Below are 56,463 nucleotides of genomic sequence, written 5' to 3' on the forward strand. Positions count from 1 at the left end.
GATAGACATTACTAGACTCTGCTTATATAAGAGATAATCAAATGGTCTGTTCGGGTTTTGGAGCTGCAGACTGCAGTGATGTATCCTCAGACCTTTATTATGGTCTCAATAAAATCACAGTAGTCAGAGTATGTCTCTTTCTATAGCTGACCTCAAAGATATATAGAGTGTACTCAAAACGTATCCTCCAGGGATGCCATTACAGTCGTGTAGACACATAAAGATACAGCCATCCAAATAGATCAGAACTGTCATTGATAGGGGCTAAACGATATATGGTATCAACCAGCCACACTCAGATAACAAATTTCTCCATACCTACTCCCGCTGCTGACCGTCACATAAACTTATTACAGCGACCACTTAAGCACATGACCACCGCTCCTGATGCCGAGGGATGTGGTGACTGGACCCCCATATCAAAAATTACTTTTATTTGAGATATATTGAGGATCGTTCACATTTGATCCTGACATCTATGGTGACAATATATAGCCGTTCTTTTTAATGAGTCCGGTATAAAAATAGACACACCCCTGGAAATCGGAGCGTGTTCACACACCAAAAGACAGAATAGACACACCCCTGGAAATCGGAGCGTGTTCACACGCCAAAAAGACAGAGTAGACACACCCCTGGAAATCAGAGCGTGTTCACACACCGAAAAGACAGAGTAGACACACCCCTGGAAATCGGAGCGTGTTCACACACCAAAAAGACAGAATAGATACACCCCTGGAAATCGGAGCGTGTTCACACACCAAAAGACAGAGTAGACACACCCCTGGAAATCAGAGGGTATTCACACACCAAAAAGACAGAGTAGACACACCCCGGGAAATCAGAGCGTGTTCACACACCAAAAAGACAGAGTAGACACACCCCGGAAAATCAGAGCGTGTTCACACACCAAAAAGACAGAGTAGACACACCCCTGGAAATCGGAGCGTGTTCACACACCAAAAAGACAGAATAGATACACCCCTTAAAATCAGAGTGTGTTCACACACCAAAATACACATTTGATACTGACGTCTATTATGACAATATATAGCCATTCCCTTTAATGAGTCCGGTATAAAAATAGATACACCCCAGGAAATTAGAGTGTGTTCACATACCAAAAAACACAAAACAAAATAAAACAAATATTCTGCACAGATTTGCTTACCTCCCTCAGTGAGTTTCCATGCTATGCTGAAAGTTGTTATGATGTGTAACTTGTATTTTCTGTAACTTTATAATCTTTTACTCCTGATACAAAAGTTGTTAAAGAGTTAACCTTTTCTCTGTATATAAGTCCCCCCCCCCCCCTTCCTGTAATTACCATGCCTGATGAAGCCGCCCATGTGCGGTGAAACACGTTGCATTTTAATAAACCTTTTATACTCACCTGATGTGTCTGTTCCGAGTCCGCGCCGCAAAAGACCCACCGCACCTTTGAAGTCCATTTGTCGCTATCTACTTGGTTGGGAGGCTGCAGACCGGGCTCTGACAATCCTTACACGCTGTCCATTGTTGTGTGTGTGAGCTCACACAACCACCTGGGGTAAGAATCCTTCTACCAATACCTACCCAGCCGCTTTTACGCTATGGAGCGCTCTCTTTTATATTTTTAGATGCTGATCCTGGGCTGACAGATCCTGGGCTACCTAAAAAAAATACTGGGGTGAAGTGACTTATTGCTTGATGACGGGAGAAAACCCCATAGAACTGTGACGAGGTAGGAAGACAAGTAGAAGACACAGATTTATTGCAGAACATATCTCTACATTCCAAAAGAAGACAAATAAAGACGCCTAAAAGGTTTCAGCTGCTCCAATGGTATTTAGATTGGTCTTTGTTGGCTCCTCGGAATAGAATCATATCCGGGTGTATGAATTATATGTAGACCCTGCAGCATCTTACCTGACATGATCTGTAAACCAGATGCATTGTTTTCAATAACACAAATGAAGCCACTTTATATAATAAGACACGACCCTCCGGGGAGTCCCCTCCGCCGCCCGTCATATAGTCAGGAGACTCGTTACTGGTTATACTGTATCTATATTCGGTCCTATTAATTATCCTATGATTGTGAAGAGAACTTGTTCCTATTTCTCCAGACCTGTTACAGGTTGGAGGTGGCCTATTAGGTCCTCAGTATGGTTGAGGCACCTGGTACAGGTCTCGCGTGGTCCCGGTGGGCTTAGATTGGGGGAGGTTGGGTATGATTTCATGTGTCTGCTGGATTTTCTCAATAACTATGTGAAGGGATCATGTTGGGGATCTGGAGCCCTGCTTCAGGAAAACTAAGGTCCAACACTATACACGAATGTTTGTAACGGGGGTAAGCAGAGGTGATTGGTTAACCCCTACGTAGCTGTGGTGCCCACAAATAGACTGGGTGGAGAAGTCCAGGCCAGCTGAGGGTAGCAGTAGAAGTCTATTGTAGTGTAGTGTATGGCGATCGGTTTTTGCTAACCTGTTTGGTCCCCCTGTAAACCCATTCAACTTTTTTAACAGGACGGGGTGGGGGGGGGCGCCCCCCCCCCCCCACCCCGTCCTGTTAAAAAAGTCTAGAACAATTCAGAAACTTCTTTGACCCCAGGTTGCACTCGATGAGGTGTCTGAGGGTGTATTTGGTTGGTGTGTGCGCAATTGAGACAGTCCAAACACACCGGTAATATGAAAACAGGTTGAAACTTTATCCAAACAACAAATTTCCCTTTTGTTGCAGAGATGGATGGATGGATTGAGTTTGCTTCACTGTTATCTTGATAGTGGCTTTGTAAGCAGTTGTACTGACTAAAGCTTTATAAATATGCCTTATGCACTTCATGTTGCTAGTGAGTATATACAGTCCGATGAGGTAATACTATAGAGGGCCTACACAGGTTAGTTCACTGTGAAAACACTTCTCATGGTCATATGCGCCACAATTCCCTATTGCAGGGCGTAAGATAAAGTTGATTGTGACATGATAGCCACACAGCGCTAACTCCGGTTATTAAATGTTTGTAGAAGAGTCCTTGTTCAGCTATTTCCTTCTTCTGACTAGTCTACTTTTTTGAGCAGTAAACAGGATTTTGGAGATGATTACCCTCTCAACCAGTCAATGGTGAAACCTTTTGAATGTCACAGTGACCCGGCTCAAATCTGACACATTTCATGGCAACCCATGACTTATGTCTAAGTGGGTTGCCATGAAACACGTCAAGTTTTTGTTCTTTGGGCTTTGAGACTATCACATGTTTGTACTTGGACTTTTTACTATGGATTAATTAAAGCATGAAGTGTTATGGTACCAACGTACAGTAAGTCTGGATTTCTCTTTCTTGTATGGATTGGAACCACGGCACTTGTGGTATATCTGTGCACTCCTAGGCTTCTCCCCTCCTTGGTGAGCCAATTATTGTGCAAGTCAGATCTGGGTTGGGTCTCATCTTTTCCTCACAAGGCCTAGCCGGAAAGACTTTAACCCCTTAAGGACTCAGGGTTTTTCCGTTTTTGCACTTTCGTTTTTTCCTCCTTACCTTTTAAAAATCATAACCCTTTCAATTTTCCACCTAAAAATCCATATTATGGCTTATTTTTTGCGTTGCCAATTCTACTTTGCAGTGACATTAGTCATTTTACCCAAAAATGCACGGCAAAACAGAAAAAAAAATCATTGTGCGACAAAATCGAAAAAAAAACGCCATTTTGCAACTTTTGGGGGCTTCCGTTTCTACGCAGTGCATATTTCGGTAAAAATTACACCTTATCATTATTCTGTAGGTCCATACGGTTAAAATGATACCCTACTTATATAGGTTTGATTTTGTCGCACTTCTGGAAAAAATAATAACTACATGCAGGAAAATTTATACGTTTAAAAATGTCATCTTCTGACCCCTATAACTTTTTTATTTTTCCATGTACAGGGCGGTATGAGGACTTATTTTTTGCGCCGTGATCTGAAGTTTTTATCGGTATGATTTTTGTTTTGATCGGACTTTTTGATCACTTTTTATTAATTTTTTTTATGGTATAACAAGTGACCAAAATACGCTTTTTTGGACTTTGGAATTTTTTTGCGCGTACGCCATTGACCGTGCGGTTTAATTAATGATATATTTTTATAGTTCGGACATTTACGCACGCGTCGATACCACATGTTTATTTTTTTTTTTTTTACACTGTTTTGTTTTTTTTATGGGAAAAGGGGGGTGATTCAAACTTTTATTAGGGAAGGGGTTAAATGACCTTTATTAACACTTTTTTTTCACATTTTTTTTGCAGTGTTATAGGTCCCATAGGGACCTATAACACTGCACACACTGATCTCTTATACTGATCATTGTTATCCCATAGGGACCTATAACACTGCACACACTGATCTCCTATGCTGATCACTGGCGTGTATTAACACGCCTGTGATCAGCATTATCGGCGCTTGACTGCTCCTGCCTGGATCTCAGGCACGGAGCAGTCATTCGTCGATCGGACACCGAGGAGGCAGGTAAGGGCCCTCCCGGTGTCCGGTCAGCTGTTCGGGACGCCGCGATTTCATTGCGGCGGTCCTGAACAGCCCGACTGAGCAGCCGGGATACTTTCAGTTTCACTTTAGAAGCGGCGGTCAGCTTTGACCGCCGCTTCTAAAGGGTTAATACTGCACATCGCCGATCGGCGATGTGTGGTATTAGCCGCGGGTCCCGGCCGTTGATGAGCGCCGGGACCGCCGCGATATGATGCAGGATCGCGACGCGATCCCGCTTCATATCGCGGGAGCCGGCGCAGGACGTAAATATACGTCCTGCGTCGTTAAGGGGTTAAAAGGGGTATTCCAGGAAAAAACTTTTTTTTTTTTATATCAACTGGCTCTTAATTACTTCTATTAAGAAATCTTAATCCTTCCAATAATTATCAGCTGCTGAAGTTGAGTTGTTGTTTTCTGTCTGGCAACAGTGCTCTCTGCCGACATCTCTGCTTGTCTTGGGAACTACACATAGTAGAAGAGGTTTGCTATGGGGATTTGCTTCTACTCTGGACAGTTCCCGAGACAGGTGTCATGAGAGAGCACTTAGACAGAAAAGAACAACTCAACTTCAGCAGCTCATAAGTACTTAAAGGATTAAGATTTTGTAATTTACAAATCTGTTTAACTTTCTGGAGCCAGTTGATGTATAAAAACATTTTTTTTTTCCTGGATAACCCCTTTAACTAAACTGGTCTACGTAGCATGGCTACAGCCAAACCAAACTGGTTTGGTTCCAGCCCTCTGGGCAGAGAGGGTTACACTTGAGAGACTCCTCCCTCAGGATTTCTAGTAGCTTCTGCCTAGAAACAAGCTGAGGAGTGATCCCATGTTCTATACATCCTTCCACATACATATCTCACAAGTGGTGGCAGCAAAGTGCAGTGTCACATCCGTAATACCTCAGTGTATTCAGTAGTAGTCATGTGGTGGGGGCATTGGAAGGGCAGATGCTATTAACCCTTAGGGCAGATGGTATTAACCCTTTGTGTTCCTGATGCCAGGGCGTGTTTTTTCTCTACACCACCCAAGGTATAGCCGATGATTCCTGGGCCAGGCACGGGGCAAATAATACTCCAATGCAAGGTTACGGAACAACGGCAGCTTTACTGAGGCAGACAAGGTGTTAAAGTCTTTACAGCTCAGTTTAGGCCCAAGGAGATGCACGGTGAACTTCAGGCAGCAGTACTCTGAAGTATAGCCCTGTAGAGTTACTCACATGGATATCCCCAATGTCTCACATACTCTCCTCCTGCCTAGCTGGTGGAAATTCCGTGGCCCATTCTCACTGGGGCCTAACCAGAAGATGCAGTTCAGGATTTCTCTTCCACAACTTCACATGGGCTTGATGGCTCTGCAACATCCAGTTAGTCCGTATCGATCACCACTGGACCCGTAGTGTCACTTACACCAGCCACAAAAACACTTACTGACTCACAACACCAGTTTATCAACAACCACATGGTTCTCAAAATCTCACAATACTACAGCCAGGCCAATCTCAAGAAGACCCCGGCGCACAGGTGAATGTCAAAGCCAGGCAGTAAGCAAAGCTCTTGGGGAAAATCACGTCTTCAGTAAGTAAATTAAATCTGTCAAGTCAGCGTGGTGGCTAATAATCTGAAAGCTGCCGCAGCAACTACAATTCTTAGCAAGGCGACAGGGTCACACTCTGCACATCCATCTGCACTAAAGTTTGTATTGTGAAGGATTCAGTCATTTCAGCAACACTAAAGAAAGTTATCCATAATGTTGCATCGGTGTATTCATTACCTCCGGCCTGGCCCAGGAGAAGCTATGTCATCCTCGAACTGTGGAGGTTAATGGTGCCCTGGCGTCACAAACATTATCTTACACCCTCACCATTAGTGGCACCACAGCCTTGTATCCACACCGTAGTCACCACAGCCTTGTATCCACACCGTAGTCACCACAGCAATAACTTTTTAATAGTCTTCCAAGCAGGGGGACAGTAGACAAAATAGATCTATCAAACTAAAGGTTCCCTGCACACCTCAGATAACAGGTTTATCTTATCCAATGTAGTTATGATTGGAACAGCTGGGCAGGAGACTGGTAGAGGCCCCACAGGCCACCAAGGTGGTGGAAACTTCAGTCATGTGATGGGCTGAGTGTCTGCTGAAGTTTCTTTTTAGCTCCATGACTATGTAAAGAGAAATTGGGGGTTTGAACTCCTGAATAAGCAGCATAGAGCTCTGGCCCCTATATATTAGTGTCCATGACAGAAGAAAGATACTAGAAAAAAGTGGCATTGATGGTGATGCAGTAATAAAAAAAAAAAGGGAGCGACATCAATGCTGATCTCTTCATTTGTACGGAAGGGAAGATAAATGTTCTATGACAAAGGAAACAGAAAATGAACTTATATGAAGCAGGTCCTGTGATGTCTGGCATAAAGTAAACACACCATTTCCCAATTTGAACTTGAACATGATGGTAATGATGGTATTGTGATGGTGTGCAGGTCTCTGGACTTCTTGTGGTCATGGTAGTGTGGTGGTACAGTAAACGGCTCTCAGGACTTCCTGTGGATAATTGTAGTGTGATGGTATGTGGACCTCTGGACTTCCTGTGGATAGTGGTAGTGTGATGGTATGTGGACCTCTGGACTTCCTGTGGATAATTGTTGTGTGATGGTTTGTGGACCTCTGGACTTCCTGTGGATAGTGGTAGTGTGATGGTATGTGGACCTCTGGACTTCCTGTGGATAGTGGTAGTGTGATGGTATGTGGACCTCTGGACTTCCTGTGGATAGTGGTAGTGTGATGGCATGTGGACCTCTGGACTTCCTGTGGATAGTGGTAGTGTGATGGCATGTGGACCTCTGGACTTCCTGTAGATAGTGGTAGTGTGATGGTATGTGGACCTCGGGACTTCCTGTGGATAATTGTAGTGTGATGGTATGTGGACCTCTGGACTTCCTGTGGATAATTGTAGTGTGATGGTATGTGGACCTCTGGACTTCCTGTGGATAATTGTAGTGTGATGGTATGTGGACCTCTGGACTTCCTGTAGATAGTGGTAGTGTGATGGTATGTGGACCTCTGGACTTCCTGTGGATAGTGATAGTGTGATGGTATGTGGACCTCTGGACTTCCTGTGGATAGTGATAGTGTGATGGTATGTGGACCTCTGGACTTTCTGTGGATAGTGATAGTGTGATGGTATGTGGACCTCTGGACTTCCTGTGATGGTATGTGGACCTCTGGACTTCCTGTGGATAGTGGTAGTGTGATGGTATGTGGACCTCTGGACTTCCTGTGGATAGTGATAGTGTGATGGTATGTGGACCTCTGTACTTTCTGTCGATAGTGATAGTGTGATGGTATGTGGACCTCTGGACTTCCTGTGGATAATTGTAGTGTGATGGTATGTGGACCTCTGGACTTCCTGTAGATAGTGGTAATGTGATGGTATGTGGACCTCTGGACTTCCTGTGGATAGTGATAGTGTGATGGTATGTGGACCTCTGGACTTTCTGTGGATAGTGATAGTGTGATGGTATGTGGACCTCTGGACTTCCTGTGGATAATTGTAGTGTGATGGTATGTGGACCTCTGGACTTCCTGTGGATAATTGTAGTGTGATGGTATGTGGACCTCTGGACTTCCTGTGGATAGTGGTAGTGTGATGGTATGTGGACCTCTGGACTTCCTGTGGATAATTGTAGTGTGATGGTATGTGGACCTCTGGACTTTCTGTGGATAGTGATAGTGTGATGGTATGTGGACCTCCTGAACTTTCTGTGGATAGTGATAGTGTGATGGTATGTGGACCTCTGGACTTCCTGTGGATAATTGTAGTGTGATGGTATGTGGACCTCCTGAACTTTCTGTGGATAGTGATAGTGTGATGGTATGTGGACCTCTGGACTTCCTGTGGATAATTGTAGTGTGATGGTATGTGGACCTCTGGACTTCCTGTGGATAGTGGTAGTGTGATGGTATGTGGACCTCTGGACTTCCTGTAGATAGTGGTAGTGTGATTGTGTGCTAACCTCTGGACTTCATAGGGTAGAGGTAGCGTGAGGGTGTGAAGACCTCTGGGCTTCCTGTGATGGTGTTAGTGGGATGGTTTGCAGATCTCAGGACTTCTTGTGTTTGTGGTTGTTTGTCAGTATGTGGACCTTGGGCCTTTTTGTAGTAGTGGTAATCATATGGTTTGTGGACCTCTGAACTTCTTCTCATGGTGGTAGTGTGATGGTGTGCGGACCTCTGGGCTTCTTGTATAGGTTAAGAGAAACGGTTTGCAGACCTCAATACCTCTTCTGGTCATGCTAGTGTGATGCAATAAGGATCTCTGGACTTCCTGTGGATAGTGATAGTGTGATGGTATGTGGACCTCTGTACTTTCTGTCGATAGTGATAGTGTGATGGTATGTGGACCTCTGGACTTCCTGTGGATAATTGTAGTGTGATGGTATGTGGACCTCTGGACTTCCTGTGAATAATTGTAGTGTGATGGTATGTGGACCTCTGGACTTCCTGTAGATAGTGGTAATGTGATGGTATGTGGACCTCTGGACTTCCTGTGGATAGTGATAGTGTGATGGTATGTGGACCTCTGGACTTTCTGTGGATAGTGATAGTGTGATGGTATGTGGACCTCTGGACTTCCTGTGGATAATTGTAGTGTGATGGTATGTGGACCTCTGGACTTCCTGTGGATAATTGTAGTGTGATGGTATGTGGACCTCTGGACTTCCTGTGGATAGTGGTAGTGTGATGGTATGTGGACCTCTGGACTTCCTGTGGATAATTGTAGTGTGATGGTATGTGGACCTCTGGACTTTCTGTGGATAGTGATAGTGTGATGGTATGTGGACCTCCTGAACTTTCTGTGGATAGTGATAGTGTGATGGTATGTGGACCTCTGGACTTCCTGTGGATAATTGTAGTGTGATGGTATGTGGACCTCCTGAACTTTCTGTGGATAGTGATAGTGTGATGGTATGTGGACCTCTGGACTTCCTGTGGATAATTGTAGTGTGATGGTATGTGGACCTCTGGACTTCCTGTGGATAGTGGTAGTGTGATGGTATGTGGACCTCTGGACTTCCTGTAGATAGTGGTAGTGTGATTGTGTGCTAACCTCTGGACTTCATAGGGTAGAGGTAGCGTGAGGGTGTGAAGACCTCTGGGCTTCCTGTGATGGTGTTAGTGGGATGGTTTGCAGATCTCAGGACTTCTTGTGTTTGTGGTTGTTTGTCAGTATGTGGACCTTGGGCCTTTTTGTAGTAGTGGTAATCATATGGTTTGTGGACCTCTGAACTTCTTCTCATGGTGGTAGTGTGATGGTGTGCGGACCTCTGGGCTTCTTGTATAGGTTAAGAGAAACGGTTTGCAGACCTCAATACCTCTTCTGGTCATGCTAGTGTGATGCAATAAGGATCTCTGGACTTCTTGCTCTGAGGCTAAGTTTCAACTTGTTTTTTTTGTGGCCCAAAATAACACCAGAAAAAAATGCCACAAAAAACGCCATTTAACAAAATGTATTTAACAAAAAATGTATTTGATAAAATTCATATTTTTTATAATGACATTTTTATAAATTTTTAAACAGGGATCAATTTATGTGGGCAGGCAGGGCACAAAAAATGTAGCCCACAATAATAAAAATGTAGTGTGTGTGTATTTCACTTTTTTAATATTTTTTTAAAACTTTTTTTTAGGTAGTACTACTACTCCTAGCATGGAACACACAGTTCCATGATGGGAGTAGTAGTTCCTGTACTAATAGACAGATCTCCCCGAGTGTCACTCCTGACACCCGATGCGATTGTCCATAATATAGCAGAGATGTGGAGCAGCTGTATACAAATTCACATCACTCATTCATATTTTCCACCCAGAGTGGTGATTGGCTGGATGGTGGCAGCCAATCACGGCTCTCAGCGGGAAATATGAATGGAGAGTGGCCAGCCGGAGTATATAGCAGAGATGCGAGTGCAGGAGAAAGCCGCTCTGCATCTCATGGATGAAGGATGATCGCAGCAGTTGTCAGGAGTGACACGTGTTGTGATCTGTCCTCAACTGCAGGTACTACTGCCCCAACATGGAGCAGAGTATACTCCATGTTGTGAGCAGTAGTACCTGCAGTTAAGGACAGATCACAGCAGATGTCACTCCTGACACCCGTTGTGATCCTCCTGTATAATGTATAGATGCCCCTGCACTGCCGTATATATGCACCTATTCATATTTCCCACAGAGAGTTGTGATTTGGCTAGAACCATCTGACCAATCACAGCTCTCTGCGGGAAATATGAATAGGTGTATATATACAGCAGTGCAGGGGACCATAGAAGAGCAGCCGGCTGCATCTATACATTATACAGAAGGATCACAACAGGTGTCAGAAGTACATGGACTACTACTCCCATCATGGAACAGTGTGTTTCATGCTGGGAGTAGTAGTACTACCTAAAAAATAAAGAAATAAAGAAAAAAAAGTGAAAAACACACAAACACTACATTTTTATTATTGTCGGCTACATTTTTAGTGCCCTGCCCGCCCACAAAAATGTATCCTTTCTTATAAAAAGGATAAATTTCATTAGATGCAATTATTTCCATCACTACTGTATCTCTTAAATTTTTTTTTTTAATGGTACCCTACGAAATTTTATTCAAAAAAAGGTATCTCCATCCCTTTTTTCGATCACTAAAGTCCAAAAAAGAATAAAAACCGCCTGCAAAAACACCAAAGTTAAAAACCATATGTCGTTTTTCTTGACGTTTTTTTTTACTCCCGTAGACTTCCATGGGAGAAAAACGCCACGATTTCAGGGACAAAAAAAATGCCATAGGCTCAACATGCTGTGACTGTGCAAAACCGCCAAGGAGCTTAAAAACGCCAAAAAAGAGTGAAAAAACGCCAAAAGGATAAAAAAAAATGCCAAACTGAAAAACGCAAAGTGTAAAAAGAATTTAGTGATTTCTCATTGATTTACAGCTAACATGTGTTTTGGAGTTTTTTTTTGGGGGGGGAAACGCACAAAAAAAAAAAAAAAAAAAACAAGTAGAAACTGAGCCTAAAAGTAGTTTGATGGTATGTGGATCTCTGGACTTCTTGTTGTGGAGGCAGTGATATGAATTGCAGACCTCTGGACATCGTGTGATGGTGTAATTGTGTAACTGTGTAGCTATAGGTGAATAAAATGAAAATAAAATACTTAATTTTAATAAAGTGAATAAAAAAGAAAATGACTTTTTAAAAACCCTACATAATTTTTTATTTATTTATAACATGTGAAATCCCCATTACCCAATGCAGAGAAACTATTCTAGGAATATATTCTTAGCATTATTTATGGATAGTTTTATTTTTATTTATTTTTTATTTAAATTATTTTGTAAAAAACTATATGGTAATTGTTGTTTATATTTTTTCGTTACATTTCATTTTACACTGAACAACGTATAAGAGTGGAGCAGATGGTCAGAGGAAGGAAGGAGGGTGAAGGATAATGAATACGGCGAAAAAATAGAGTGTTTTTGTTGTGGGTTTTGCTGCAATGTTTTTTTTTTTTCTCAAAAATAACAGTAAAATTATTTTTCTGTAATTTTTCATAAAAACTAAAATAAAAAAAATAAAAAAAATAACAAAGTGTAATGTGAAATTCTGCAGTGCAGGGAAAAGCTGCTGCTGGTTGCATTCAGTACGCGCCCTGCACATGTATCTATCCTGAGGATAGACCATTAAAGGGGTACTCCACCCCTAGACATCTTATCCCCTATCAAGAGGATTGCAGGGGTCCCGCTGCTGGGGACCCCCGCGATCTGATCTCCCTGCTGCACCCGGCATTTGTTTAGAGCGTCGGGTGCATCACGACCACACCCCCTCAATGCAAGTCTATAGGAGGGGGCATGGCCATGACATCACGAGCCCTGCATCACCAGTGATTCGGCACAGAGCGAAGTTCGCTCTGTGCACTGGATACTTGGGGGTGCGGCAGCCAAGATTGCGGGGTCTCCAGTGGCGGGACCCCTGTGATCAGACATCTTATGGCAGAGTCCCCCTTTAATAAAAAGTAATAAAAAACATGTTTTTATATTTACACAATGATCACTTGGTTAAAGTTTGCGTTTCTTGAAAAGTCTTGAAGATGGTGAATATGGTTTGAATGATAAAGGGTCTTCAAGATTGAGGAGATCTTATCTATTGTGACTTTTGCCTCATTTTCAAGACTTGAACATATTTCCCAATGGCGCCTCTGATATCCTGGTTCCTCAAGCTGTAGATAAGAGGGTTGAACAATGGCGTCACCAGTGTGTATAGGACAGAGAGACTTTTGTTCAGATCTATGGAGTTGTCTCTTGGTGGGAAGATATAAATGGACGTCAATGTCCCGTAGTACATGCACACAATGATCAGGTGGGAGCTGCAGGTGGAGAAGGCTTTATGTCTCCCAACACTGGAGCGGATCTTGAGGATGGTCCGAATGATCGAAATGTAAGTGACTACGATAAATATGAATGGAGTCAGAAGGACTGGGAAGGAGACCACAGCAGTGACCAGCTCTACAGCAGACGTACTGGAGCAGGACAGTAGTAGAAGAGGAGCAATGTCACAAAAGAAGTGGTTGATGACATAACGGCAGCAGAATTCTAATTTGTTTAAGAAAATATATACTGGAAGTGGAAATGTGAACCCCAACAACCAGCAGGAGGCGACCATCTGAAGCTCATGGGTGAAGGTCATAATGGTGGCATAGTGTAATGGTCTGCAGATGGCCGCATGTCGATCGAAGGACATGGCCGCCAACAAAAAACACTGAGAAATACTGGGAACGCTCATCAGGTAGAACTGAGATAAACATCTGGACACCGGTAGTCGGCCTTCCCCCACCAGTATCAGCCATAACATATTGGGCACGATGTTACTGGTGAACAGGATCTCAGACATAGATAACTGGCTGAGAAAGAAGTACATGGGGGAGTGAAGGCTTCGGGTGACCCCAACAAGGACCAAGACAAAGATATTAGAAGTTAAAGCCATGATGTGGATGATCAAAAAGAAGATGAAAATTACAATTCTGAAATTATGAAGGTTCCCGAATCCCAAGAGTAGAAATTCTGTCACCATTGACTGATTCTTCTCATCCATTCCCTGGGGGCCGGAAAACAGAACTTTACAGGAAAAGAAAGACCCATGATGATACCATAATATTATGTGTGGTTTTCTACAGGACACTGACTTTCTTAGTGGAAGATGACAGGAATTGACTACCCCTTTATTTCCCATTGACATCAGGGGACATTTGCAATTGTATTAAACTTTTATATTGGTTTTTAGACTGTTTTGTGTTGTGGCTATGTTGTAGGGGTTAACCTATAGGCTACATGCATTAACATAAAACTTGTGCAGGGAATGTCCTAGAAATGGGTAGAACCTTCTCTTTGTCAAACCCCCTCTACTTCAATGGGCACTCTCATTAAAACAAATTTTTGCTATTGCACTCCTTATGGTAAATAAAAAAAATCTTTCTAATGTACTTTGTTTAAAAAAATGAAGTTTTCTAAATTTTGTGTTTAAAAAAGCTGCCTCTAGGTGTCTCCCTACTTGTCCAGAGCACATTTCCCCCTAGCTCTTGCAGACTTTGGACTCCTGCTGGCCTGGCAGAAGTCCAAAATCAGGAAATGCTGAGGAGGGTTTGTGCAGCCTTATCCAATCAGAGCTCATCTCACACTGAACTGCTCTGGGCTGTGTGTAGCAGAGTGAGGGAGGAAGTTCTCCCCTGTATGGCTTCAGATGATGTCACGTCTGCTGGGGAACGCCCCTTCCCAGTCTGTGAATCTGACTGAGCAGAAAATACAGTGCAATATCAAGGTAGAAAACAAAATAAAAATAAAAAATAAAGTCAGGGGGTGGTTTATCGTGATGGGGGCAGTGAACTGGGAGGATTATAAGATTTAACAAGATCATGAGAGGTACTCTTTAAAGAAAAGAATTCTGAAAAGTCAGGTGCTGCCTCTCAAGATTAGAGTTAAGCATAGTGCAGCATTTCCTTAGGAGAAGGTCTACAACGATAGACTTACACCCAGGATCTCTTTGGGCTTATACAGCTTCTGGTATGAACCCTGTCTTATCCCTGCAATCATATCCTGACCCCTCTTGTGCAAACAGCAAGGAGAATAAGGAGATGAGAAAGAGAATTTCATAGTATGAGGGGGGAAGTAGATGTTTCCTATAGCTTTACCCTAGGACCTTCCAGAGCTTTTGGCTGAGCCTATGAACTAGTGACTGCCCACCTACAAATATCTAAGGAACTGGCACCCAGTAGTGGGCAAGGGACTCGTAACACAGCGTGGGATGGAGCAGAGCCTTAATATACCCTTACATCTAACTCACCAAAATAGGGTAACCTCTACTCCTGCCATACCAGTTGGGTATCTTGTTAATACACTGTGTCTCCCTGCTGCACATCAAGCTATTTCATATATGGCTTCTATAGGCGGTCGGATGGCATTCAACTAATGATGGCCACCACATTTTTGCCCAGGAGGTTCCAATAACTTTATTATAGCCTTGGAAAAATCTGGTTCAATATGTTGTGATGGATTCGCCATTGAAGATGACACTTGCTTGTGGGTAAAGTCACCGCAACTACATCTGTTTGTAGTGTGTGTTTTAAATGTGAATATTCTGCACTTATAAAGCACAGTTACATTCACTGTAGTTCTAGATGTCTACAGAGTAAGGTATTAAGGGCAAAACCTAACTAGATGGTAAGGGGTATAGCAATAGGGAGTTCAGCTCGGGAACAGTAAGATACCATAGATTTTTATGCGTGCCATGTTATGTCTTCATACAACTCAAAACTTATGTGTGGAAGTGATACAGCCAGGGTGCTTGGGTCCTTTCATAACCATTGATCCATAGGCTTCAATACTGAGTTGGTCATGTATGCGTCAGGTCACCACTCACCCTTATAAAAATAACTCATGAAAAAACTTCTACATATAATATCTAATAATAGTCTAGATCCTTCATCTTCAAAACCAGATACAGGTTCTTGGATTAACCACAGGGACTCCATGTTTCTTCCATCTCACCTTCGTGGTGGTATATGTATCACCAATCTGAAGAAAATAGATATAGGTAAGTATGGATTTTGCACAACTGAGATTTTTTTTGGCACAATCCACGATAAGTAGAAAAACGAATAACGAATCAAAGTCTTGTTTATTTGTAATTCAAAGTCCATTCATGCCCGATGCTGTGGTGGGGAGTTGCAGTCGGCAACAACCCGACTGAGCGGCAGAGACGAGGCAGCGCGAGTGCTGCCTTGTCTCTGCCGGTCAGTTGGCTTGTTGCCAACCGCAACCCTTACCACAGCACCGGGCATGAACGGACTTTGTTATTGGGTGAGTGCGACCTCATTTCTTTTTCTACTTATCGTGGATTGTGCCTTAACTGTCTATATTGGTCTGCACCTCAGAGGTCATTTGATTGTACACTTACCTGCAGCTCTTGTCCGGCTAACTTTAGCCCTTAATAACCCCAGCCATAGCAATAGTGCCAGCCCAACCTTTCTCAGCCTAAGGAAGTTTTTATCGGGTTACTGTGGAAAACCATGTGGAATATATAATCGCAAGCTTTGGCAAGTGACAATCTCAGTTCTGCTAGGTACAACCACCATTACATGTCTACAAACACCGGTTCATAAGGTGAATCAGGTTCTAGGGTAGGTGATGTGGGTAGTGGGAAACCGATAGTTGATTGCTACTAGATACAACAAATTGTGGGCCTTTAATGTCTTGAACACAATAACCTTTGAAGGTGATCACGGTGGCCCCATTTCAAGTTCTACTCTGGGGTCTGATGGGTGCCAGTATGGTTAGTGTCAGCACCAGACCAACCTGGGAGCATGACGCTCTATTACAGTCTGGCTAAACATGTATCCATGTGAAGTCTGCTGCCCAAGATCCCATATACACCTGACGCTGACCCTGGTTGCTATTCATATACTATGGTATATGTAATAAGTAGACCTGGTGACATATCTTACCTGACGTGAAGTATAAGAGCAGACGGCTTGTTTTCCATGCAATTACTTTAATGAAACATTTTATACAATAACAGCAGATCCTCGGGGGAGGTCTAAGTATTGTCAGTAGACTTATTACGGCTTATTTCTCTTTTACAAATAATAAGGTAATTATTGGTTATTTTGCTCACAATACTCCAGACTCAGTATTGTTATTATTGTAGATGAATGTTATTATATCTGTAACTCTAAAAAAGATCAGGTAAACCCCTGGGACCCTGACTGGTCTAAAAATGGGCCAGTGTAGTTCAGAAGCACTTTGTATGGTCACCATGTATTGAAAATCTTTGAAGCACTAATGTAACGCCCTCTAAGGTCACTGTGCAACCGGATTATTGAGGTGTCGTGCGGTAATAACTCAATTATGAATTATGGTCATAAAAATGTTAATTATGAAATAAAATTGAAAATTATCAAAATTATGACTTGGTGAATTGCAGACAAAGCCAATCAACACAATTCACATCTGAGTCCGACTCAGATATCAAAAAGATATCACTGTGTTCCGAGGATACCTTATGAACCTTATGATATCAAGATGGGCAATATCTAATCATAGATATATCAATATGCAATGCTAAATACACTTCGTCCATTTCTAACCAACTACAAATCACATGACTCCATGAATGGGCAAATCCACTTAAGGGTATATGGAAGAATACTTCCGCCCAATTCTGGATTATTTTTCTATACATGATCTTGGTAAGACATTAAGACAAATAGCAGATGATCTCCATAGACTATATTTTAGGAGGAAGAACTTGAAACAAGTTTCCTGTGTGGGAAATACACTTATAATTGTTACGCCGAGCGCTCCGGGTTCCCGCTCCTCCCCGGAGCGCTCGCTTCTCCCCCTCCGCTGCAGCGCTCCGGTCACGTCCTCTGACCCGGGGCGCTGCGATCCTGCTGCCAGCCGGGATGCGATTCGCGATGCGGGTAGCGCCCGCTCGCGATGCGCACCCCGGCTCCCCTACCTGACTCGCTCCCCGTCTGTTCTGTCCCGGCGCGCGCGGCCCCGCTCCCTAGGGCGCGCGCGCGCCGGGTCTCTGCGATTTAAAGGGCCACTGCGCCGCTGATTGGCGCAGTGGTTCCAATTAGGGTTATCACCTGTGCACTTCCCTATATTACCTCACTTCCCTTGCACTCCCTTGCCGGATCTTGTTGCCTTAGTGCCAGTGAAAGCGTTCCTTGTGTGTCCCTTGCCAGTGTTTCCAGACCTTCTGCCGTTGCCCCTGACTACGATCCTTGCTGCCTGCCCCGACCTTCTGCTACGTCCGACCTTGCTTCTGCCTACTCCCTTGTACCGCGCCTATCTTCAGCAGCCAGAGAGGTGAGCCGTTGCTAGTGGATACGACCTGGTCACTACCGCCGCAGCAAGACCATCCCGCTTTGCGGCGGGCTCTGGTGAATACCAGTAGTGGCTTAGAACCGGTCCACTAGCACGGTCCACGCCAATCCCTCTCTGGCACAGAGGGTCCACTACCTGCCAGCCGGCATCGTGACAGTAGATCCGGCCATGGATCCCGCTGAAGTTCCTCTGCCAGTTGTCGCTGACCTCACCACGGTGGTCGCCCAGCAGTCACAACAGATTGCGCAACAAGGCCAACAGCTGTCTCAACTGACCGTTATGCTACAACAGTTGCTACCACAGCTTCAGCAGTCATCTCCTCCGCCAGCTCCTGCACCTCCTCCGCAGCGAGTGGCCGCTCCTGGGATACGCTTATCCTTGCCGGATAAATTTGATGGGGACTCTAAGTTTTGCCGTGGCTTCCTTTCCCAATGTTCCCTGCATCTGGAGATGATGTCGGACCTGTTTCCCACTGAAAGGTCTAAGGTGGCTTTCGTAGTCAGTCTTCTGTCCGGAAAAGCCCTGTCATGGGCCACACCGCTCTGGGACCGCAATGACCCCGTCACTGCCTCTGTACACTCCTTCTTCTCGGAAATCCGAAGTGTCTTTGAGGAACCTGCCCGAGCCTCTTCTGCCGAGACTGCCCTGTTGAACCTGGTCCAGGGTAATTCTTCCGTTGGCGAGTATGCCGTACAATTCCGTACACTTGCTTCAGAATTGTCCTGGAATAATGAGGCCCTCTGCGCGACCTTCAAAAAAGGCCTATCCAGCAACATTAAAGATGTTCTGGCCGCACGAGAAATTCCTGCTAATCTACATGAACTTATTCACCTAGCCACTCGCATTGACATGCGTTTTTCTGAAAGGCGTCAGGAACTCCGTCAAGATATGGACTCTGTTCGCACGAGGCGTTTCGTCTCCTCGGCTCCTCTCTCCTCTGGTACCCTGCAATCTGTTCCTGTGCCTCCCGCCGTGGAGGCTATGCAGGTCGACCGGTCTCGCCTGACACCTCAAGAGAGGACACGACGCCGTATGGAGAACCTCTGCCTGTACTGTGCTAGTACCGAACACTTCCTGAGGGATTGTCCTATCCGTCCTCCCCGCCTGGAAAGACGTACGCTGACTCCGCACAAAGGTGAGACAGTCCTTGATGTCTACTCTGCTTCTCCACGTCTTACTGTGCCTGTGCGGATGTCTGCCTCTGCCTTCTCCTTCTCTACAGTGGCCTTCTTGGACTCTGGATCTGCAGGAAATTTTATTTTGGCCTCTCTCGTCAACAGGTTCAACATCCCAGTGACCAGTCTCGCCAGACCCCTCTACATCAATTGTGTAAATAATGAAAGATTGGACTGTGCCATACGTTTCCGCACGGAGCCCCTTCTTATGAGCATCGGATCTCATCATGAGAGGATTGAACTTTTGGTCCTCCCCAATTGCACCTCGGAGATTCTCCTTGGACTTCCCTGGCTTCAACTTCATTCCCCAACCCTGGATTGGTCCACTGGGGAGATCAAGAGTTGGGGGTCCTCTTGTTCCAAGAACTGTCTAAAACCGGTTCCCAATAACCCTTGCCGTAACTCTGTGGTTCCTCCAGTAACCGGTCTCCCTAAGGCCTATATGGACTTCGCGGATGTTTTCTGCAAAAAACAAGCTGAGACTCTACCTCCTCACAGGCCTTATGATTGCCCTATCGACCTCCTCCCGGGTACTACTCCACCCCGGGGCAGAATTTATCCTCTCTCTGCCCCAGAGACTCTTGCCATGTCCGAATACGTCCAGGAGAATCTAAAAAAGGGCTTTATCCGTAAATCCTCCTCTCCTGCCGGAGCCGGATTTTTCTTTGTGTCCAAAAAAGATGGCTCCCTACGTCCTTGCATTGACTACCGCGGTCTTAATAAAATCACGGTTAAGAACCGCTACCCCTTACCCCTCATCTCTGAACTCTTTGATCGCCTCCAAGGTGCCCACATCTTCACTAAATTGGACTTAAGAGGCGCCTATAACCTCATCCGCATCAGAGAGGGGGACGAGTGGAAAACGGCATTTAACACCAGAGATGGACACTTTGAGTATCTGGTCATGCCCTTTGGACTGTGCAATGCCCCTGCCGTCTTCCAAGACTTTGTCAATGAAATTTTTCGTGATCTGTTATACTCCTGTGTTGTGGTATATCTGGACGATATCCTAATTTTTTCTGCCAATCTAGAAGAACACCGCCAGCATGTCCGTATGGTTCTTCAGAGACTTCGTGACAACCAACTCTATGCCAAAATTGAGAAATGTCTGTTTGAATGCCAATCTCTTCCTTTTCTAGGATATTTGGTCTCTGGCCAGGGACTACAGATGGATCCAGACAAACTCTCTGCCGTCTTAAATTGGCCACGCCCCTCCGGACTCCGTGCTATCCAACGCTTTTTGGGGTTCGCCAATTATTACAGGCAATTTATTCCACATTTTTCTACCATTGTGGCTCCTATCGTGGCTTTAACCAAGAAAAATGCTGATCCCAAGTCTTGGCCTCCTCAAGCAGAGGACTCCTTTAAACGACTCAAGTCTGCCTTTTCTTCGGCTCCCGTGCTCTCCAGACCTGACCCTTCCAAACCCTTCCTATTGGAGGTTGATGCCTCCTCAGTAGGAGCTGGAGCTGTTCTTCTACAAAAAAATTCTTCCGGGCATGCTGTCACTTGTGGTTTTTTCTCTAGGACCTTCTCTCCAGCGGAGAGGAACTACTCCATCGGGGATCGAGAGCTTCTAGCCATTAAATTAGCACTTGAGGAATGGAGGCATCTGCTGGAGGGATCAAGATTTCCTGTCATTATCTACACCGACCACAAGAACCTCTCCTACCTCCAGTCGGCCCAACGGCTGAATCCTCGCCAGGCCCGGTGGTCTCTGTTCTTTGCCCGATTTAATTTTGAGATTCACTTTCGTCCTGCCGATAAGAACATTAGGGCCGATGCTCTCTCTCGTTCCTCGGATGCCTCAGAAGTTGATCTCCCTCCGCAACACATCATTCCACCTGACTGCCTGATCTCCACTTCTCCTGCCTCCATCAGGCAGACTCCTCCAGGAAAGACCTTTGTTTCTCCACGCCAACGCCTCGGAATCCTCAAATGGGGTCACTCCTCCCATCTCGCAGGTCATGCGGGCATCAAGAAATCTGTGCAACTCATCTCCCGCTTCTATTGGTGGCCGACTCTGGAGACGGATGTTGGGGACTTTGTGCGAGCCTGCACTATCTGTGCCCGGGATAAGACTCCTCGCCAGAAGCCCGCTGGTTTTCTTCATCCTCTGCCTGTCCCCGAACAGCCTTGGTCTCTGATTGGTATGGATTTTATTACTGATTTACCCCCTTCCCGTGGCAACACCGTTATTTGGGTGGTCGTTGATCGATTCTCCAAAATGGCACATTTCATCCCTCTTCCTGGTCTTCCTTCTGCGCCTCAGTTGGCTAAACAATTTTTTGTACACATTTTTCGTCTTCACGGGTTGCCTACGCAGATTGTCTCGGATAGAGGGGTCCAATTCGTGTCTAAATTCTGGAGAGCTCTCTGTAAACAACTCAAGATTAAATTAAATTTTTCCTCTGCATATCATCCCCAGTCCAATGGACAAGTAGAAAGAATTAACCAGATCCTGGGTGATTATTTGCGACATTTTGTTTCCTCCCGCCAGGATGACTGGGCAGATCTCCTTCCATGGGCCGAATTCTCGTATAACTTCAGGGTCTCTGAATCTTCCTCCAAATCCCCATTTTTCGTGGTGTACGGCCGTCACCCTCTTCCCCCCCTCCCTACCCCCTTGCCCTCTGGTCTGCCCGCTGTGGATGAAATTTCTCGTGACCTTTCCATTATATGGAGAGAGACCCAAAATTCTCTCTTACAGACTTCTTCACGCATGAAGAGATTCGCGGATAAGAAAAGAAGAGCTCCCCCCGTTTTTTCCCCTGGAGACAAGGTATGGCTCTCCGCTAAATATGTCCGCTTCCGTGTCCCTAGCTACAAGTTGGGACCACGCTATCTTGGTCCTTTCAAAATTTTGTGTCAAATTAATCCTGTCTCTTATAAACTTCTTCTTCCTCCTTCTCTTCGTATCCCTAATGCCTTTCACGTCTCTCTTCTCAAACCACTCATCCTCAACCGTTTTTCTCCCAAATCTGTTCCTCCCACTCCTGTTTCCGGCTCCTCGGACGTCTTCTCGGTCAAGGAGATTTTGGCTGCCAAAAAGGTCAGAGGGAAAAATTTTTTTTTAGTAGACTGGGAGGGTTGTGGTCCTGAAGAGAGATCCTGGGAACCTGAGGACAACATCCTTGACAAAAGTCTGCTCCTCAGGTTCTCAGGCTCCAAGAAGAGGGGGAGACCCAAGGGGGGGGGTACTGTTACGCCGAGCGCTCCGGGTTCCCGCTCCTCCCCGGAGCGCTCGCTTCTCCCCCTCCGCTGCAGCGCTCCGGTCACGTCCTCTGACCCGGGGCGCTGCGATCCTGCTGCCAGCCGGGATGCGATTCGCGATGCGGGTAGCGCCCGCTCGCGATGCGCACCCCGGCTCCCCTACCTGACTCGCTCCCCGTCTGTTCTGTCCCGGCGCGCGCGGCCCCGCTCCCTAGGGCGCGCGCGCGCCGGGTCTCTGCGATTTAAAGGGCCACTGCGCCGCTGATTGGCGCAGTGGTTCCAATTAGGGTTATCACCTGTGCACTTCCCTATATTACCTCACTTCCCTTGCACTCCCTTGCCGGATCTTGTTGCCTTAGTGCCAGTGAAAGCGTTCCTTGTGTGTCCCTTGCCAGTGTTTCCAGACCTTCTGCCGTTGCCCCTGACTACGATCCTTGCTGCCTGCCCCGACCTTCTGCTACGTCCGACCTTGCTTCTGCCTACTCCCTTGTACCGCGCCTATCTTCAGCAGCCAGAGAGGTGAGCCGTTGCTAGTGGATACGACCTGGTCACTACCGCCGCAGCAAGACCATCCCGCTTTGCGGCGGGCTCTGGTGAATACCAGTAGTGGCTTAGAACCGGTCCACTAGCACGGTCCACGCCAATCCCTCTCTGGCACAGAGGGTCCACTACCTGCCAGCCGGCATCGTGACAATAATACTTAGTTTGGCGAGTAGGAATTCTATCAATATGTATGAGCAATTATTTAATGCTTTGATAGATTATGAGTCTTGATTCTTCTGCAGTTAGAATAAAGTCTCACAATATCCTAAAACTATAATCTCAATATGGAGATTATTAATTATTTTATTTAATTAATTTATTCACCAATCTAAATAGTATAATTCCATCCCCATTATCCAAATTGGTCTTAATTAAACGGGATACCATTTTTGTATCTCTTACCAAGCATATGTAGGAACCTCGCTTTGGCTCTTAGGAAAACTGAACGGTCCATCTAATCGTCATAGATAGCCATTGGTCCGGTACCGTGTGATCAGTCCGGCTTGCTGGGATCTCACATAGCTTTTCCACCTTGTTGGACCTATTTCTTGTGTGTGGGAGAGAGTTCTTTGTCTTTATGTCTTTCTTTTTCCCTTGCCTCTCTTCCTTTGTGTCTTTGTGTGTTTGCTCTACAGTCCGTAACATCTGGTTTACCAGACTTTTTAATTAGTTAGACACACACCCCTAAATTGGAATTCCCCAATGAATGTAGGTTGGGCGTGTACATATGATAATCACTATGACATCACTATAATAACCAGAATGCATTGAGCATTTCACCCATAATGCCTTTCCTGTCCGTGTAATGTCAACTACCCATACCCTAGAGGGTGCTATTGCCTAAACAATTAGCATCATTACTGTGTTGTCCCGGTACAGGACTTTGTCCTGTCCCTTGTCTAAAGTCCCCTCAGCTAGAGTCCCTTCATTCCCATAGGACTCTCCTGTAGGGCTTACCCTTGGTCACCTCATGTTAAATGTGTTTATATTTATTTAATGTATAGAAAATATATGTACAGGACTTAAGTGGTTACATGATGTGCGGTTGTGTTGTATAAAAGAGTCATGTGATTTACCCAGAGTTCACTGGGTTAATAACTTAGGTTTGCTGACCAATGAGCTTTGTCCAGCCCCTTAATATATAAAGGGCTGTAGCCACTAAATTCTCTCTCTTATCTTCTGGACACTAAAGCGAGCACAATCATCTCAGCAGAAATCTCAATTCATCTAGGCCCAAAGCCTAAGAACCTGCAGCCACTAAACCGTGAGTTACAAAGCTCAATCTATCAAATCCTGTGTGACTACTATCAGCTCAAATCTTCTAAATTTGTAGCACAGTGGCCTGCATAAAAGCTCATTGCTTCCAAGTCCCAGCAAACCTGTGAGGAACCTGTATCCCGGTTCACTCTTGAAAAGACTGTTATGTTAAAGACTGTTTCATAAATTCTGCAATTAAAGTTACTTCAGTTTATTCCTGAAATCTGCTCCGGACATTCCTTTATTTTTCCCTGCTGTTTGTGGGACGGTTGGCGGTAGGAACATTACTATCGAGGAAACCTCACCCTGGCGTCATGACATTCAAGGGTTAATACCACCAGACCCTACACTACCACTGCAACACCCCAGTCACTGTTACTCTCCTGGTTCACCACAATTCTTTTGGCGTCTTACGAACACGATACCGGTGTGTGTCTTAAAGAACTTTGCTACCCAAGCGGATTTTCCGTTCACAAATTCCGCTTCACTACACTAAACATTTTAGCAAGCAGAATTTATGCCTGCAATTCAAAGCGGAATTGCAGGCAGAAATTCCGTAGTGTGAACCTAGCCTAACTCTTCTCCCCATTCTTGAGAGATGACCAGCACAGTTGGTGACCACATGTAAAGCTAAGACCCATTGAATGCATGGAACTACTCAGGTTATCAGGACGCTCATCAATGGTTTACAGAGGGATCCTTATGGTCCTCAGCAGAAAAGATGTCTGAGGGTTTAAGGGATTGACAATGTCCTAATAAACACTTGGGATGGCAGCTATAAAATGGTTCTTGCCTTATGAGAGGTAAAGTGGATTGTTATATTGAACACATTTAGTAACCCTGATGTCGTAGCCCTGGAGGAACGTAATGTTTTAGAAAGGATACCTGTGGGCAGGCAGGGCCTTGTGATGTTACAGCTGTCAGTGTCCTGGGCTCCAGGGGTCCTATAGGTTTTCCTTGCTCCTAGGGGGCTGGAGCAGGGCTGCAAAGATGTAAAAGTCCCGTGGTGTAGTGTGAAATAAACATTAGGACTTCCAACAAAAGACTATCTTGGTCCCGCTTACTAACACTTGGTCCAGCCATTATGGAATATGGACAGAGACAGAGCTCACCCTTTTTGGGGCTGACGTTAAGTGTAGGGGTCCCTGACCTTCAAATCAGAGGGGATTATATGCATAGCAGTTGGTTTCTGCAGGGTACATCTGAGATATGTAGATGGATATCTAGTTCTACCGACACTTTTCAAAAGTTTGCAGGCTAATATTTGTAGCCACTTCAGTTACCAGATGATCAGGCCCGACCTGAATCCTAACAGGTCTTAGAGTGCAGCAGAGCTCCTGTACAGCTTCTCCTTACTGACTATGAGGAAAAATGTGGATACGCCAACAGAAAAAAAATTCTTAAAATGCAATGATAAAAAAAGTACCTTGTCTTGATAGCTTGATCACTAAGGGGTTAACAATGCTTCCTTCTCTACCTATGATGTTTTGTCACCTTGGTCAGTATATGTCTGTTTTTACCTTCACTCTTAGATCGCATGTTTTACTGATTTGCCTGTGATAACTTTCTTTGTAAATTCTTCTTAATTTTTGCCTTCTTCATACAAAAAGTTCAACAAAAATTACAATAAAAGAAAGAGAGAGAAGAAGAGGAGAGACATGGCCAACTGATCATGGCTTCCACTGGAGGTACTGGAGAAGAGAGGTTGTGTAACATTAACCATAAGGTAATTGACCCCAAAATACTCTATACACTGAGAAAGCAGTCAGGATCAGTGCCCAAAATGTTACTGACCAAAGAAAACTTTATATGTACACTGAGCAAGCAGAAAGATTGGGTGCCAAAATTGTATTGACCAGAGAAAGCTTTATACTGACAGTGCCCAAATTGTATTGACCAGAGAAAGCTCTATACTGACAGGCCCAAATTGTATTGACCAGAGAAAGCTCTATACTGACAGTGCCCAAATTGTATTGACCAGGGAAAGCTTTATACTGACAGTGCCCAAATTGTATTGACCAGAGAAAGCTTTATACTGACAGGCCCAAATTGTATTGACCAGAGAAAGCTCTATACTGACAGTGCCCAAATTGTATTGACCAGAGAAAGCTTTATACTGACAGACCCAAATTGTATTGATCAGAGAAAGCTCTATACTGACAGGCCCAAATTGTATTGATCAGAGAAAGCTCTATACTGACAGGCCCAAATTGTATTGATCAGAGAAAGCTTTATACTGACAGGCCCAAATTGTATTGATCAGAGAAAGCTTTATACTGACAGGCCCAAATTGTATTGACCAGAGAAAGCTCTATACTGACAGTGCCCAAATTCTATTGACCAGGGAAAGCTTTATACTGACAGTGCCCAAATTGTATTGACCAGAGAAAGCTTTATACTGACAGGCCCAAATTGTATTGACCAGAGAAAGCTCTATACTGACAGTGCCCAAATTGTATTGACCAGAGAAAGCTTTATACTGACAGACCCAAATTGTATTGATCAGAGAAAGCTCTATACTGACAGGCCCAAATTGTATTGATCAGAGAAAGCTCTATACTGACAGGCCCAAATTGTATTGACCAGAGAAAGCTTTATACTGACAGACCCAAATTGTATTGATCAGAGAAAGCTCTATACTGACAGGCCCAAATTGTATTGACCAGAGAAAGCTCTATACTGACAGACCCAAATTGTATTGACCAGAGAAAGCTTTATACTGACAGTGCCCAAATTATATTGATCAGAGAAAGCTTTATACTGACAGTGCCCAAATTGTATTGACCAGAGAAAGCTCTATACTGACAGGCCCAAATTGTATTGACCAGAGAAAGCTCTATACTGACAGGCCCAAATTGTATTGACCAGAGAAAGCTTTATACTGACAGACCCAAATTGTATTGATCAGAGAAAGCTCTATACTGACAGGCCCAAATTGTATTGACCAGAGAAAGCTCTATACTGACAGACCCAAATTGTATTGACCAGAGAAAGCTCTATACTGACAGGCCCAAATTGTATTGACCAGAGAAAGCTTTATACTGACAGACCCAAATTGTATTGATCAGAGAAAGCTTTATACTGACAGACCCAAATTGTATTGATCAGAGAAAGCTCTATACTGACAGACCCAAATTGTATTGATCAGAGAAAGCTCTATACTGACAGGCCCAAATTGTATTGACCAGAGAAAGCTCTATACTGACAGGCCCAAATTGTATTGACCAGAGAAAGCTTTATACTGACAGACCCAAATTGTATTGACCAGAGAAAGCTCTATACTGACAGGCCCAAATTGTATTGACCAGAGAAAGCTCTATACTGACAGACCCAAATTATATTGATCAGAGAAAGCTCTATACTGACAGGCCCAAATTGTATTGACCAGAGAAAGCTCTATACTGACAGACCCAAATTGTATTGATCAGAGAAAGCTCTATACTGACAGGCCCAAATTGTATTGACCAGAGGAAGCTCTATACTGACAGTGCCCAAATTGTATTGACCAGAGGAAGCTCTTTACTGACAGGCCCAAATTGTATTGACCAGAGGAAGCTTTATACTGACAGTGCCCAAATTGTATTGACCACAGGAAGCTCTATACTGACAGGCCCAAATTGTATTGACCAGAGGAAGCTCTATACTGACAGGCCCAAATTGTATTGACCAGAGGAAGCTCTATACTGACAGTGCCCAAATTGTATTGACCAGAGGAAGCTCTTTACTGACAGGCCCAAATTGTATTGACCAGAGGAAGCTTTATACTGACAGTGCCCAAATTGTATTGACCACAGGAAGCTCTATACTGACAGGCCCAAATTGTATTGACCAGAGGAAGCTCTATACTGACAGTGCCCAAATTGTATTGACCAGAGGAAGCTTTATACTGACAGTGCCCAAATTGTATTGACCAGAGGAAGCTTTATACTGACACAGGCATGACAGGGTCAGTGGCAAAATTGCAAATGACATTACATATATTACTGAGTCTGATTACAATTTTGTTGCGACACAACAAGAAAGGAATAGCACTCTTGGTAAGGATAACCTTTAACACACTAGTCATGGTTAATCCAAAAATTAAAACTTATCCTTTAAACATCCAAGCATTTAAAATTCAAAAATTGCCACAAACAAAGTTGAGAAATAAATTACTTCCTGCTATTCTATAAAAGGGGTGCTAACAAAAGCCAAGGTTAGGTTTTTTTTTTTTTTCTCTTACTTTGTTTAAGGTAAGGGACCTATTTTGTTGTTGGGGCCACCTTATTAAGGAGGTAGGTTCCCCAAAAGGCAGGGAAAGATTTGGGGGGAGTGGGCTAAGAAAAAGGAAATCCCATTGGATGCATTCCTTGATGAACCTGAGGAAATTGTTCAGGGGAAACATGCTGGAATCAACAGAATCTACACCATCTTAAAGGGGTTATGTGGTTATCAAGGCTGTCTGGATATGCTGGAAGTTGTAGTTTTGCAACAGCTGAAGGCACACTGTTCGGAAACACTACCCTAATCTGTGGATAGGAGATACTTTTTTTTTTTTAACCAACCCCTTTAAGCTAGTATAGATTCCAATGATTCCAACTTGTTTCTCCTGAACAACATCTTCAGCTTCATCAGAGAAAACATCCAATGGCATAAGCTTGAACAGAGAATCAAACACCTTATAGACTTGTGGACACAACTGCAAGGTTTATCTTATCAGATAAAGGGTATTTGATGGAATCTAGTTTGCCTACATTGACCTTCTCACAGTGGTCATAGATATGGTCTGGTTTTGGGGTGTTGCCCAGGTAAAGAGGAGACCTGACATCAGAAAGAGAATGCAGTACACTGACAGTGAACAAGCAGGATGGGGTCACTGCCCAAAAATGTAACTGACCAGAGCGAGATCTATCGAGACAATGAAGACTAAGGCAACTTTATTGTTCTAACGTTGTGTTTAACCCTTTGAGGACCAAGGGACATATTTGTCCCATGTTTTTAATTGCCCGATACAGGCAATTAAAACATGGGACAAATATGTCCCTTGGTTCTCAAAGGGTTAAAGGAGATGAGATTTCAGATAAAACACGATCTAGGGACAAAAAGGGCAAAATCATTACTAGTAAATACTGTTTAGTCCGGTATCAGTGTGATCTCCATAGTATTAGATGATGAGTTTGTACACAGAATAAATTAGGTAATGACAATAGTAATGGCCTCAGTGGTGGGGCTCTGGGGTCCCCTAATAGATCTCCTTGGAGGATCTCATCTCTATATATAATCATGTCATCGTACAGTAACAACACTCCAGCTACTCTACAGAACAGTGTGTCAGGTGAGACGTGAGGATGAGTTTTTCCCCGAAATTGAAATTTTTTTTATACCCACAATTTTATTAATTTCTTGAGTTAAAAAAGAAGGTATGATGACAGACATAACATCTATCTGTAACCTATTACCATGATGAGATCCAAAGTCTTCTCCCACCATTAGAGTATCATGAAGCTCCTGTCCCCACCTGCCATATGTCTTTTCTATCACTGGTATCTCCTACACACTTGGTCTGTAAATGGCTAGGTAGATGGTACGTGTAACATCCACACAATGCCAGTACCTAAGGTTTACAGAAGACCATTGTCCATCTCACTGCCCCCGCATGGCCGTCCGCATAGTGGAAACCATGATCCATCAGATGAGGCACCTTCTCCACTGCGCCATTTATGATGCCGATACGCCCATGTAGACTTTTTTGGCAGTGGACAGCATGGGTGCTCTGAATGGTCTGTGGCTACACAGCACCATATACACAACAAGCAGTGATGTCCTGTGTCACGTGACTCCTACCATAGACAGCAGGAGCTTTTTTAACAGTTTACTCTACAGCAGCTCTTTTGTGGGGTCGGACCAGACAGGCTAGCCTTCACACTCAACACACATCAAAGAGCCTTGGGTACTGAGGATCTTGTCACTGGTTAACCTTGAAATCATTTGGTAGGTACAAACCGTTAGATAACGGGAACACTCATATTATGGATACTGAGCATCATGTATGTAAAATAGACACAACAGAGACATCTTATGATGAGAGTAAATTAAAAGAATTAACTTTACTTATTCTTAAATGGGACCATTTTGGTAGGACAGCTTCCTGACCTCCTCCAGGCAGTTTTCGGCTGCTGGAGGTAGTCCGGAAGTCTGAAAGGCTCATGGGCCCATGCAGTTTACACAACTCCCATTAAACTCACTTGGAGTTAAGCTCTTTTAAGCTTAGGCAGCTGCAAACAGGCCATAGGAGGACAGGACTCTGTCTTGCAGAGAAGCAAATGCCCCTTTATGAAAAGAGGTCTAAGTCCTCATTCACATTTGTCTTTTGATGTGGTGAATTGATGCTGGTTGGCAAACATGCAGGATAGTCCATAGGTCCATGTACCCCATTTCAGCCTACGGGGAAACAGATTCACCAGGACGTCAGATTCCAACATTTAAACTTATGGCACCTGCCATTCCCATCCATCCCCATCACCAACCGTGTCGGATCACCAGACCAATGTGAACCCAGCCTTAGGGGAAACATGATAAACTTGGTTAAGTATATAAATGGCCCAAAGAGGTGAATATATCAGTTTTATATACTGGTCAAGTACAAGGGTCTACCAGAAAAGAAGACATAGCAGCTACCATGGGGCCCAGCAGCTGAGATGGCCAAATCTGCACGGTTACCCATGTGAACAAGCCCTCAGAGGTGAAGGAAAGGATAGGTTAATGGAGGGGAAATGACCAGAAAGGGAGAAAAGAACAAGGGACTATGAACAAGGGACTTTTCAATTTCTTGACACAATTATTGATGATGCGGTCACTATACTGGTATTGGAGCTCAGCCATGATGGAATAGGGTGGCACTGCTTTTAGATGGAAGCAAACATGTTTTTTAATTATTGGAAATCTTTTTGAGAAGTTATTATGAGGGTCACATAGCAAAATGATGAAGTGCTATTATGTGGGGTAGATATACAGCAAGGTCGTCTTCTGCCTTCAATTTGGTGGTAGACAATTTGATGGTACACCAAATTACCAAAGTTCCATATAATGTTACATAACACTTATAAAATTTAAATTTTTGGATAAGGTTGGCTTGCAGCTGTGTATGTTTTTCTCTTGATAGAGTAGTCGTGAGCGATGACTTGCAACACAGAACCAATGAATATTATTAATGTAAAAAAATTCTCAACTACTTGTTCTCACATTGTGGCTTCCATGAACTCATTCTGTCTCTTACTATAAGGTTCTAGCACCTACCAAGAGCACTAACAGGATCTGATGTTCTATCAAAACCAGAGCTGGATGGCTTACAACAGTTTCTTGGTGGATCTGGTCAACCAAGCCCATAAACATTGAGGAGTTGGTCCTGAAATTTGGGACAAATGGCTATGACTATGTACCAATTTATCAACTCCTCATTGGCCAATGACTTCTTCGTGGCTTTTGGTGTAACATTTTAAAGATTCCTAATAAATATTTTTGACCATAAGTTGTTTCTTCTGGTCTTCAACAAATGGATGAGAAGAATCACACAATTGTGACAGAATTTCTTCTTTTGGGATTCGGGAACCTCGCCCACTTCAGGATTCCGACCTTCATCATCTTATTGATCGTTCATTTCATGGCTCTGTCTGGAAATATCCTTGTTATTACTTTGGTTGCAGCCAAAAAGAGTCTTCATTGCCCGATGTACTTCTTCCTCAGCCAGCTTTCTCTATCGGAGATCTTGTTCACCACCAACATTGTGCCAAATATGCTGAGACTTATCCTGGAGGGCGGAGGGAAAATCTCACTTTTTCATTGTGTTTTTCAGCTCTATTTATCATCTGTCCCTACTGTTGCCCAATGCTTGTTGTTGGCAGTGATGTCCTTTGACCGGCACGTGGCCATCTGCAGACCATTACACTATGCTACCATTATGACCTTCAAGCGTCAGATACTGATGGTTACCTTCTCCTGGTTGTTGGGCATATTCTTCTCTATTATTCTTTATGTTTTCCTAAGAAAATTGACATTCTGCTGCCATACTATCGACCATTTCTTTTGTGACATTGCTCCTCTGGTTAAGCTCTCTTGCTCGGATACATCTTCGGTTGAACTAGTCACGGCTTTGTTTGCGTACCCCATTATCTTGTCTCCATTCTTGTTCATCGTGGTCAGCTACATCTCCATACTACAGACAGTCCTCAATATCCCCACCAGCATAGGAAGACAGAAAGCTTTCTCCACCTGTAGCTCCCACCTGACCTCTGTATGTCTGTATTATGGGACGTTATCTTCCATATACATATTTCCATTGAAAGAGAAGTTCATAAATGCAAACAAGGGTCTGACGTTACTTTATGCCTTAGTGACTCCTCTGTTCAACCCTCTGATCTACAGCTTGAGGAACCAGGATATTAAAAACGCAATTGTACGTTTGTCCAAATTTCACATCTAGACAAGAGCTAAGCACATTTTCAATGTAGCTTCCTCCTCCATTCCTAGTGTCGTTGTGAATGTGCAGGGTTGATTTAAAGAGGTACTCCGCCCCTAGACATCTTATCCCCTATTCAAAGCTGGGGACCTCCACGATCTCGACTGCAGCACCCCTGACATCTGGTGCACGAAGCAAACTTTGCTCCGTGCCGGATGAATGGCGATGCGGGGCAGAGGCTCATGATGTCACGGCCACACCCTGCTCGTGACGTCACAACCATGCCCCTTCAAAGCAAGTCTATAGGAGGGGGCATGACAGTCCTCACGCCCCCTCCCATAGACTTGCATTGAGGGGGCATGGCCCTGACATCACAATATTATATCAAGGGGTGTATTTATATTGCTACCCCAAGTAGGCCTGACATATAGGCCATTGCTTAACACTAGGGGTGTAAAATGATAGTAGCCAGATGATGCACGTTTAAACATGAAATATATGTTGTTGCCTATGCCTTGTACCCGCTGAATGTACCCTTGATGGATTTTCAATAAAGCATGTGAATACGATGGTGGTGAGTGCAGCCTCTTCATCTTCTCTGCATTGTTGGATTTATATGGACTGTATCTATTGAGGTCAGAGACAATCCACTAAAAGTGCACACAGAAAGTAGCTGACCCCTGATAATTGCGGAAGCAGCAGTTCCAGTTATACCTCTACTGTGAATGCCTCTTACATTTCTTCAGAGCTCCCAGCAGGATTCAGGTGTTAAAGGGGTTATCCGGCCAAAGACATCTTATCCCCATCCAAAGGATAGGAGATGTGATGTCTGATCGCGGGGGGCTGCCACTGGGATCCCCGCAATCTCTGGCCAGCACCCGCGTTATATGACTTTGTTTTTGGGACTGGGGACACCACGTTAAGGAAACAAAGAGCTGTCCGAGACTGGAGATGCAGCCCCGTATAGAATGCAGGTGCTGCTCTTTGGCTGGATAACCCTGTTTAAATATACATACTCTGGGGAACGGAGTCCAGGCAATACCCTGGTTTTCACTGGGACAAAGTCCCCGGAAAATTTGTGGATTCATGGCGTGGGCCAAAGGTCACCACCAGGATAGCAGTCTGAATTTCACAAGTCAGGTATGAGCATAGTCAAGAGTTTCAGAATCAAGAGTAGCACTAGAAATACCAGGTATCTTACTCTGGGTTCAAGAAGGAACGTCGTAAGTAATAGATAGGGTAGGGTCAGGAATAGGATCAGGACCAATAGCAGTAAGAGTAACTGGTTCTTTCCTCATAGGAAATCAGAACTCTAATCATTTAATGGCATTTAGCAGCAAGAAGCCCCTCTACATAGTCCACTAGGGCTGACTTCATCCTCAGGGGAAGGTGGCCATGGCAATCCAATGCAGAGGACCGAAAAGAGAGTCGGTGCCAGGACATTCAGTAAAGCAGGGCCAGGAGAAGATAGGTTGGTGCCTGGTATAGAAGACAGACACACATAGCATACGCATTATCTCCATACTGTTATTCAAAAATACCTGGTATATTAAGACCAATAATATCACTATGAAAGAGGCAGATAACACTACCACGCCATGATCACTATCATTACTACCACATAGTGACCACTATACTACTACTGAAGAAAACACCTATACACTTACAAAATAGAGGGGGAGAACTTTATTCACAGCCATATATCGTGCGAAGATTGCCAAGGACTGTGTGTTCCAATTTCTACAGTATGTGCAAGCAGCGCAACAAATTAATAATGCGCAACAGATTCCAGTCCACCCCAGCAGGGGTTAACTCAGCCGAGCGCAAAGCACGCAAGCCTAAGTGGAACTCAAAGGACAGCCCCCTTGTTCAACAAGGGACGGTTGAAGAGGATGCACGGATTATGTACTTCTGGCTGATGGACATTTTGGGGAAGTCTTCTATAAAGTCAGTGGCAGGACTCCACCCATCAGATTCGTCTTGTAAGGAGCAGCGAAGGTGTATCAAGATGGAAACTCCACGTGGTGAGCTTAAGCGAGCGAGCCCACAGCAAGTGGAGGCAGCTGCCACTGAAGTGTTCTTGGCCCATGCCATCGACCTGAAGGACTGCATCAGTGATGCTAGTAAGCCACCTGGGACTCCGCCGGCGGCAGCCCTGAAGCATGGTCTCCTGCATCATCCCGGGCGCCATTGCCATTGACACTTTCGCCTCATTTCACCTTGTGGGGATCCTGGGCAGAGCTACGCAGCGACGCCTCCTAGGTCAGTGCCCCTTCCGGGACAGGGTTCACCTTGCCCTCACCCTGTTCTAGTCCCAAACCGGTGTCAGCCACCATACCGAACACTGAACCAGAACAAGAGCTGGAAATCCATAGTAGGCCCAAGTCGCCTCCGCTGCCAAAGTGGGTCTTCGGAGACGATCCACAGTTCTTCCGTTACATGAAGGAAGCCCTGGCTCCTTTGCCTGTGAAGGAAGAGTCGGCAACAGCTCCCTTACCACAAGCCGCGGCATCCATACAGGTGGTGGTCACCATAAGCCCCACATTTCTGGCTCACAATTGTCAAGGGTCTCTTGGATCCAGAGCATCGTGACTCCGTCAGAGGCTCCTCGTACCCCACACCACCTGATGAAAAGAGAGAAGGATGAGAGAAGTTGTCCACCAATAGTCTACAGTACCTTGGTAGGATCCTAGCTACCAGAACCACAAATTCTACAATCCCGTCCAGTCAAAAGCACCACAAGTCTCAGAACGACAACAAGGCTTGCAAGGGGAATGCTGCACTATCACACAAAGGCCAGCTGTTTGTGTTATACCACTTTCACAATCTCAGTAAAGGCGGTTAACCGTAACTTTACGTTGGTGTGTTTATTGACTCATCGTGTCTGGTGGCCCAGGAAGACTACCTCCCACCTTCAGACCGTGCCCAGGTGTTACAAAGGGAACAAGGCATGTCTACCAACATCCAGTAGCCACCACAGCAGTGTAGTTAAATACAGTGACTATAGGGGGTGGCTTCTCTGATCAGAGTCATTTTCTTTTCTTCTCCATCTGACCCAGGCAACCATTACGAATAATTTCGTCCAAGGCTCATCTTTGCAGAATCTGCCAGAAAAACATCTTAGGCTCTGTCCTTTTCTGGCTTAATCTTCCCTCTTTCCCCACCCATAGCACCCCAAATGATAATGCTCTCCTTTGAAGTTAGTTTCCCCTAGCAGGTAGGTGGTTAGGTCCCCGAGGAGTAGATATGTGGTTGACAGCCGCCAGTGTGTACCACTGCCTACCTTGGCCGAACTGCTTGCACGGCTCTCCCTCCTCACTGCAGGCTCCAGACTGTTCCCTCCGCACTGTCTCATCCAGCAACACTGTCTGGTGCATATAGCAGGGGCCACATGAGGCCTGTCTCCTTAAGGGTTCATGCGTGCCTCTGAATCTATTCCCCCTCCAATCCCTGTCTGACTTCTCCTATTTTAGAGCACTCCTCCCTGCAAAGTGGTTATCCATTGTGAAGGTTCTGCTGATTCTGCTGTTCTGCTGTACTATGTGTATCCTGACCTCTGCCGGTTTTGTGATGCCGCCTCTTGTCTGACCTCTTGGTACTTTCCTGACTCTCCTGGTACTGACTTTGGACTGCTAGACTATGCCTCTACCTGCTATTGAGCTAAGCACCATTTACACCTGTGCTATTCAGCTCTGTTGTTCCAAGCTCCAACTCAGCTATAACTTTTAGCTTGTCTACTCTCTACAGACTCGGCCCGGACATTTTTAATTAGCCTGTCAGTGAGTGACTGCCACTATTACTCACTGACCGCTGGGTGCCCCCAGGACTATGACCGGGCCTCATAGTCCGGGGGGCCCGCACATTTCAATAAAATTACCTTTTTGTGGGGTGCGGGCCCCTTTAGAAACAAAGCAGGGCCAGACAGGTCAGGGGCTGATGGGAGTAGAGACGTCACGTGCCCCATGCAGGCACGCATGTCCACTCCAATCACCTGACCTGTCCCTGCTTACGTCCCCACGCGAACCTCTAGCATCCTCCCCGTGCAGTGACAGGAGCAGCAGCCTCACTCCGTTGCATCGATCCCTGGCAGGGTAAGTAAACTGGCGCAGGGCCCCCCGGGGCGGGGGGTGTGTGTTAGGGGACTACAATGGTGATGAGTGGGTGTGTGTGTGTGGGGGGTGTTACGCCGAGCGCTCCGGGTCCCCGCTCCTCCCCGGAGCGCTCGCTACACTCTCGCTCCCGCAGCGCCCCGGTCAGATCCACTGACCGGGTGCGCTGCGATACCGCCTCCAGCCGGGATGCGATTCGCGATACGGGTGGCGCCCGCTCGCGATGCGCACCCCGGCTCCCGTACCTGACTCACTCTCCGTCGGTCCTGTCCCGGCGCGCGCGGCCCCGCTCCCTAGGGCGCACGCGCGCCGGGTCTCTGCGATTTAAAGGGCCACTGCGCCGCTGATTGGCGCAGTGGTTCTAATCAGTGTGTTCACCTGTGCACTCCCTATGTATACCTCACTTCCCCTGCACTCCCTCGCCGGATCTTGTTGCCATTGCGCCAGTGAAAGCGTTCCCTTGTATGTTCCTAGCCTGTGTTCCAGACCTCCTGCCGTTGCCCCTGACTACGATCCTTGCTGCCTGCCCCGACCTTCTGCTACGTCCGACCTTGCTTCTGTCTACTCCCTTGTACCGCGCCTATCTTCAGGAGTCAGAGAGGTTGAGCCGTTGCTAGTGGATACGACCTGGTCACTACCGCCGCAGCAAGTCCATCCCGCTTTGCGGCGGGCTCTGGTGAACCAGTAGTGACTTAGAACCGGTCCACTAGCACGGTCCACGCCAATCCCTCTCTGGCACAGAGGATCCACCTCCTGCCAGCCGGCATCGTGACAGTAGATCCGGCCATGGATCCCGCTGAAGTTCCTCTGCCAGTTGTCGCCGACCTCACCACGGTGGTCGCCCAGCAGTCACAACAGATAGCGCAACAAGGCCACCAGCTGTCTCAACTGACCGTGATGCTACAGCAGCTACTACCACAGCTTCAGCAATCATCTCCTCCGCCAGCTCCTGCACCTCCTCCGCAGCGAGTGGCCGCCTCAGGCCTACGACTATCCTTGCCGGATAAATTTGATGGGGACTCTAAGTTTTGCCGTGGCTTTCTTTCACAATGTTCCCTGCACTTGGAGATGATGTCGGACCAGTTTCCTACTGAAAGGTCTAAGGTGGCTTTCGTAGTCAGCCTTCTGTCTGGAAAAGCTCTGTCATGGGCCACACCGCTCTGGGACCACAATGACCCCGTCACTGCCTCTGTACACTCCTTCTTCTCGGAAATTCGAAGTGTATTTGAGGAACCTGCCCGAGCCTCTTCTGCTGAGACTGCCCTGCTGAACCTGGTCCAGGGTAATTCTTCCGTTGGCGAGTACGCCGTGCAATTCCGTACTCTTGCTTCAGAACTTTCCTGGAATAATGAGGCCCTCTGCGCGACCTTTAAAAAAGGCCTATCCAGCAACATTAAAGATGTTCTGGCCGCACGAGAAATTCCTGCTAACCTACATGAACTCATTCATCTAGCCACTCGCATTGACATGCGTTTTTCCGAAAGGCGTCAGGAGCTCCGCCAGGATATGGACTTTGTTCGCACGAGGCGTTTTTTCTCCCCGGCTCCTCTCTCCTCTGGTCCTCTGCAATCCGTTCCTGTGCCTCCCGCCGTGGAGGCTATGCAAGTTGACCGGTCTCGCCTGACACCTCAAGAGAGGACACGACGCCGCATGGAGAATCTCTGCCTGTACTGTGCCGGTACCGAACACTTCCTGAAGGATTGTCCTATCCGTCCTCCCCGCCTGGAAAGACGTACACAGACTCCGCACAAAAGTGAGACAGTCCTTGATGTCTACTCTGCTTCTCCACGTCTTACTGTGCCTGTGCGGATATCTGCATCTTCCTTCTCCTTCTCTACTATGGCCTTCTTGGATTCCGGATCTGCAGGAAACTTTATTTTGGCCTCTCTCATCAACAGGTTCAACATCCCAGTGACCAGTCTCGCCAGACCTCTTTACATCAATTGCGTTAACAATGAAAGATTGGACTGTGCCGTGCGTTACCGCACGGAACCCCTCCTAATGTGCATCGGACCTCATCACGAAAGAATTGAGTTTTTGGTCCTCTCCAATTGCACTTCCGAAATTCTCCTTGGACTACCCTGGCTTCAACACCATTCCCCAACCCTGGATTGGTCCACAGGGGAGATCAAGAGTTGGGGTACCTCTTGTTTCAAGGACTGCCTTAAACCGGTTACCAGTACTCCCTGCCGTGATCCTGTGGTTCCCCCTGTAACCGGTCTCCCTAAGGCCTATATGGACTTTGCTGATGTGTTTTGCAAAAAACAAGCTGAGACTCTTCCTCCTCACAGGCCTTATGACTGTCCTATTGACCTCCTCCCGGGCACTACTCCACCCCGGGGCAGAATTTATCCTCTGTCCGCCCCAGAGACTCTTGCTATGTCTGAGTACATCCAGGAAAATTTAAAAAAGGGCTTTATCCGCAAATCCTCCTCTCCTGCCGGAGCCGGATTTTTCTTTGTGTCCAAAAAAGATGGCTCCCTACGCCCTTGCATTGACTACCGCGGTCTTAACAAAATCACGGTAAAGAACCGCTACCCTCTACCTCTTATCTCTGAACTCTTTGATCGCCTCCAAGGTGCCCACATCTTTACCAAACTGGACTTAAGAGGTGCTTATAATCTCATCCGCATCAGAGAGGGGGATGAATGGAAAACGGCATTTAACACTAGAGATGGACACTTTGAGTATCTGGTCATGCCCTTTGGCCTGTGCAACGCCCCTGCCGTCTTCCAAGACTTTGTTAATGAAATTTTTCGTGATCTCTTATATTCCTGTGTTGTTGTGTATCTGGACGATATCCTGATTTTTTCTGCCAACCTAGAAGAACACCGCCAGCATGTCCGCATGGTTCTTCAGAGACTTCGTGACAATTAACTTTATGCCAAGATGGAGAAATGTCTGTTTGAATGTCAATCTCTTCCTTTCCTAGGATACTTGGTCTCTGGCCAGGGACTACAAATGGATCCAGACAAACTCTCTGCCGTCTTAGATTGGCCACGCCCCTCCGGACTCCGTGCTATCCAACGTTTTTTGGGGTTCGCCAATTATTACAGACAATTTATTCCACATTTTTCCACCATTGTGGCTCCTATCGTGGCTTTAACCAAAAAGAATGCCAATCCTAAGTCATGGCCTCCTCAAGCGGAAGACGCCTTTAAACAGCTCAAGTCTGCCTTTTCTTCTGCTCCCGTGCTCTCCAGACCTGACCCATCTAAACCCTTCCTATTGGAGGTAGATGCCTCCTCAGTAGGAGCGGGAGCGGTCCTTCTACAAAAAAATTCTTCCGGGCATGCTGTTACTTGTGGTTTTTTTTCTAGGACCTTCTCTCCGGCGGAGAGGAACTACTCCATCGGGGATCGAGAGCTACTAGCCATTAAATTAGCACTTGAGGAATGGAGGCATCTGCTGGAGGGATCAAGATTTCCAGTTATTATTTACACCGATCACAAAAATCTCTCCTATCTCCAGTCTGCCCAACGGCTGAATCCTCGCCAGGCCAGGTGGTCTCTGTTCTTTGCCCGGTTTAATTTTGAAATTCACTTTCGGCCTGCCGATAAGAACATCAGGGCCGATGCTCTCTCTCGTTCCTCGGATGCCTCGGAAGTAGAGCTCTCTCCGCAACACATCATTCCTCCTGACTGCCTGATCTCCACTTCTCCAGCCTCCATCAGGCAAACTCCTCCAGGGAAAACCTTCGTCACTCCACGCCAACGCCTCGGAATCCTCAAATGGGGTCACTCCTCCCATCTCGCAGGCCATGCGGGCATCAAGAAATCCGTGCAACTCATCTCTTGTTTCTATTGGTGGCCGACTCTGGAGACGGATGTTGTTGATTTTGTGCGGGCCTGCACTGTCTGTGCCCGGGATAAGACTCCTCGCCAGAAGCCCGCTGGTCTTCTTCATCCTCTGCCTGTTCCCGAACAACCTTGGTCTCTGATTGGTATGGACTTTATTACAGACTTACCCTCATCCCGTGGCAACACTGTTGTTTGGGTGGTCGTTGATCGATTCTCCAAGATGGCACATTTCATCCCTCTTCCTGGTCTTCCTTCTGCGCCTCAGTTGGCAAAACAATTTTTTGTACACATTTTTCGTCTTCACGGGTTGCCCACGCAGATCGTCTCGGATAGAGGCGTCCAATTCGTGTCAAAATTCTGGAGGGCTCTCTGTAAACAACTCAAGATTAAATTAAACTTTTCTTCTGCTTATCATCCTCAATCCAATGAGCAAGTAGAAAGAATTAACCAGGTCCTGGGTGATTATTTACGGCATTTTGTTTCCTCCCGCCAGGATGACTGGGCAGATCTTCTACCATGGGCCGAATTCTCGTATAACTTCAGAGTTTCGGAATCTTCTTCCAAATCCCCATTTTTCGTGGTGTACGGCCGTCACCCTCTTCCCCCCCCCCCCCCTCCCTACTCCCTTGCCCTCTGGTTTGCCCGCTGTGGATGAAATAACTCGTGATCTTTCCACCATATGGAAAGAGACCCAAAATTCTCTCTTACAGGCTTCATCACGCATGAAGAAGTTTGCTGATAAGAAAAGAAGAGCTCCCCCCATTTTTTCTCCCGGAGACAAGGTATGGCTCTCCGCTAAATATGTCCGCTTCCGTGTTCCCAGCTACAAATTGGGACCACGCTATCTTGGTCCTTTCAAAATTTTGTGCCAGATTAATCCTGTCTCTTATAAACTTCTTCTCCCTCCTTCTCTTCGTATTCCTAATGCCTTTCACGTTTCTCTTCTTAAACCACTCATCATCAACCGTTTCTCTCCTAAACTTATCTCTCCCACTCCTGTCTCCGGTTCTTCAGACATCTTTCCTGTAAAGGAGATACTGGCCTCCAAAAAGGTCAGAGGAAAAACCTTCTTTTTGGTTGACTGGGAGGGCTGTGGTCCTGAAGAGAGATCCTGGGAACCTGAGGACAATATCCTAGATAAAAGTCTGGTCCTCAGGTTCTCAGGCTCCAAGAAGAGGGGGAGACCCAAGGGGGGGGGTACTGTTACGCCGAGCGCTCCGGGTCCCCGCTCCTCCCCGGAGCGCTCGCTACACTCTCGCTCCCGCAGCGCCCCGGTCAGATCCACTGACCGGGTGCGCTGCGATACCGCCTCCAGCCGGGATGCGATTCGCGATACGGGTGGCGCCCGCTCGCGATGCGCACCCCGGCTCCCGTACCTGACTCACTCTCCGTCGGTCCTGTACCGGCGTGCGCGGCCCCGCTCCCTAGGGCGCGCGCGCGCCGGGTCTCTGCGATTTAAAGGGCCACTGCGCCGCTGATTGGCGCAGTGGTTCTAATCAGTGTGTTCACCTGTGCACTCCCTATGTATACCTCACTTCCCCTGCACTCCCTCGCCGGATCTTGTTGCCATTGTGCCAGTGAAAGCGTTCCCTTGTATGTTCCTAGCCTGTGTTCCAGACCTCCTGCCGTTGCCCCTGACTACGATCCTTGCTGCCTGCCCCGACCTTCTGCTACGTCCGACCTTGCTTCTGTCTACTCCCTTGTACCGCGCCTATCTTCAGCAGTCAGAGAGGTTGAGCCGTTGCTAGTGGATACGACCTGGTCACTACCGCCGCAGCAAGTCCATCCCGCTTTGCGGCGGGCTCTGGTGAACACCAGTAGTGACTTAGAACCGGTCCACTAGCATGGTCCACGCCAATCCCTCTCTGGCACAGAGGATCCACCTCCTGCCAGCCGGCATCGTGACAGGGGGGAGGGGTTATGGGGGTGATTAGAGGTGCAGGGGGTGTTATGGGGGTGATAAGAGGTGCAGGGGGGTGTTAAGGGGGTGATAAGAGGTGCAGGGGAGGTGTTATGGGGGTGATAAGAGGTGCAGGGTGGGTGTTATGGGGGTGATAAGAGGTGCAGGGGTGTTATGGGGTGATGAGAGGTGCCGTGGGGTGGTGGTAATGAGAGGTGCAAGGGTGTTATGGGGGTGATGAGAGGTGCAGGGGGATGTTATGGGGGTGATGAGAGGTGCAGGGGGGTTATGGAGGTGATAAGAGGTGCCGTGGGGTGGTGGTAATGAGAGGTGCAGGGGTGTTATGGGGGTGATGAGAGGTGCAGGGGGGTTATGGGGGTGATGAGAGGTGCAGGGGGGTTATGGAGGTGATAAGAGGTGCCGTGGGGTGGTGGTAATGAGAGGTGCAGGGGTGTTATGGGGGTGATGAGAGGTGCAGGTGGGTTATGGGGGTGATGAAAGGTGCAGGGGGGTGTTATGGGAGTGATAAGAGGTGCAGGGGGGTTATGGGGGTCATAAGAGGTGCAGGGGGGTTATGGGGGTCATAAGAGGTGCAGGGGGGTTATGGGGGTGATGAGAGGTGCCGTGGGTGGTGGTGATGAGAGGTGCAGGGGGGTTATGGGGGTGATGAGAGGTGCAGGGGGGTTATGGGGGAGTGATGACGAGAGGTGCCCCCCTGCACCTCTCCTCATCACCCCCCATAACCCCCCCCCCTGGTTATAGTAGTGATGAGGAGAGGTGCGGGGGGACGGGGGGTTTAGTTATAGTAATGATGAGGAGAGGTTTGGCGTGGGGGGTTATGGGGGTGATGCATGTCAGTGTGGCACTGGTGCCACCTCAAAATTTTGTGAAAAATTGGAAAATTGCTGCTGAACTTTGAAGCCCTCTGGTGTCTTCCAAAAGTAAAAACATGTCAATTTTATGATGCAAACATAAAGTAGACATATTGTATATGTGAATAAAAAAAAATATTTGGAATATCCATTTTCCTTACAAGCAGAGAGCTTCAAAGTTAGAAAAATGCAAAATTTTAAAATTTTTCATAAAATTTTGGGATTTTTCACCAAGAAAGGATGCAAGTTACCAAAAAATTTTACCACTATGTTAAAGTAGAATATGTCACGAAAAAACAAACTCGGAATCAGATTGATAACTAAAAGCATCAGAGTTATTAATGTTTAAAGTGACAGTGGTCAGATGTGCAAAAAATGGCCTTAAGGTGAAAAAGGGCTCAGTCCTTAAGGGGTTAAATTTAAATGATATGAACATGTTATTTACTCATGAATATGGAGGCAAATCTCTTAATTTTCTGGACGTGACTCTAAACATTGAAAATAATGTGCTAAAAACAGAAGGTTACCGAAAAATGACAGCAAGAAATTCTTTATTAGACTATCAAAGTTCACACCCCCATTATATTAAAAACAATATCCCTTACTCTCAATTCATCAGATTAAAGGGGTACTCCGGTGAAAAACTTTTTTCTTTTAAATCAACTGGTGGCAGAAAGTTAAACATATTTGTAAATTACTTCTATTAAAAAATCTTAATCCTTCCTGTACTTATTGGCTGCTGAATACTACAGAGGAAATTCTTTTCTTTTTGGAATGCTCTCTGAGGACATCACGAGCACAGTGCTCTCTGCTGATGTTATTATAATAATAATAATAATAATAATAACACTTTATTTATTGTTGTCCTTAGTGGGATTTGAACCACTGAGCCACCATGCTGCCCTTAGCATGCATCTGCTATGCATGGCTGCTAAAATGGACAGAGATGTCAGCAGAGAGCACTGTGCTTGTGATGTCATCAGTGTTCCAAAAAGAAAGGATTAAGCAGCTAATAAGTACTGGAAGGATTAAGATTTTTTTAGTAGAAGTAATTTACAAATATGTTTAACTTTCTGCCACCAGTTGATTTAAAAGAAAAAAAGTTTTCCACCGGAGTACCCCTTTAAAGAATAAAGTTAGTAAAGAGCAGAGAAGGTGTCAGTTGTGGGACTCTGGGACCTTCCTCTCGGAGGATCTCATCTCCTTATATAATCACGTCCTTGTAGAGTAACAACACTCCAGCTCCTCTACAGAACAGCGATGTGTCGGGTAAGATGTGGAAACACCTCGAATATTTCCTTTAGAATATCATTCCAACTTGGAAAATTTAGAAAAAGCCTGAATTATAACTTTCCACCCGATGCTGGGTACAATCCGATGAAATACCGTATTTTTTGCCGTATAAGACGCACTTTTTCTTCCCCAAAACTGGGGGGAAAAAGTCGGTGCGTCTTATACGGCGAATACACCCCTATCGCGGCGGTCCCTGCGTCCATCAACGGCCGGGACCCGCGGCTAATACAGGACATCACCGATCGCGGTGATGCCCTGTATTAACCCTTCCGACGCGGCGATCAAAGCTGACCGCCGCGTCTGAAGGGAAAGTGACACTAACCCGGCTGTTCAGTCGGGCTGTTCGGTGAAATCGCGGCGGTCCCGAACAGCCCGACCGAATAGCCGGGTTAGTGCTTACAGGACACCGGGAGGGACCTTACCTTCCTCCTCGGTGTCTTCTCCGTTCAGGGCTCCCCTGTATGGCCGGCGCTCTCCTTCCTCGTCATCACGTCGTCGCGTACGTGTGTCGGCGTGCGTAACGACGTGATGGCGGCGACGGAGAGCGAGGAATCCAGGCCGGCAGCAGAGACGTTCCGGAGCGACGGGGACACGGCGACAGCGATGGAGCGACATCCAGGGCAGCGGTGACGGGTCCGGAGCGGCGGGGACACGTGAGTATTACCTCCTATACCAGTGGTCTTCAACCTGCGGACCTCCAGATGTTGCAAAACTACAACTCCCAGCATGCCCGGACAGCCAACGGCTGTCCGGGCATGCTGGGAGTTGTAGTTTTGCAACATCTGGAGGTCCGCAGGTTGAAGACCACTATTGGATTAAAAATCTTTATTTTTTTTAGATTTTGCGCCTATAAATTGGGTGCGTCTTATATGCCGGTGCGTCCTATAGGGCGAAAAATACAGTAACATTTGTATCCTGAAGTCCCGGGCCCCCAACTGCTATGCCCCATTTATAACACTGGTTTCTTCTTACATGATGTGGGGGCCTTGGGCTTCCCCAGGCTCCAGGACCAGATAGGACTGCCACCACTATGTCCTACTATATGTCTTCTCCTAACCTTAAAGGGGGACTCCGGTGGCAAACTTAATTTTAATCAACTGGTGCCAGAAAGTTAAACAGATTTGCAAATTACTTCTATTAAAAAAAAAATCTTAATCCTTCCAGTACTTATTAGCTGCTGAATACTACACAGGAAATTATTTTCTTTTTGGGACACAGAGCTCTCTGCTGACACCATTTTAAGAACTGTCCAGAGTAGGGGGAAATCCCCATAGAAAACATATGCTGCTCTGGACAGTTCCTAAAATGGACAGAGATGTCAGCAGAGAGCACTGTGCTCGTGATGTCAGCAGAGAGCTCTGTGTTCCAAAAAGAAAATAATTTCCTCTGTAGTATTCAACAGCTAATAAGTACTGGAAGGATTAAGATTTTTTATAATAGAAGTAATTTACAAATCTGTTTAACGTACTGGCACCAGTTGATTTAAAAAAAATAAAAAAAAGTTTTCCACCTTAGTACCCCTTTAACCTACAGATCTGGCGCACTCCTCACCCCGCACACATCATCACAATTAGAGATGAGCGAACGTACAGTAAATTCGATTCGTCACGAACTTCTCGGCTCGGCAGTTGATGACTTTTCCTGCATAAATTAGTTCAGCCTTCAGGTGCTCCGGTAGGCTGGAAAAGGTGGATACAGTCCTAGGAAATAGTCTCCTAGGACTGTATCCACCTTTTCCAGCCCACCGGAGCACCGTAAAGCTGAACTAATTTATGCAGTAAAAGTCATCAACTGCCGAGCGGAGAAGTTCGTGACGAATCGAATTTACTGTAAGTTCGCTCATCTCTAATCACAATTTTATCATTAAAGTATAATGCCTAAGTTACAGGGCATGGGAATGGAGTTCCTGCACTATTTCCCCACACCAAGAACACCAGTGGGGGATATTTATCAAAACCTGTCCAGAGGATAAGTAGCTGAGTTGCCCATAGCAACCAATCAGATCGCTTCTTTCATTTTGCAGAGGTCTTGTTAAAAATGAAAGCAGCGATCTGATTGGTTGCTATGGGCAACTCAGCAACTTTTCCTCTGGGCGGGTTTTGATAAATCTCCTCCACTGTTCCCATTAGCCGGAATCCTGTAGGACCAGCCCATGAGTGGAAATCTTGGGTGAGTTCCCACACTATTTTTTCCAGGACTTGACCCCGGATAAGTTACCACAATGTGAATGATGGAAATATCCAAATAAAGGTCACAATAAGAAGACTATAACATAAGTTCACATATTCACTGATCGGCCATAACCCAAATGTTGTGTGATTGACACACAGGTCCTAGCGCATGCGCCCTTCAGCTCACTTTTTTTGCTCACTTTCTCTCTGGTTTAGACGCACGCGCAAGCAGGACAGTTCCTTATACTAGGGGCAGAGAGGAAGCGCGCTCTCTGCACCTAGCACTGCACAGGCGCACTGAGGAGGAAGATGGCGGCGGGAGCGAGCAATCGCTGGGGGAGCTGAGATGAGCTGAAGGGCGCATGCGCTGTGTCAATCACACAGCGGTCCCAGCGCTGACATACAGGGGGTGGGCGTGGAGGCGGCGGGGCATCACTTACCTCACGCCACGCCTATCCGACCGTCAGTGGCTTTGATCAAAATCATTTTTGGGGTCATGATAGCCTGCAAATATTCGGTGAAAACATTGCTATACCCACCACCTGCACACAGTACAAAGGCTGTGTGCAGATTATTGTACCCAGATTTCATAACCCTTTAATTCATTTATGCTGAAAGCCTGTAATTATGTTCTTTATAGTAAATTATTGCAGAAAGTCAAACAGTTCCAATTCAGCATCAAGGCCATACGGAATTATTGTATTCAGATTGAATATCCATTTAGATTCTGCCTGTGATAATTGGTCAATGTAATTTCCCCCTCTACAATGCGGGATCATTTTCTCCATCCCAAAGTAGTTGGACCCTTCTATAGATTGATTGTGTTTTTCTTTGTCATGCATTGACAATGGATGTCAGGGCTCAAGTCCTGCAGGAACGCGTGGGAACTGAGTTTCTGTACTTTTTCCAAGCATTAACACCGTTCCCATTAGCAGGACCAGCCCTTGAGTGGAAATCTTGGATGAGTTCCCACACCTTTTTCCCCAAGACTTGACCCCTGATGGATGTCCTTCAAAGCCTCTTCGTATATTATATAGGTGTTCTCCTATTCCCCAAAGCCGAGGGAATTGGTGGGTGTGAATTTAGTCCTCTTGCGGAGATTTATAGACGACGTAATATTTATATGGAAAGGAGGGGAACCTGCCTTAAGCATGTTTTTAGAGGAAATCAATAAAAATACATTTTTTTTCCTAAATTTCACTGGTGACAATATCACTACAAGTGCAATTTTTGTTTAGATTTAAGTATTTTGATTAAAGACAATAAAGTCACAACTACAATATGCAACAAACCTACGGAAAGCAGCAGTTTAATACGGATGGATAGCTGTAATTTACCTATATGGCTCACAGACATACACCCCCCCCCCCCAGACATACCCCGGAGCCAATTTATGAGACTACCCCGTAATTGCACTGAAAAGGAAGATTACATAATAGAAGCACAAGCATTACAAACCAAATTCATTAATAAGGGATATGAAAAAGAACCACTACAACAAGTACAGGATGAGGTGATAAAAATGGAACGAAAGGAACTGATAAATAAAAGAATAAAAAAGTCAAACGGAGAAAATGAAAATAAAAAAATACAGATTCCAATGATAACCACTTACAATAGACACCGTTTCCTCTTCCAACGCATTGTATCCAGAAAACGGGGCATCCTGCAAAATGGTGAGGTTATAGGAGAATATTTAATGACGGCCCATTCATTTGTATTCCGGAAAGCACCAAATAATGGAAATCACATAGCCCCTACGATAAAGAGATGTATTAAACATAAAGAACTAGATCGACCAACAAATAAAAATGGAAAAAAATCTTTATCAGTGAAAAAAGGTGTTTTTCCTTGCGAGCATTGTAAAGCAATAAAACACCAGACACCGTTATTTTAATTTAATAGTTTACAAAGTAGTATGGAATACAAAATCAAGGATCATATAAATTGCAAAACTAAGGGCATCATTGACGGATTAAAATGTCTATGCGATGGAATATATAGAGGAAGGACCAAGGGACAACAGTGTTAGAATAGGAGAACACTTATATAATATACGAAGAGGCTTTGAAGGACATCCATTGTCAATGCATAACAAAGAAAAACCCAATCAACCTATAGAAGGGTCCAACTACTTTGGGATGGAGAAAATGATCCCGCATTGTAGAGGGGGAAATTACATTGACCAATTATCACCGGCAGAATCTAAATGGATATTCAATCTAAATACAATGTTTCCATATGGCCTTGATGCTAATTTGGAACTGTTCGGCTTTCTGCAATAATTAACCATGATGAACATAATTACAGGCTTTCAGAACATAGGAATTAAAATTATCTGCAAGATTTCAATTAGTCTGTTTGAAGTCCCCCTTGGAAAATATAAAAGGCTGTAGGAGCCAATTCGGACCATCCCGCACTAGTTTCCGAAATGCGTTGGAAGGTATTTTGGCCCCCTACAGGCAACCGGACATCAGAAACAACGCTCACATGAATCAGGAGTCCGTAGGATTATACAGGTACTCACAACGATAGGGATGGAAGATATAGAAGTAAAGTTGTACATCACACAGTTATATAATTCCAAATACTACAGGATCGTTGTAATTGGCTTTATTAGTTAAATTGCATAAAGACATTATCATTGTTTTTAGACATTATACACGTCGCCTTTTATACACAAGTCCTGATTGTCAAAATCTTGGCATCACTACTTTTAGTCCAGATAGGTTTTATATGGAATGTGTTTGTTACCTCTGCTACTGCCCAAACCATTGTTAGAATAGGACAAAGTGTCATCAGAAAATGGCCTATTGTTTAAACCGAATCGTTCACTATATTTTTAATTATCTATGGTGATAATTTAGCAAGTTTTCCATTTACTATCTACATTTTAGAATAATCTTGCAGTTTCCATTCTGCTCTGCTCCATTCTGCTCTGCTCCATTCTGCTCTGGCCTAAAACTAAGATTAGACTTCCTGTTCTGTACAGATCATTTCTCAGCAGTCTCCTCCTTATCATCACAGACAGGAATACAGTCAAAGGCGACACCAGTGTATAGATAACAGAGGTATGCACTGCAATAGCTGGTGCTCACAGCTTAGCCTCCCCCTACTTGTAGAATGACCTCTGAAAAGGTCACAGAACATGCCCAGACACATTTCCCATTCATGGTAATGGGACGGCTCGCTGTAAAGCATATCTCTAAATGCTGTTTTATGTACAAAAAAAATGTAAGATTAAATAAAATAGAAACACCTATGTTTCCAATAATCAAAAAACTCCAACCCTTCATAAGAGACAAAACACAACAGAGTTTGCATTAAGTAAATTGAGGAAAAAATAAAAATCTGAGAGTGGGAGGCTAGAAAATAATGTACGGTTTGTTTCAGGTTCCGAAACAGAAGTAAGACCACCATCACCAAGTCCAGTAAAATCCCAAAAGATAATGAAAAAAAAATGAAAAACCTCAACTCTTGTAAGGCGGTTGTATCGGCCTAGAGCCTTGTCTATGCTATTACCTTACATGTGATGCTGTTTTTAAAGTTTTTGGAAAAGTTGAATTTTACTCGGTGCTGGTTTTACATGTATTTTAGTGGACAATAATGATTTGTAACACACCATATAAATACAATTTAGGTTCTCCTATTGTTGAAGCATTCCTCAATGTCTTACATGGTGGCCTCCACACGGAGGTTCCATTAACATTGGGATCAAGTAAGCTCAATCACTCATTCTATCTTTTAAAGGGGTACTCTGGTGGAAAAAATATATATATATATATATATATATATATATTTTTTTTTTTTTTTAATCAACTGATACCAGAAAGTTTATAAATGACTTCTATTTAAAAATCTTAATCCTTCCAGTAATTATCAGCTTCTGTATGCTCCGGAGGAAGTTGTGTAGTTATTTTCTGTCTGACCACAGTGCTCTCTGCTGCCACCTGTGTCCATGTCCAGAGTAGGAGTAAATCCCCATAGCAAACCTATCCTGCTCTGGACAGTTCCTGACATGGACAGAGGTGTCAGCAGAGAGCACTGTGGTCAGACTGGAAAGAATCACACAACTTCCTGTGGAGCATACAGCAGCTGATAAGTACTGGAAGGATTAGGATATTTAAATATCTGTTAACAAAAAACCATATATATATATATATATATATATATATATATATATATATGTGTGTTTTCCACTGGAGTACCCCTTTAATACTGATCCAGAACACTAGTAGGACTTGATGTTCCATCAAACAAGCCCAAATAAAGAAATTAATGACAAATGTCCTGGTCATCAGCTAGGAACCTTAGCAGTATGTCAACTCCTCATTGGCCAATGATTTCTCTATGGGTTCATATGTAAAATTTTAAGGAAACCTTATAAATGCTGTTGACAAGGAAGTAGGTTCTATTGGTCTCCAGGGAATGGATGAGAAGAATCACACAATGGTGACAGAATTTCTTCTTCTGGGATTCGGGAACCTCGCCCACTTCAGGATTCTGACCTTCATCATCCTACTGGTCATTCATATAATGGCTTTATCTGGAAATATCCTTGTTATTACTTTGGTTGCATCCAAGAAGAGTCTTCATTGCCCGATGTACTTCTTCCTCAGCCAGCTGTCTCTATCGGAGATCTTGTTCACCACCAACATTGTGCCAAATATGCTGAGGCTTATCCTGGAGGGTGGAGGGAAAGTCTCTGTTTCTCAGTGTATTTTCCAGTTCTACTTATCAGCAGTTCCAACCATAGCCCAATGCTTGTTGTTGGCAGTGATGTCCTTTGACCGGCACGTGGCCATCTGCAGGCCACTACACTATGCCATCGTTATGACCTTCACGCGCCAAATACATATGGTCAGCCTCTGCTGGTTGTTGGGTTTCTCTTTGTCCATTGTTGTATACGTTTTCCTAAGGAAATTGACATTTTGCTACCATAACATCATCGACCATTTTTTTTGTGACATTGCTCCTCTGGTTAAGCTCTCTTGCTCGGATACGTCTTCGGTTGAACTAGTCACGGCTTTGCTTGCTTATCCCATTATCTTGTCTCCATTCTTGTTCATCGTGGTCAGCTACATCTCCATACTACAGACAGTCCTCAATATCCCCACCAGCATAGGAAGACAGAAAGCTTTCTCCACCTGTAGCTCCCACCTGACCTCTGTATGTCTGTATTATGGGACGTTATCCTCCATTTACATATTTCCATTGAAAGAGAAGTTCATAAATGCAAACAAGGGTCTGACGTTACTTTATGCCTTAGTGACTCCTCTGTTCAACCCTCTGATCTACAGCTTAAGGAACCAGGATATTAAAAACGCCATTGTACGTTTGTCCAAATTTCACATCTAAACAAGAACTGAGCATTTGTTCTGTTACTCATGTTTCTTCTAAAACCATTATGTGTCCCATTGAGATATGCGCAGGGTTCAGTAGTAAAGGTCCTTCAGTAGACCTGGTAACAAGACTCTTCATTTGTACATTCAAAGCGTGCCTGAACGATCTAGTAAACAATGGGTTTTTAGTATGGTTTCCACTTACTATGACCAGACATCAGTACTGGATTAGTTAGCTATGCCATAGCTTCAGTATTAGAAACAAGCCATGTATGAGGGATATATGACATTTGGGAAAAACAGCCATTTCCATCCATAAACCATATCACATCTGTCCCTTTTGTGTGTGTGGCCATTTACTGAGCTTCAAACCCCGAAACAACTCATATGTGAGGTCTGTAGAGGCTTTATTCACATGTTGTGGACAATACGGCACCGTGCAGTGCTGGACACGGCCTTGGGGTTCCACCAGAGCCTTTGTCCACTCTTGACAAAGGCTTTGGTGGAGCCATAACACCGCACCCATAACTGTACGGTGCCGTATTGTTCCCAACATGTAAATAAAGCCTTTATGTTCTTCAAGAAATAGCAAGTTCTGAGTATCCTTTGTACTTTGGGGGTGTTGGCTAGTTATGGTGCATTTTGAGCTTCCGGGGCCTGATCCAGTGGGAGATTTCTAAACTAAGTACCCCATTCATTTCAAAGAGCTGGACAGCTAGTGACTCTGGTTGGGTGCTTTTTTGACCCTATCTGGCTTTTGGCTAGACTGAAAACCATGGTTTGCTTTGTTTTTTTTAAGTTCCAGCCAAAAGCCAGATCCAGTGGGAAAATGACCCAAGCAGAGTTACTAGCTGATTCCATCTGGCTTATTGAATTGAATGGGTACGGCACAGTTCCGGCAGGGATCCTGCAGCAGCTGGTTTTGACATTCTCCCATTGGATCCAGCTGCCAGAAGGATCAAACGAGGTATGAATGCACTCTAAGGCTAGGTTCACACTGTGGAATTTCTGGGCAGAATTTCTGCCAGAGATCAAGCCGGCGGCACTAGGACCACACGGACTGCATTGCCGTCCCCCATAGATGTCAATGCATTTCTGAGCAGATCTCCAAAAAGATCCACCCAGAAATGCATTGCCGTCCATGGGGACTGCAATGCAGTGCAATGCAGTGCAATGCAGTCCGCGCGGTCCTAGTGTCGCCGGATCGATCTCCGGCAGAAATTCGGCCCAGAAATTCCACAGTGTGAACCCAGCCTAGGGGTCTATTCACACGGCAGAATTTCCGCTTGTGGAATTCCGCCTCAAATTAAAGCCCACAAGCGGACATTAAGAAGTGTGAATGGGAGTGCGGAAACACTATAGAAGTCTATGTATGGGCTTTAATTTGAGGCAGAAATTCTGCCGTGTGAATAGACCCTTAGTGGTTCTCTCCTGAAACCCAAAAGGTTGAAATGTATCAATACCTAAAGTCTAGACATGTGTACAACACAGAATGGTGCTGCTCCATGTTCAGAATGGAGTTACCAGGTCTTAATGTTTCACATTCTTGTTAGGAGATCGTTAAAGGGGTACTCGGGGGGATAAACAATTTTTTCTTTTAAATCAACTGGTTTCAAAAAGTTAAACAGATTTGTAAATTATTTGATATAAAAAATCTTAAACCTTTCAGTACTTATCAGGTGTTGTATGCTTCAGAGGAAGTTGTGTGGTGACCCAGTACAGAATATTGTATATTGCCCATCCTGTGTGGCAGATGTTGCCTTCAGTGTCCGTCTTGGGCCCACACTACTTAGGACTCAATATAATATAATGCTATGCTATGGTTAATGTATTGGTATTTTCTATGTACCTGGTGCTTTAAGACTGTTGTTAGGGGAGTGTGCATGAGGTCAACCATGTGACTTATCTGCCCAATAATATAATGCTATGCTATGGTTAATGTGTTGGTATTTTCTATGTACCTGTTGCTTTAAGCTTGTGAAAATCTGTTGTTAGGGGAGTGTACATGTGACTTATCTGCCCAATGGGAATTCTCCAAATCTGCCCCTTATATAGTGTGGTACGTGTTCACTTGAGGAGAGGAGTGAGTAGCTGAGGTACAGTCTGAAGAGAGAGTGTAAGGTGTTCTGCGGAGGACTCAATCTAACAAGTCTAATCCTGCAACCCAGCGTCTGCTATAGTGAAGATCAGCAGGGGCCATATTCGAATTTGTGATATTTCATGAATATATTGACAATTATGTTTGCGAAATTCGCATATGTTCATTCGCTTTTTTTTCATGTGAAAATTTGCATGGAAAATTTGCATAAAAATTCTCATGTGAAAAAAAAAATGAAATTTCGTATGGAAAATAGCACTATAGTCTAAATATTTGCTAAATGGCGATATTCACAATAAAAATTCACATTACAAATATTCGTACTCAACACTAATCTGCTAAAGCATAACCCCTGCGCTCAGGTGAACGTTAAAGCCTTGTGGTAAGCATTAACGTCCCGGGGATTCAATTCAGTCATCAAAGTCACGAAAGTCAGCGTGGGCTGCCATACAGCAAGTCAGTCATATACAGCACAATTAACTACAAGTCCCAGCAAGGCTATAGGCTTCCAAGGTTACCCTGCACCTCCCTTTCTACCAATCTGAGCTGTAACGGATTTTACCATCTATCCTGACTCAGTAAAGCCAGTTATCTGTAACCTCAGAGTATTTATTGCCCTGTGCTAGTGCTGGGCGGTATACCGGTATGAACCGGATACCATTTTTTTTATCTCCCACGGTATGGATTTTTGCCCATACCGCTAAACCAGTAGGGCCCCTCCCCCACCCTCCGGATGAATTGTAGAGCCCAGCGCGGCGCCCTCACTTGTCCCGATGTGCTACAGAAGCTAATCCATTTACTGTGTCCCCCCGCTGCGCCTGTCAGCCAGTGTCTCCGCGAGCACGATCAATCCCCACCGCTTTCGGGATCCATGTGCCCACTAGCGGTGTCACAAGAATGCCTCCTGCGAGCGCGATCGCTACCATCATCGCTGGCGGGGTCCCTGTTTCCACTAGCGGTGTCACAAGAATGCCGAGCGCGGCTCTGTTACCCGTCCCTGTCAGCTCTCAGGGTACGGGAACAGATTTAAAAGCCTCGCGCGGCTAACGTAGTACTGCGCAGGCGCAACACTACGCAAATAGCGTAGGGCTAACGTAGGCAGCGCTAGGAGCCTAGCGTTAGCCCTACGCTATTTGCGTAGTGCTGCGCATGGGCAGTACTACGTTAGCTAGCTGCGCGCGAGGCTTTTAAATCTGTTCCCATACCCTGAGAGCTGACAGGGACGGGTAACAGAGCCGCGCTCGGCATTCTTGTGACACCGCTAGTGGGCACAGGGACCCCGCTAGCGGTGATGGTAGTGATCGCGCTCGAAGGGGGGCACATTTGACACTGCTAGTGGGCACAGGGACCCGGCTGGTGGGGTGTGGGGGGGGGGGACAGGCGGTAATACCGTGATACCGCGATAACAAAAAAAAAATACTGTGATATTCATTTTAGGCCATACCACCCGGGACTACCCTGTGCCTTGCCCAGGAGACGCTGGCTCAACCTCGGAAGATGCATAGGCTAACCGTGCCCTGGCATCATGAAAAGGTTAATTTGCACATTACCCTCACCCGACACTACAGTTGTATAGTTCTTTTTTGTCTGACCACAGTGCTCTCTGCTGACACCTCTGTTCATGTCAGGAACTGTCCAGAGCATGAGAAGTTTGCTATAGGGATTTGGTTTCTGCTCCAGACAGTTCCTGAATTGGACAGAGGTGTCAGCAGAGAGCACTGTGGACAGAAAAGAACAATACAACTTCCTCTAGAGCGTACAACAGCTGATAAGTACAGGAAGGATTAAGATTTTTATATAGAAGTAATTTACTAATCTGTTTAACTTTTTGGCACCAATTGATTTAAAGGGAACCAATCATCAGATTTGACCCTATATAATGCTTGGCAAAGCATTATATAGAGTAAAATCTTTATCCTCACCATCCCCAGGTGACGCTTCTGCCTGCGGGGATGGTGAAGGTATGAACTTTTAAACCAGTCACTGCCGTGGCCGTAAGTAGTCCCCTGGGTGGGGAGCTCCTCTTACCTAGTCCGTCTGTTCAGTGAGCAGAGCTATGACGTGGCCTGTCAATCAAGCCGAGGGGGCGTCGCTGCCGGCTGAAGTAACAGGTCTAGGTAAGAGGATCTCCCTGCCCAGGTGACTACTTACGGCTGCGGTGGTGACTAGTTTATAACTTCATATCGTCACCATCCACGCAGGCAGGAGCGTTCCCCAGGGATGGTGAAGATAAAGATTTTACACTATAAACCGTATTTTTCGCAGTATGAGATGCACTTTTTCGTCCCCAAAACTGGGGGGGGAAAGTTGATGTGTCTTATATGGCAAATA

At 45.4% G+C, this 56,463-nt stretch overlaps 3 protein-coding genes across 3 annotated transcripts; 2 read left to right on the top strand and 1 right to left on the bottom strand.

Annotated features, from left to right (window-relative positions):
- Window positions 1-12,682: 12,682 nt before the first annotated feature.
- LOC130367258 (olfactory receptor 6Q1-like) lies at window positions 12,683-31,478 on the bottom strand. The gene is made up of 4 exons (XM_056569663.1): window positions 31,389-31,478; window positions 28,693-28,791; window positions 15,580-15,606; window positions 12,683-13,633 (listed from the first exon to the last, which is right to left on the bottom strand). Exons 1-4 carry the CDS (start codon window positions 31,476-31,478, stop codon window positions 12,683-12,685), a joined length of 1,167 nt encoding a protein of 388 aa, XP_056425638.1.
- Window positions 31,479-31,644: 166 nt separating this feature from the next.
- On the top strand, window positions 31,645-32,571 carry LOC130367259 (olfactory receptor 10R2-like). Its single transcript, XM_056569665.1, has one exon. The coding sequence runs from the start codon at window positions 31,645-31,647 to the stop codon at window positions 32,569-32,571; it is 927 nt and encodes a 308-aa protein (XP_056425640.1).
- Window positions 32,572-34,321: 1,750 nt separating this feature from the next.
- LOC130367260 (olfactory receptor 476-like) lies at window positions 34,322-53,007 on the top strand. Its single transcript, XM_056569666.1, has 4 exons — window positions 34,322-34,670; window positions 50,333-50,410; window positions 51,068-52,023; window positions 52,834-53,007. Exons 1-4 carry the CDS (start codon window positions 34,322-34,324, stop codon window positions 53,005-53,007), a joined length of 1,557 nt encoding a protein of 518 aa, XP_056425641.1.
- Window positions 53,008-56,463: the final 3,456 nt, after the last annotated feature.

This window comes from Hyla sarda, chromosome 4 (genome assembly GCF_029499605.1).
Source record: "Hyla sarda isolate aHylSar1 chromosome 4, aHylSar1.hap1, whole genome shotgun sequence".
Classification (NCBI taxonomy): Eukaryota; Metazoa; Chordata; class Amphibia; order Anura; family Hylidae; genus Hyla; species Hyla sarda.

Coding starts and splice junctions, on each gene's coding strand:
- LOC130367258 (XM_056569663.1), bottom strand. CDS start 31,478: ATGGGCTTGGTTGACCAGATCCACCAAGAAACTGTTGTAAGCCATCCA. Junction 15,607..28,692: donor ATGTTGTTCAGGAGAAACAA/GTTGGAATCATT, acceptor TATTTTCTTCAG/ATTGGTGATACATATACCAC. Junction 13,634..15,579: donor ATACATATACCACCACGAAG/GTGAGATGGAAG, acceptor TCCGGCCCCCAG/GGAATGGATGAGAAGAATCA.
- LOC130367259 (XM_056569665.1), top strand. CDS start 31,645: ATGGATGAGAAGAATCACACAATTGTGACAGAATTTCTTCTTTTGGGA.
- LOC130367260 (XM_056569666.1), top strand. CDS start 34,322: ATGCGCAACAGATTCCAGTCCACCCCAGCAGGGGTTAACTCAGCCGAG. Junction 50,411..51,067: donor TCCATTAACATTGGGATCAA/GTAAGCTCAATC, acceptor TAAAATTTTAAG/GAAACCTTATAAATGCTGTT. Junction 52,024..52,833: donor AGGATATTAAAAACGCCATT/GTACGTTTGTCC, acceptor GTTTTTTTTAAG/TTCCAGCCAAAAGCCAGATC.